The 72089-nt window shown below is 33.4% G+C and overlaps 6 protein-coding genes across 8 annotated transcripts in view; 4 read left to right on the forward strand and 2 right to left on the reverse strand.

The window, feature by feature from the left end:
• Positions 1-2430: 2430 nt before the first annotated feature.
• On the forward strand, positions 2431-2778 carry LOC127148594 (uncharacterized). The gene has a single exon (XM_051082679.1). It carries the CDS (start codon positions 2431-2433, stop codon positions 2776-2778), a length of 348 nt encoding a protein of 115 aa, XP_050938636.1.
• Positions 2779-6619: 3841 nt separating this feature from the next.
• LOC103485525 (wall-associated receptor kinase-like 20) lies at positions 6620-10555 on the forward strand. The gene is given in 5 exon segments (XM_008443172.3): positions 6620-6796; positions 6799-7495; positions 7584-7637; positions 8212-8667; positions 9761-10555. Coding segments are annotated over 5 exon segments (1911 nt in total). The 5' UTR covers positions 6620-6688; the 3' UTR covers positions 10357-10555.
• A 23240-nt stretch (positions 10556-33795) lies between these two features.
• On the forward strand, positions 33796-37591 carry LOC103485527 (mannose-1-phosphate guanylyltransferase 1). Its single transcript, XM_008443176.3, has 5 exons — positions 33796-34129; positions 35715-35848; positions 36157-36219; positions 36302-36541; positions 36659-37591. Exons 2-5 carry the CDS (start codon positions 35738-35740, stop codon positions 37328-37330), a joined length of 1086 nt encoding a protein of 361 aa, XP_008441398.1. The 5' UTR covers positions 33796-34129; positions 35715-35737; the 3' UTR covers positions 37331-37591.
• A 321-nt stretch (positions 37592-37912) lies between these two features.
• LOC103485526 (CASP-like protein 5B1) lies at positions 37913-41648 on the reverse strand. 3 transcript variants are annotated; one of them, XM_008443174.3, is made up of 4 exons: positions 41095-41580; positions 40710-40936; positions 39046-39178; positions 37913-38323 (listed from the first exon to the last, which is right to left on the reverse strand). In XM_008443174.3, exons 2-4 carry the CDS (start codon positions 40829-40831, stop codon positions 38123-38125), a joined length of 456 nt encoding a protein of 151 aa, XP_008441396.2. In that variant the 5' UTR covers positions 40832-40936; positions 41095-41580; the 3' UTR covers positions 37913-38122. The 3 variants fall into 3 exon arrangements, with proteins under 3 accessions (XP_008441396.2, XP_050937877.1, XP_050937878.1); XM_051081920.1 differs by having other exon boundaries at positions 40710-41648; XM_051081921.1 differs by lacking the exons at positions 37913-38323; positions 41095-41580 and adding an exon at positions 38330-38602 and having other exon boundaries at positions 40710-41073.
• A 12992-nt stretch (positions 41649-54640) lies between these two features.
• The window catches only part of LOC103485529 (delta-1-pyrroline-5-carboxylate synthase), a gene marked incomplete at its 3' end in the record, with an annotated part of 17730 nt that continues 281 nt past the window's right edge, over positions 54641-72089 (reverse strand). The window contains 20 exon segments of the mRNA NM_001328443.1: positions 54641-54656; positions 66497-66886; positions 67020-67090; positions 67167-67233; positions 67404-67472; positions 67621-67771; positions 68147-68222; positions 68370-68473; positions 68586-68682; positions 68836-68922; positions 68998-69084; positions 69190-69279; positions 69500-69577; positions 69746-69910; positions 69976-70126; positions 70471-70748; positions 70956-71117; positions 71285-71387; positions 71532-71635; positions 71789-71860. Coding sequence (NP_001315372.1) covers positions 66805-66886; positions 67020-67090; positions 67167-67233; positions 67404-67472; positions 67621-67771; positions 68147-68222; positions 68370-68473; positions 68586-68682; positions 68836-68922; positions 68998-69084; positions 69190-69279; positions 69500-69577; positions 69746-69910; positions 69976-70126; positions 70471-70748; positions 70956-71117; positions 71285-71387; positions 71532-71635; positions 71789-71860 — 2094 coding nt within the window.
• Positions 64132-66183, forward strand: LOC103485528 (uncharacterized protein At2g39795, mitochondrial). Its single transcript, XM_008443177.3, has 3 exons — positions 64132-64549; positions 65048-65394; positions 65629-66183. The coding sequence occupies exons 1-3, from the start codon at positions 64298-64300 to the stop codon at positions 65786-65788; spliced, it is 759 nt and encodes a 252-aa protein (XP_008441399.1). The 5' UTR covers positions 64132-64297; the 3' UTR covers positions 65789-66183.

Consider the following 72089-nt stretch of genomic DNA (forward strand, 5'->3'; position numbering starts at 1 on the left):
CACGCTATAAAATACAGATTGAGTGGTCAAATTGGAGACATAGTAATGAGAATAAGGGAAAGTAGAAAAAGAAAGAATTGTTTTCATGAATCCTACTATTTATATTAATTTTAGAAGCCTGTTTTCTAAAAACAATATAATTTATATTACTTTGAATTTTTTTTATATAAGAACGTGACATTAATCGTTAGACAAATTATATGGATGATACTATTTTGTTTTAGTGGATTATTCTTATACATTCTTAAATTAAAATAGAGATCAAACTTTGAAAGCTATATAGCAATTTGTGATTTCTTTTTACAGACTGGATAATCTCTCTATTGAAAAAGTAAAATTAATTGAAACTTTCACGATAGATTTCAATTGAAAATGAGCAATATGCATTATACCATTTAAATACGTATACTTCCATATATACATAAATGGAAACATAAACATAGTTTTCTGTCTAAAGTTAGTTTATTTGCTAAATAATTATAGGGAAATTATTATAGATGACAAAAATATCAAACTAGAAAAACTGGGGTATTTCACGTATGCAAACATTGGTATAGTTTCTTTGGAAAAACCGAGCTGCCCTCGGTTGATTTAAAACTTGCACGTGCTTTTTATCAACGATCTCTAAAATTGAAACAAAATTAACAAAATTAGTGACAATAATTAATAAAATATAAACTTTATGTTAAATTTGAACATATTTTCAACACGTATGATTCAAGTATTAGTTGTTTGTGTATAATTTCAAGTAATCATGATTCCATTCCATTATTTTATTATGACATACTTGAATCATAATTAATTTGATGTATAAGTAATAGCATTCCAATGTCATTTTGCTAATAACATTCGAATGTAACGCGTTCTTAGGATTCTTTTTGAACAGGGTGTAAATCTAGTATTTATAATGGACAAACACGAGTTTGCGTCTCTTCTAAATGCGTTCGTAACATCCCAACGTCAGTTAGTAATAATGTTGGAGCTATTAAATAACGACACAAAAAGGATAACACACATCCCCCATTACACTAGGCATACGATTAGACAGTTAGTCTATTTCCGCATGATTCATGCCTCAGACGTAGTGTGTCGGCAGAGTACGAGAATGGACCGAAGATGTTTTGCCATTCTCTGTCACCTACTGAGGACCGTTGCTGGACTAACGTCAACAAAAGTCGTCGATATTTGAGGAGATGGTAGCAATGTTCCTCCATATGGTTGCGCACGACGTGAAAAACTGTGTCATTCAATGGGAGTTCATGCGATCGGGTGAGACAATTTCCCGTCATTTTAATATGGTCTTGTTGATCGTTATTCGGCTTCATGACGAACTTTTGAAAAAACCACAACCAGTAAATAACGATTGCACGGATCAAAGATGGAGGTGGTTTGAGGTGCTTATTTCTCTTCAACTACGTACTTCAAACCCAACAATGTTATATCTTCCCAATAATCTTTAGTTATGCGTTGCAGAATTGCCTAGGTGCATTAGATGGAACATACATAAAAGTCAACATTCCAGCAAGTGACCACAAATGTACTTGGCGTGTGTGAAATGAAAGGAGATTTTGTTTACGTACTTGCCGATTGGGAAGGATCAGCTGCGGACTCACGCATCCTCTGTGATGCCATTTCAATACCTAATGGCCTGAAGGTGCCCAAGGGTAATATCCTACGACATTGTACATATGACTGCAATTTTAGAATTAACAGCTGCGACATTTTAATCATGCAATGTGATCACAGGGTATTACTACCTAGTTGATGCAGGGTACCCAAATGCCGATGGTTTTCTGGCACCGTACAGAGGCCGATGCTACCATCTGCAGGAATGGCGTGGCGCTGAAAATGCACCTTCAACGTCGAAAGAGTTCTTCAATATGAAGCATTCATCTGCTCGTAATATAATCGAACGAGCATTCAGTGTCTTGAAGGGTCGATGGGCGATATTGCGGGGAAAGTCATACTACCCTTTAGAAGTCCAATGTCGCACAATACTCGCATGTTGTCTTCTCCACAACCTTATCAATAGAGAGATGACAAACTTTGATATAGAAGACAACATAGATGAGGTTGATTCCACCCACGCGATTACTGCCACCGATGACATTCATTACATAGAGACGTCCAATGAGTGGACTCAATGGAGGGACGACCTTGGAGAAGAAATGTTTACTGATTGGGAGTTGCGTAACCAGTAGAAAAATTAAATATTCTCCGTACATTTTCATACTTGAGTAGTCATTGCACTGGGTCTTATTTTATCATAGTTTTTGGAATATGATTATTTTGAATGTATTGGTTACGCAAGTAAATTAATGGCAAACTATTTTTCAGTAGGCGTTAACTGTACTATGAAACTAATTGTATGTATGTTATCTAATCATAGGGAAATTAATGAAACTAACATGTTTGCGTTTGACTTCTAGCATGACAAGTTCATTAAGACTACCTAAACACAGTTGGACTAAAGAAGAAGAGGCAGGCCTAGTCGAGTGCCTCGTAGAGTTAGTCAATGCTGGTGGATGGAGGTTCGACAACGGGACCTTTCGTCCCGGGTACTTAAATCAGCTGGAGAGAATGATGACCTTTAAGATCCCCGATTGTAATATCTATGCTTCACCGAACGATAGCCGAATCAAATTGATGAAGAGAATGTTCCATGCACTTGCGGAGATGCGTGGCCCAACGTGCAGTGGTTTTGGGTGGAATGATGAACAAAAATGCATCGTCGCAGAGAAAGAAGTCTTCAACGATTGGATCAAGGTGCATTACTAGTCATTTGAACAATTACTGTACTATATTTCAATAAATGGACTAATAATTTATTATTGCACTTATATAGAGTCATCCGATGGCGAAGGGCCCCCTTAATAAGTGATTTCCCCACTATGATGAATTATTGTACGTGTTTGGCAAATATCGTGCAACGGGAGGCCGACGAAGAGTTTTGCGGACGTTGGGTCAAACGATCCTGCTGGGTATGACGCATTTCTCGCTGACGCTGCGCCAGATGCGGACTTCCCGCCAATGTACAATCAGGGTTTGAACATGTCGTCTGATGATTTGATGGGAACAAGAACTGCTTGGGTCCGTGAACATAGGAATGTTTCAAGCGGGTCTAAGCGAAAACGTGCAGGACATTCTGCAGATAGTGGGGACATAATTCGCACTCTGATTGAGTACGAAAATGAACAACTGAACCACATTGCTGAATGGCCTGCCCTACAACGTCAAGACGCAAGCGAAACACGTCAAGAGGTTGTCCGCCAGTTGGAGGCCATCCCTGAGCTGACATTGATGGATAGGTGTCGCTTAATGCGTATACTTATGTGTAACGTCGATGACATGAAAGCTTTCCTTGACGTTCCCAACAATATGAAGTACCCGTACTGCAGCATCATTCTTCAAGAAAACCGATGACTAGTTTGTTTGTTGTATTTGTAGTAATAAAACTTTTCTTACTTCGACTATATGTTCTTCTTCTAACTTGTTATGTCGTATTATGTAATGAACTTGAAATTTTGTTGAAGCTAATTCATTTGTATTTTCATTTCGCTTTCCAATGTAATGGTATCAATTGTTGTATTATCGTATTAATGTAGTGTTTTTGTTGAAGTTCTTTTTTACAATATTTATAAGTTGTGTACATGTACAAATAATTTGATTTAAATGCGCTAATGAATTTACGAATTTACGAATTAATTTTGCACGACATAACATAAGAGAAGAAACAAAATTATTAAATGGGACTCAATATAATTATTTTAGAAAATCATATTTCGTTACTGATTGAGTACGTAAAAAAAATATTTGAAAACCTATATACAGAATTATGTTTGGGTTATTCTAATTCAATAATTGAATATTGGTCATGAATAAAAAAAATATTAAATTTTATATTTTCAATTCTTATATTAACATTCCTTATTTAAAAAATTAACATAAATCTAATTAACGTAATCTTTGGCCCAAACAAGTTTTATAATAATACTACACTCATAACTCTTCCTCCAAACACATTTTATAATAATACTACAATAATAATCCTTCCCCCAAACACATATTATAATAATACTACAATAATAATCCTTCCCCCAAACACATATTATTATAACACTACTATAATAATCCCTTTCCCAAACACATATTATCATAACACTACATTTCATATTTCTTCCCCCAAACACATATTATAATAACACTACCAATAATAACTCTTCCCCTAAACACATTTAATCATAACACTAGGAACATTATAATCCTAGGATCATCATAATCCTAGGATTATCATAATCTTTTTCCCACATAACTCTTTCCCTCCCCCTAACACCCCCTTAGTGTCTATTTTGAAAAAAAAAAAAAAGCACTTTACTCCATCACGTTTGGAATATACTTCTAAATTGTCCCTCCATTCATTTTACTGTTAAGTTGGCTAAGGGCGAATAATTAATTTTCATATGGTGATATACTCTTTCCATCCTTAGCTTCCTCCTTCCTTCGGACTTCTTCACCTTCTCCAATCAAACAGCAAACAAAAGAGTTTAAATTCAAAAGCCACACACAAGCTTTTCCTTAAAAAAAAAAAATATTTAGAAAAGATGGATTAAAAAACCAAATTATAGGAACAAAGAGACAAAAAGAAGGAAATTACATAAAAGAACGAGTAAAGCCTTAAAAAATAGAAGGAAGTGAAGGAAATATCCTACAGAAATCGACACTAAATATCACTTTAAAAAAGAAGAAATAAAAGAGCATAAATTCTTGAATCTATATTGCAACTTAAATATGTAGTGGAATAACCTCGTTGTGTTTGATTATGAATATATGTACCAATGAATTAAGTTAAAGGAAAAATTATGATTTCGTTGCTGAAGGATGCAAATTCAGAGGGTTAAGATGAGAGTTATCATTTAGATGGTTTCAATTAATTAGTAATTGGTGAGGAAACAATGACAAGTAAAATGAGTTTCTATTTACTTTTCCATCCTTTACGTGCTTGACATGACAATTTTCACCTCTAGATGATATACATTAAAAAAGGTAAGTAGGAATTGCAGAGGGAGAAAGGAGTGAGGTAAAGTGAAAGAAAAACAAGAGAAGAAAAACGAAAAAAATCACCGAATCAAGAAAAAGACTATATAAAATTAAGAATAACTATAAACACCTCAATTAAAATTTGCCAACTCAACTATCACGTAAGTTTTTCGTTAGTCAACTAACTATAAAATGGATAGAAGAAAAATTTAGAATAATTTTTTAAACTTGAAAAATTAAAGTGCTCGTTTTCAAACTATAAGGATCAAATAATCATTAACACTAAAACTCAAAAACTAAAAATGCATTTCCTCCTCTAAATTATTATTGTTTCATTCGTTTATTTTATATAGTTATTTTGAAAAATAGTAAAATATTAAAACTATTTATAAATTATATATAGCAAAATCTATTCACTCAACTCATTGTTATTATTATAATTTTATTCATAACTATTTTCTTATTGTAACGTCGGTAGTTGAAAATTGACCACCACTCGGTTGAAATCTTATATATATATATATACACACACACGTGTGAAATATACCGGGAAAAAATGCAAACATATATGATATGGACACGAGAGTTAGGAGGATAATTGTGGAAGGCCATCAGATGGCGCCAAATTTAGGGTTTGACTAAGTGCTTAAATTTCCAAACAAACGCTTCTCTTATTGTTTTTATTATTGTCATTTTCACATTCCAATTCCATAATGTTCATAATAGTTTGTTTCAAACATTTGCACAAAATCAATTTCTTGTAGGTGTAGTTGTTTTGAAAATTGCGACGTCATGGTATCATAATTCACAAGTCAACAAGTGCAACACACACAGTTGATCCCTTTATATATTATATTCAATAATTTTGATGATCTGATCAAGAAAGAAAAACATGATTAAACAACTCATTCCAAAATCAATTTAATCAGTCAACTAAACACTAATTTTCTAATTTAATTCAAACCCAAATTGATTGTTGAAGTGAGATTATTGGTGTGATTGGTCATTATTACCCAAATGAATTCAAATTGATAAATCTAAAAACCTTACGTTTCTTTTCAACATTTCATCTTCTAATTGCCATTGTTGACAATATCCCAAGACAACAACTACAAAATAGTAACATTGAATTGGATAGAAAATTAGTCAACCTTTTGAAACTGATATTTCTGTGAAAACCAAAAGGATAAGGTTTTGTGGGCTTTTAGAAATGAAAGTCAAAAAGTCTAAAATATGTCAGTATATTCAACCATCTGTACGTTAGGTTTATCTCATTAATAAACAACCAACCACCTAAATTAAAATAAAATAGTTTCTAAATCCCAAATTTTAGATATATTCGAATTCACTTTTTACAATTTTAAAAATACTTTTTTTTTTTCACTAAAAAATAGTTCAAATTTAGAACTTCATTCCCTCCTTCTTCCTCTTCAAAATGAAAAAAAGTCTCAAAATAATATTGAATTTATATCCATTTAGACTGTTAGATGATATTGTACACAAATTTCTTCCAAAAAGAAAACAGCTCAGTAACCTTTTAATGACGCGCATGTCACCCAGTTTGACTTTGATCATTCTTCAAACTTAAAAGAAAAAATAAATAATATGTCTTCCATTTATTTCAACCCAACCGATTGAAATTATAAAACGTATGCCCACCAGCAATTCAGCTACGCATCAAAATCAATGGCATCCATTTCAAAACGGCTACTCCTCTTCGCGGCGGCGCTACTCGCCACCGCCGAAATCGCAACCTCCGTCACCCGATGTCCGGACTGCGGCGGTGCTGCCGTCCCCTATCCTCTAAGTACAAGCCCCACTTGTGGTGACCAATTGTACAAGATCCGTTGCGACGCAGGCTCACTGAAATTCGACACGCTAAACAACACGTACCCGATCATCTCAATCAACCCGTTGATCCAACGGCTGGTGATCCGCCCCTCAAATTTCATCCCCAACACGTGCGTCACAGCGGATATCGCCCACGAAGGAGTTCAACTGAACAGCACTTTACCGTTCAACGTGACGAGCGGGAACACGATCCTCTACTTCAACTGTACGGATACGCTGCTGCGCTCGCCGTTGAACTGTTCGTCGACGAGTCTGTGCCATTCGTACATCAAGGGATCGAGAGGAGCAGCGACGTGCGAGGTGGCGCCGTTGTGCTGCACGTTTCGAGCGGGTGGGTCGTCGAATTCGTACATGATTCGGGTGAGGGAATCGGGGTGTAGCGCGTACACGAGCTTTGTGAATTTGGACCCGAGTTTGGGAGTGGTTCAATGGCCGAACCCGGGTTTAGAGTTGCAGTGGCTTTTGCCGAGAGAACCGGTTTGTAATAGGGAGGCTGATTGTGACGGGAACGCGGTTTGTGGGGTTGATCCTAACGGGACGGGGTTGAGGCGTTGTGTTTGTAATTCTGGGTTTGCGTGGGATCCTGTTGCTGGAATCTGTTCTCAAAGTAAGTGTTTGACTTTTTCTATTGGTTTGATATTTGGTCAAAATTTGTGGTGGATTCATGATCGTGGTTGATTTCTTTTTTCTTGCAGACACGTGTCATGATCCTGATGGGTGTAATCATCACCGAACTGTATTGATAGCCGGTAATAATTTCACTTTTTAAATATACTTTTCTGGTCCCTTAATAAATTCGTCTCTAATAATTAGGATATACTCGTAAAAAACTATAATGTTAATGATATATTTAAAGAAAAATCAAAAATTGAAATTATATATTTAGGTAATTTATGAATTCATTAAGTAAAAGTATGAGTAATTCAACGTATAAATTATTATATTAAAGTGTATATTTATCTTCCACATGTGTCTATATAGGTATGAGTTTTAAATTAACTACAAATATATTAAAAGAGATGATTGAAAAGTACACTGAAAAGGTTTGATGTTGACTAAACCTAATATACAAGTATTAAAAGTAAAAGTATAAATCAATCTCTTATTAATAAGAAAAAAAAAAAGTGCATTGGTGGTAAGAAGGCAAGCTCATTTTTATGCTATGTAATATAGGGCTATTTTTAAGAAGAAAAAAAAAAACGTATTAGGATCATTAAAGCTTCCAACGGAGCGGGGGAGGGAGGACGTACAAAATTGAGCAAAATATTATTAATTTTATCCAACTTTTAACCAAACGATGGTAATTAATATGTGTAACTATAGGCGTTGTATCCGGCGTGGGTGCGGCGGCGGTCGTCGCAACAATAGCCATGCTATTGTACAATCGGCATAGAAGAGCAAAAGAAGCTCAAGATCGTTTAACAAAGGAGCGTGAAGCAATTTTAAATTCGAGCGGTGGAGGAGGAAGAGCGGCAAAGGTCTTCACCGGGAAAGAGATCAAGAGGGCCACCCACAACTTCTCCGCGGACCGCCTTCTGGGTGTGGGTGGCTACGGGGAGGTCTACAAAGGCGTTCTCGGGGACGGTACCGACGTGGCCGTGAAGTGTGCGAAGCTCGGAAACGCAAAGGGGACAGACCAAGTCCTGAATGAGGTCCGAATCCTGTGCCAAGTTAATCACCGGAGTCTTGTTCGGCTTCTTGGTTGTTGCGTTGAATTAGAACAGCCAATTTTGGTGTACGAGTATATCCCTAACGGCACTCTTCTCGACCATTTACAAGGTATAATATACTACTATACATTTAAATACTAGCTTTATAAAATTTTTAATTAGGCTTAATTTTAGATCATGTACAACCTTCTACTTTTAAAATTAAATCAACCAACTGTTTTTATTTTCAAAATATGACAAAACTATCAATTTTTAGTTAGGATATATGAAAACCATCCTAAAAATTTAAAATTTATTAATGGGTGGGTAAAGAATAATTTTTTCTAAAACTAAATGATTGTTTTTATGGACATTAAAACTTGCAAGTGTCATACTCCTTTAGGTTTCAATCACCTATATTTAACACTACATGCATCATAAATTTTCAAGTTTGTATCTTACAAAGTTTCTTAATATATTCGGTTTTTTAAAAATGAATTTATCTATTAGACCAAAATTAAGGTTACAAAATATTTGTTGGTCTCTAAATTTTGATTCAAGTAAAAGTTAAGTATTTAGTTTATACAATTTCACAATTTAATTAACAATCTAGTTATTAAGTAATAATTTAGTTTCAATAGTTTATAATTTGCAATAAATTTTGGATTTAATTAAAAAAAATTGCACAAGTAGATGAGTAAGTTGATTAGTAACCAACTTTTTATATATATAATAAAACTATAAGGATTAAACAAAATAAAAATTACACTTAAATTTGAAGTGATTTTTACGATAAGGAATTAAATGGTTACAAGTTTTAAAATATTAAGGACTTAATTGTTATTTATGAAAATACAACAACTAAAAATTGCTACCAACTAAAATTAAAGTCTAAATAATTGTTACCGACAAGTTTTAGTCCAACTAAATTTTCCTAATTCAATAAGTTCAAGATATATTCATTTTTTTTAAAAATAATAATAATAATAATTTAAAGTTTTCATGTTCTAAATGAGTAAATTCTACGCATCCGGATGGAAAATTTTAAAAAATAGTCAAATAAACAAAATATTTACTCTAGTTATCTTTTCTTTTTTTAAATTGATGGTTTATTGTTATTTTTTCAAAAAAATCTAATTTCAAATCTCATACATACTAATAGTAAACTTGTAATTTAGCCCAAAAATTATCTCACACAACAAATTGCTATCGTATATATATAGGTAAGAATGACACAAAGCCTTTATCATGGGAGGAACGGCTCCGAATAGCGGAAGGCACAGCGGAGGGATTAGCATATCTTCATTTCTCAGCAGTTCCACCCATCTACCATCGGGACGTGAAATCCAGCAACATCCTATTAGACCACAAGCTAATCCCCAAAGTTTCCGATTTCGGCCTCTCTCGATTGGCTGAAACAGATTTAAGCCATATCTCGACTTGCGCCCAAGGAACTTTAGGCTACTTAGACCCTGAGTACTATCGAAACTATCAATTGACGGACAAGAGCGATGTGTATAGTTTTGGAGTAGTTTTACTTGAATTGTTGACGTCGGAGAAGGCCATTGACTTCAATCGGGAGGCTGACGACGTGAATTTGGCGGTTTACGTGCAACGGTTGGTGGAGGAAGAGAGATTGGTGGATGGGATTGATCCGTGGTTGAAGAAAGGAGCGAGTGAGGTGGAGGTTGATACAATGAAGGCCTTGGGGTTTCTTGCAGTTGGGTGTTTGGAACAGAGAAGGCAGAATCGGCCTTCTATGAAAGAAGTGGTGGAGGAGATCCAATACATCATTAGCGTTGCCATTGCTAAGCCTTGAGAATATATATATAAACACACACTAGCTTTTGTTAATTATGTGTATCACTTAGTTTGGGATATTTAACTTGGTGCAATATAATGTTCTTTTTAGTTGGAAAAAAAATATGGTTTATATCACTCATTTTTCCCCATTACAATTTAGCATGTGATAAATTGTTTTTTCTCTCTTTTCTCTAAGTGTCTTTTCTTTTCTATGTGGCCTATGGTTCGACTCGACTAATGTGGTACAAGATTGTCCCTCAAAGTTTTAGAGTTCATTGAGTCCTCTAGTTGAAGTGTATTGTGGATATATAGGTATAAGTATCTAAGAATACATATTTAAAACATAAGGGTTGTATATTTGATCAAATTCACTCCAACAATTTAGGCTTTAAATGTCAATAAACATATTATAAACAATGATAAATGAACTCTATGGGGTGTTTGGGATAATAAGTGAGTTAATTCTGGGTTATTTTAGCTGAGTTATAATAGCTTTTGTGTTTAAGGTGCATATTATTTTAGTTCGGGTTATAATAGTATGTGCTTTTGTGGTGTAGATTATTTTAGTTTGAAAATGAAATAGTAAAGACTGAAGCAACTAATAAAAAGAGGATGAATGTCAAATGGTAAAAAATGTAGCAAATAGTAAATATTGTAGCAAATTGGGAATTTTGAAATAGTGTTTAATGTAGTTTAATAGAGATTTTTAAATAGTATTTACTGTGGCTAGATGTTGTTATTATAGTCTTTTATAATTCTCATCCCAAACAGCTCCTACGATGTTAGTTTTGGAAAAACGCAAGCTCTTTGGACAAAAGTTTTCTTCTCTCTAAGAAATTCATTGTAATTTATTGTTACCTTTCGATGCAACCTCAATGGGAAGCAACACAAGATTTCTTTGGTGTCCAATCCAGAGCAAAAGAAGATTTTCTTTGCCAAATGTTTCAAACAACACGAAAAGGTAACTCTAAAATGGAGGATTACTTATGTATTATGAAAACTCATGCTGATGATCTTGGTCAAGTTGGTAGTCTGGTTCTTTTGGGATTTATCTTATTTTCTTGCAGGCCCAAATCAAATGGAGGACAGCTAGCTTGAAATGAAGACTAGGCAGAGAAGAAGACAAATATTTGTTTTCTGACTGTACATGTGGCAGAATCCTCTTCTTTTAATTGTTCTTCAATCTACACAAAAGTAAGAAAACGTGAAAGGAAAGAAAAACACACAGTATGGTTACCTTTCTTTCTCTCTTTGTATTTTTTTTCTTCCTCTTTGCAAACACTAGGTTTTAATGGAGCTTATTTTGAATGGAGGAGAAGAGAACAGATTGTAGTTGAAGGAGAAGAAGAAGAAGAATACAAGATATACGTGGTTCGGCAAAAAATGTCTACATCCATTGGAAGGATCGTTTTCTTGAAGAATCTTGAGATGAGTACAGGATTTTCTTTTTGTTTTGAATTAGATGTATGTATATGTCACCATCTATTTTTGAAATACATCTTTATATAGAGGTGTTTACATAAAGAAAAGAAAAAAAATAACATAAAACAAAAATAACTTCTCATGTTGGAATTCAACTGCTACAAATCTTCACCTTGAATCCAACTTTTATTAGTTTAGCGATCTTTTCAACTTATGACTTTATCATCCTTCTTCAAGTAAGTAAAAGCCTACTAGCTCGAAGCATTTTTAGGGCTTCATCTTTGAAACGGGCTTAGTGAGCGTGTCAGCAATATTTTCAGAGGTATGAACCTTTAGAACTTCAATTTCTCTTACTTCAATTTTTTTACGGATGAAATGAAATTTTATATCTATATGTTTTGTTTTTCTGTGGAATTATGGATTTTTGGATAGATGTATGATGCTTTGGTTATCACAGTAGATTTTTACGATCAACTATTTGATTTTAAAATCCTTCATCAGTTCTTTAAGCCACAATCCTTCTTTTACTGCCTTTGATAGAGCTATGTATTCTGCTTTTGTGGTTGAGAGAGCAACAATAGATTGTAGGGTTTCTTTCCAACTAATTAAATTAGGACCATAGAGAAAGACATACTCTGTTAGGCTTTTTTATCTTGTCACTGTCACCAGCAAAGTCAGAACCCACATAGCCAATTAGTTCTAGGTTTGATTTTGTAGCCTTTTGGTAGATTAGTTTGGCATACTTAGACCAAATCAGATATCTTAGTATCCATTTTGTTGCTTCCTGATGCTTTTCTTCCTAATTAGCCATGTATCTACTAACTAGACTTGCTGAATATGATAAGTCGGGTCTTATAGAGATCATTAGGTACATTAGACTTCCCACAGCTTAGCTAGAAGGCACATTCTCCATTTGTTGTTTGTGTTCAATGTCAGTATCACTAGGAGAATTTGCAGTTGATAGTTTAAAGTGTTGTGCAATAGGGAGAGTTACTGGTCTAGCATTTGTAAGGTTAAACCTCTTGATTACCTTCTCACAATAGGTTGATTTACTGATGCTTAATATAAATTGGTGTCTATCTTTAGTGATGTCAATCCCTAGGATCTTCCTTGATTCTCCTAAGTTTTTCATGTCAAACTATTTACTCAAAAGCTTTTTGACATGAATTATATGTCATCTTTAGAGCTTTTCGCAAGGAGCATGTCATCAACATAGAGTAACAAGTAGACCTTGTAATTATAGGTTGTTGAGTTTATATAGACACACATATCATATGAGCTTCAGCCTAAAATTTTTCTTCTAGGATAGCATCAGACAATAGGCATCTCACTCTTTCCATGATTGTTCTGTTGAGTTTTTCTGACACCCCATTCTGTTGAGGTGTGTATCTCACAGTCTTATGTCTTGTGATACCATTTTCCCTACAAAAAACATTGCCAGGTCTAAGATACTTAATCTCTTTATCAGTTTATTTTTCTATCATTAATTTCCATTCTTTAAATTTTTCAAAAACTTGATCTTTAGTTTTTAGAAAATAAATCCAACTTTTTCTAGAAAAATCATCAATAAAAGATAAGATATACCTTGATTGTAGTTGAAGGAGAAGAAGAAGAAGAATACAAGATATACTCGGTTCGGCCAAAAATGCCTACATCCACGGGAAGGATCGGTTTCTTGAAGAATCTTGAGATGAGTACAAGATTTTCTTTTTGTTTTTTTCTTTTTGTTTTAAATCATATGTATGTATATTTCACCATCTATTTTTGAGATACACCTTTATATAGAGTTTTTTACATAAATAAAAGAAGAAAAAATAACATAAAACAAAAATAACTCCTCATATGAGAATTCAACTGTTACAAATCTCCACCTTGAATCCAACTTTTATGAGTTTAGCGATCCTTCCAACTTTTGACTTTATCATCCTTTTTCAGGTAAGTCAAAGCCTACTAGCTCGAAGCATTTTTGGAGCTTCATCTTTGAAACGAACTTGGTGAGCATGTCAGCAGCATTTTCAAAGGTATGAATCTTGAGAAATTCAATTTCTCTTGCTTCAATTTTTTCACGGATGAAATGAAATTTTATATCTATATGTTTTATTCAAGATGCCTACACAACTCCCAACGTGTACATGCACGTGGCGTCAGTAGAAAGAAATCAATTAAATAACGATTATGTTTCTCTTGACGCCATGCATGTACACGTCGGAAGTTGTATAGGCATTCTCGACGTTTTAGTAATGGCGTCGAGAATGTTGGGGAACTTATGACACTTATCTTGGTGCATCGGGAGTTCTTATATAAAATCCTCTTCTAGATCTGTCATTTATAAATCTAGAAGAGAATGTGCCTGAAAGATGAAGATGAAGTGACCACCACCGCTTGTCGTTCACCATCAACATGTTGGAATTTATGTCCTAAAACTTGTTGTTTGTAGTTTAAATTATATTCTATTCAAAATAGTGGTTATTGAGGACTTATTAGTAAAAATAGAATATTATAATCTTGAATTCCATAAACTAATGTCTCGAGGCTATCTAGTTTAGACTTGAACTTTATGTAAAGACATAAATATGGATCAAGTTCAAGTATATAGCCCAAATGGTCTATAGTGTATGAATAAGTTGGGCCCCTTATTCTGGTGACACTATGGATGCGGCCCGCTATGTAGTTAGTACAAACGATGTGATTTTTGAATCGTTCATGTAGAGATATGGGAGTGGGGGCATCCTATGCAAAGAGTTTACATAAGACTGGAACCATGAAATAGTCACTTTTAAGTTATAACATTGTTGGCTACATAAAATTGACTATTTCAATTATTAATAACCTAAGTAACTTAATCTTAATCCTAAGCTAACTATGAACTTTTATTCATACAGAATTATCCTTAGATCTACATAGTTGAGGACAGCTCAACAGCGCTGGCCCAATAAGCCTCCTATTTCAGGGGTAGGTAAACTTGAAGGGAAAAGAGATATCACTTTAGGATTTGTTGATTTACTACATGATCATTTTCTTGAAAAAGACCAAAGCCGCGGTATTGATTTCACTTAAAATTGAGTCTCTTTACCAGGTGTTCTGTCAGTGACTTCAAGTGGTATTCATGTTTGACATATGCCTGCTCTAATCGAGATTTTTGGAGATGATTGTATACTACAATTCGGTGAAGGAACTTTGGGGAACCCTTAGGGTAATGCATATGGTGCCGTAACTAACTGAGTAGCTCTAGAAACATGTATACAAGCTCGTAATAAGGGACGTGATCTTGCTCGTGAGGGTAATGAAATTATCCGTGAGGCTAGTAAATGGAGTTTGAACTAGCTGCTGCTTGTGAAGTATGGAAAGAGATCAAACTTGAATTTGAGGCAATGGATACTTTGTAATCCAATAATTACTCTTAGTTCTTTTCATTGACTGTCATTAAACTAAACTTGGACCAATCTTTTACTAAAAGGATTGAGTCGAATACAATACAAATATATTATTGTTGATGCGTTGATTAATTGTTGATTTTGTTTGATGAATTGATGAATTGATGGATAGGAAAATTCTAGAATTTGTTTGATGAATTGCTGATGAAGTTGCCCTAAAAATCCATTAATTCATTTTGGGAACTAAATTAATCCTCCATTGTGCTTATTGGTTTTGGTGCAATATTTAGGCATGAAATCAGTATTTTTTTTAAGTTCTTAGAGTGTCATACTAAAGCACAATAGTCACTGAGAACTTTAAGTGTGAGGTCTAAATTTGTTTTCTAGGAAAATTAATTAAAATTAGGTAACAGCTTTATAAGGTTTAGATGAGATGTTTAGAAGTTAACTAGAACTTTATATTTATATGTGCCAGAGATCAAGAGATCCGTAGTTTAGATCCTCTCTACTCCATTTTTTTCTAACTTTCAATAATTAAACCTATTTATCCTTTAGGTCTTTAACAATGAACAATGATTGAATCAAACTTAGAAATAAATTGTCAATTGAGTATAGAGATGAAGTGTCCTAATTTTTAAAGGTTGCAAGTTTCATGTCGATGATTACAAACGAATAAGATGTCCATGCTAGAAATATATGAACTCAATTTGGGAGTCATTAGAAGGTATACTGAAGTGATACTTATTAACAATTGGAATATCTCTCTCCTATACATACCTGAATGTATCATAGAGAGCTAGTGAACTTGCGTAGAGGTATATGGAGAGAGTTGATGAAGGAACTAGCAACCTTTTTCAAGAAAATGAAATGTTGGATCTGCTTAATGATTTACAAGTCTTGATCAGAAGAAGGTTTGAAGAATGAAATGTCTTTTAATGGTGCAGAACAAGATATAACAAATTTATTGCAAGATTTAATGAGTGAAGCACGTAATGAACTATACCCTGGTTTGGCACGTAATGAACAATGACGTTGATCCTACAGTGGTGTAAAGATCAGTTCTTCGATATCTCATCGAAAACTTCATAAACGATGATGATGAACAATTATATCCTCAAAATGGATCAAGCGACAACGAACCACGTATTTTATTTTTTTAGATTCAGTTTGAAATTTTTTTCATTTGTTTAATTTTGGTTTTTGTGTTTAAAGGTACTATGACATTATTCCCCAACGGTTTCCACGAGTCAGATGATTTGTTCCAAAAGTTGAACATATCTCCTCACGAGGGATAGTCCTTAGTGGGTGACACTTCAGGTTAGTCTCCTTACTTTGACGACACTTTATAAGTTTACATGAGTTTGCACTAATACTGTTTCTTTTCCTTAGATGTCTTTAAACCCATTCGTAGGGCATGTGAGCACTCTCGAAACATGGAGTTAGAGAGATACGTCCACAAAATGGAAACCAATCTCCATCAGACTAGGAGCAGAGAAGCCAATCTCTCCACATATTGTTCAATTCTGCAACACCATCGGTGTTTTCATGAAAGATACATTTCCAATCCAGTGCCTTAAGTTTGTAAATGTTGCACCAAAGTATATTGAGATTGTTAAAGGCTTTTTACAAGTAAGTTCATTACTTTAGATTCTAACCTACATATACAGAAACCTAATACATATGTTCTTTCCTTTGTAGCACTTTCGTGCTTGATTTTACAAATCATGCACTTAATAGATTCGTCGAGGATCAAATGTTGACATCTTTAAAAGAATACAGAGGAGACTTGCACATGAACTTTAAGAAATGTGGCGACCCTAAGCAAGCATATGCTAAACCACGTACGAGATTTAAGAGAATCATTTGGAAGATTCTCACTTCCTTTACGACCACTATTTAAGCCAACAATTTCAAGTGATTTACATATCTTCATGTTACTTCAATTTTGTTGTTTGCATGTAGGAGCAATCATGTATTATTTATATCTTCAATGTTACTTCATGGATCATTTTCGTTGTTTGCATGCAGGAGCAATCAAGGACTAACAAGGCTATTAGAGGGAAACAACCATAACCAAAGTAGCGGGTTCAAATCGTTCCTATAGCAACAATCTGTGCTCGGTGAACAATGAGGTTAACCAATAGGATGTGTGGAGCTATTCAAAGAAACACATGCCAATAAGAGTGGCGATTTCATTAATCAAGCAACTAAAGATGTGCATGCAAAGTTTTTAGGTATTGTGGTTTATTTTTTAGTTTAATTGAGTGCATAACTTAACTATCTACGTGTAGAATCAAATGATGGAATTACTATATCAACCACTCTCTAGGGACGAAATATGTGAGACCGTTTTAGGTAGACAATCGGGTTATTCAAAAGGTCTTGGTTGGGGCCCCAACCCCAGTCAAGGAAGAGTGGTAGCAGTTCGTCAAGTTCACATTCTTGAGAAATGCATGCTAGATAGGTGATGGAACTAAGAAATAGCCTTGAGCACTTGCAATCCCAATTGAAGAACAAACAAACTGGATTGAGGAACAACAAACCAAATTGAACAACAGAGAAATATGCTTGAAGAACAAAGACATATGATTGAAGAACAAAGAAGAACGTCAGAGATGCATGACATAAAAATGAAAGAAATAAAAGAAATGATTGAAGAAATGAATGAGCACAAAGAGGACCTTAAACTTACGGTACATATTTTTTTTATTGAGGATAGATAAATTTATTTCAAATGATTGGTTCTACATATCCTGTAGTTATGGTAGCTTTTAGTTTAACTTAGGTTATGAATTCTGATGATTGGTTCTAGTTATCTTACAGTTATGGTAGCCTTCAGTTTAAACTTACCTTTAGTGAAAGTTAAGAGATTGGGTAGTAATAAGGTGTAGTTTGATCATGGAGTGAGTTTGAGAGGGGCCTTAAACACCACTTTTAAGGTTTCAATGTAATTGTTGCATTGGGTGGCATGCCAAAGTGTAAAGTGTGTAAGGAGTCAAGGTTTATGGTAGTTTGATCATTGAGTGAATTAGCCGAGGGTGACCTAAACGCTACTTTGAAGCTCTCAATGTCATTGTTACCTTAGGTAGGTCACGCTGAAGTTAATTTTTGTGTAAGGAGAGTTCGTATTCTACTGTTGTTACGTTTGTACAAAGAGTCGAAATTTTTACATTGGGTTCTTATGAGATAGGTTGATGTTGGAGCGAGTTCTATGGGTTATGAAATGGTAGGTTGATCATGGAGTTAAGTTTGATTATTGTTCATTTAAAGTTTTGATTTTTTGCATCCGTTTTGGTTTATTTGAAGTTTAAATAATGTATTTTACTTTCATGTTATTGTAGGTGTGGACATGTTCGAAGTGAGCTCTGGCGATGAGATATGATGTATTTATCTTTTTTATGTATTTGTTTCAAACGAACATTATTGTAAGAATCTTTTTTTTATTGGATATCTTCTAGTAAACTAAAATTTGGTATTTCAATGAAATTATTAATTTTCTGTTTGTTTTAATTGCAAAATTTATTGAATTTAAATCAAATTGGAACTTATAAAAGTACCATAGCTTACAAAAAAACGAAGATAATAATTGGAAAAAAAGTAAAAAAATATCATCTATCCCGACGATTCTAATACGCGTCAGAATAGGGTATTCCCTGATGCAAGTTAGTCCACGTTGACATTATCGTTATCTTGATGTCGTACACATTGCATTGAGAGTTACTTATTTTCGATGCGCTTCGCTCAAGCGTTGAAAGTATGACACTCCTGACGCCGTTTTATGTTTGCATTGGGGTATTGTCTCTCGAAGCATTTCTCCCGACTCTATTGTCGATGATGGCCTATGCATCGGAGAACCTTTCCCCAAAGCATTTTAGTATATATCCTAACGCATTGATGCATCAGAAGAGACTCAATTTCTTGTATAGTGTGAACTAAGAAATTTTAACAGCCAACAGTTCCATGGAAATAATCAAAACAACTTCAATAGGCAACATGGAGGATCTAACAATGGGAGAGGTCATGGTCGAGGACAAAGTAACAAACCAACATGCCAACATTAGATGTCATTTTGCTCTAATGTGTTATAATTGATTTAACAAAGAATTCTCAAGTCCTTTGACTCAAGATAAATGACTTTTAATGACACAAGAGATAAAGAAAAAGAGGGATGTAGTAGGATAAATTGTGTCATTAAATATAAAAAAATAAAATTTTTAATGGCACATTTTTTTGCATAGTTATTTAATTTTCCTTGACACAAATTATGCATCGTTGGTTAACAACATAATTTTTGTGTCATTAAAAAATTATACAAATAAAAAAATCCCCTTAGTTTACAAAAATTTCCCTCTCATACAAAGTCCCTAAAAAACCATAAAATTTTTTATTTGTGCCGCCGTCTCTATCTCTCAAAAATTCGCACAATGGACAACATAACTCGTTGTCGCCAATGCAAAGTCTCCCTCTACTATCCCCTTCTCGCAAACTCTCTCTCATGTTATATTGTCGAATTTCCCTCTCCCTCACGAACGCTCTAGTCAAGGTGAATCGATTTTTGACCTCAAGTTTTCACAACTTCATAGGGAAGGTGAACCGCTCTAGTCAAGGTACCTCGAGTTTTCAGTCTCTCTCTCGTAGACTCTTCAGCCGCCATTTGAAGGAGCCCACCAAACCATCTGATGCTTCTCCTCCCTTGCCATCCGTTTCGCACCGCCATCATTCCTCTGATTGGTTCATTTGTATAAAACTTACCAAACACCAAGTATGACCTTTCTTCATTTGAACTTACATATGACTGCCTTTATAACAACTTAGAACATGAATCCTTTTGCCACCCCCAAAACCATTATTGATCCCAAACTAGTATAAAGACAATGGCGTCAACAACCATGTCAGAGTAAAATTCTCAAATCTATCAAATCCAATTGAATATTCAGGTATGGAAAAAGTTACAATAGGAGATGGAAGTCATTTGCATATTTCATGTATTGTTAACTCTTATTTGACTGATAGAAAAAAGGACTTGGCTCTTAAAAACATTATGTGTGCTCATTACTAAAAATTTAGTAAGCGTCTCAAATCTTGCATAAGATAATCACATATATCTTGAGTTTCATGGTTGTTTTTGTTTTATTAAGGACATGGCTACAAGGGAAATATTGTTGAGAGAAACTGTAGGATGGGCTCTATCACCTTGAAAGTATTAGTGTAAAGACAAAAGTGAAGGAATGGAATTCCTATAGCAAAGCGTATGAACGTCATGCAAATGGAATTCAATTTGAAAAATCACAAAATTCAAAGAAAACAAAAGTTAAAATTTAACATGCTTTTAAAAGCAGGAAAGGAAAAAAGAAATCTAACCTTTCTAGAAACCTCCCAAGAACACCACGAATACCACGAAGTCTTCCTTGTTATTCTCAAGGTGAAAAATACACAGAGAGTTGTGAGCTTTTGTGATATTGATTTGGTGAAGGAAATTTTGTTAGAGATTTTGTAGAGAAGAGAGATCGTGAAGAAACAGAGTAGAGAAGTCCTTTTTGTAAGAGATTTTGTATCTTAACCATTTTTAAGAGAGATGGAGGGGGAAGTTATCAAATAATTCCCTCCCTCACCCTCCACGTAGAATATAAATATATATAAATTAAAATAAAATAAAATTACTATAAATTTAACCATATTATATCTCATATCTCATACAATATAAACTTTATATTATATCATATATAATATAACCAATAGTTTAGTTCTCTCATATGATTTATAGTTTTAATATGAATCGAATCTATATTAATTTTGACCTATAGTTTAACCTATAGTTTATTTATTAATCTTATTTATCTTTTTATTATTATTATCATATTCAAATATTAATTTATCTCCTAAAAAATGTATATTATAATGTATCAAATACATTATATTAATTGTATCATATACAATTAATTCCCTTTAATCAATTTGAACAATTTGAAAAATTCAAATTAAACCAAAATAAATTTGATTTTTATTTATCCTTATTAAGCTAATAAGGGGACCTTAAGGAACTATAGATTGAACCTCCAATAACCCTAAACCCTAAATTAATCTCTATTAATTAACTATCAATCTTCCACTAAAGACTAACCGTTGTACTCTTCTTATTGGAGATATATTTTTATGTCCATTAGATATAACTAATCAACAGTGAAATGCCCTTTCACAAATTGCTCGTAAGTACAGCTAGGCCAAAAATTACCATTTTGCCCATGTAGTTACATCTAACTCTTTAAGTATCATTAATTCCTCTAATGAACAATAAGTTATAATTTCACTATAACTGAACTTCTCTTGGGCCAAGAGAGAGTATGGTGCCACATTGTTCAAGCCCTAGAATCAACCCTTAAGATAACAATTTCTCTACTTACTCCATCTATAGAGGAGTGAATTCCGTGTATTTGTGTTCCCAGCCCTCCAATCAGAAGAATTCCCAAATTGGTAGGCATATTGAGTCGACGACATAAGCCACTCTCACCCATGTAAATCAAAGAATTTCCTTCATAGGTAAGAGTTCACAACTCACTTAGGATTCAAGTCAAATCACCTATGGTCATCCTACTGAAATGTGGTCTCAACTAGCAACAATGTTAATAAGAGAGACTAGTCATTTCATGATTCGATCTTATACAAACTTTTTGTATAGAATACCCCCGCTCTAATGTCTCCACATGAATGATTAGGATCAAATCATTTATATCACTTTAAAGAAGTTGTAACAACTGCAAAGCAGGTCGTATTCGTAGTGTATCACCAAGATAAGGTGTCCAACCTTATCCATCTACTACAGATCATTTAGGCTATCACTTAAACATGATCCACTTATATGTCTCCATATGCATGTTTAAGTTACAGAAAATAACCTTAGATGTTAGTTTATTGGTTTTATAGGTTAATACAACTAAATAGATGTTAGTTTATTGGTTTTGTGGGTTAATGCAACTAAATATCAAATAAAATAAAATACTTTATTTTATAAGATAAACAAAATGATGGTATAATACAATTACAAACTACAAGACCACGAGATTTAACCCTAACGAGAAGTAGGACCAGATTATAGCAGCAATACTAAGCAACTACTCATGCACAAAAATAAAGGTACGTCAATCTTTGTCTTTATATGAGGAACCAATCTTGTTAATATTAATGTTGTTGTATCTAAAGTTATTTAGCATAGGAGATTATGACACCTTCCTCCAAAATTTTGAACTTCATAGTAAAAGGATGTAATTTGTCAATTAATAATACTGGTGAAATTGAATTCTATGATCCTTACGAATTTGGGAAATCTCATAATCTTCCTTTTCTATCTCTCAATCTCGCATTGAGGAATTATTTTACATTATATATTCTGATTTATGGGGTCCAACCCTTTTGTGCTCTACTGATGGTTTCAAATATTACATACTTTTTATGGATGATCACAGCAGATATACCTAGATCTATCCCCTCAAACAGAAAGGTGCAGCAGTTGAGGCTTTTCAACACTTTGTCACATTTGTCAAAAATCAATTCAATAAATCTACTAAAGTTTTTCAATCTGACAGAGAATACAAAAAAAATACAACTGTTATATTTAAATTTGGGAATTAGCTGTCAGTTTTCTTGCTCCCACACCTTAGCTCAGAATGGTAGAGTTGAAAGGAAACATAGACATGTTGTTGAAACTGGGCTTACTCTTATTGCACAAGCCAACTTAACTTTGAATTATTGGTGGGATGATTTTTTAACTGTTGTGATTTTAATAAATGGAATGCCTACACCTACACTGAAATATTTGTCTCCAATTGAGTTGTTATTTCATCACAAGTTGAACTTCTTTGAGTTAAAGATTTTTGGATGTGCTTACTTCTCGTGCCTAAGACCATATCAGACCAATAAGTTTAGTTATTACTTCAAAAAATGTATCTATCTCAGTTCAAGCCCAATTCACGAAGGCTTCAAATGTTTATCTAAAAGTGGAAAAGTACACATCTCTCGGCATGTCAGATTCAATGAAAATGAATTTCCTTTTTTATAATTGTTTCCTTTGGCCCAGCCCCCACATCCATTATCTTCGATTCAATCCACTTATGCATCACCTTCGTTCTCCCCTTCACTTGCGATAATAAATCCTTGACCCTTCTCATTGACTTCGACCTAACCTAACACCTCTCATAGCCCAAAACACTCATAGAGCCAGCCCATTATCTCCTCAAGACCATCAAACCCATAAAATAACAACCATCCATTAATGGCCTACTTCACCGACAATGCTTCATCTCTTAACCCTATGTTGCCATATAAATCTGCACTACCTTTATCCAAAAACCAGTCCATCAACTCTCCTCTCTGCCTAATCTCTTCTCCCTTACCTTTTCTGTCCCCTACTTCAACGGTCACAAATGTTTCTATCTCGACCACAACTCCACTTATTTTCACCCACCCCATGGTCACTTGAGCCAAATCTAGAATCTTCAAATCCAAAGCATGGTTTCCTCCTCCCTAACCGATTGGGCACTTATTGAGCCAACGAGGATAAAAGAAGCACTAGCTACCTCAATGAAAAAAGGCAGTGGCTGATGAATACCATGTACTAATTGCTGCAAATACATGGAGTTTGGTCCCCCCCCCCCTTCCTCATCTCAGAACGTTGTGGGAAGTAAATGAGTTTTTGAGATCACATGTAATACCAATGAGTTAATTCAAAGGTATAAAGCTCGATTGGTTACCAAAGGGTTCCACCAATATCCTGCCATTTTCTTTTAAACGTTCAATCCAATAGTCAAAGCCTCTATTATTCGGGCTGTTCTAAGCCTAGCTGTAACCCAAGGATGGAATCTCCACCAACTTGATTTCAACAATGCATTTCTAAATGGACATTTGAAGGAAAATTTATATATGGCACATTTATCTGGGTATGTCAATTCCTCTTATCCTGACTATGTTTGCAAACTCAATAAGGTCATATATGGGCTAAAACATGCTTTCCACGCTTGTGGAACACTACCCTGTTGCAAGTATTACTCAAATGGGGCTTCACTAATTCACGCTCAAACTCATCCTTGTTTATATTTCTACGTCAAAGTTTTATCATCCTCATGCTCGTCTATGTTGATGATGTAATTATCGCCGGTAATGGTACTTCCTTGGTTCAAAGTTTGTTTAACTCTTTAGATAAACAATTTGTATTGAAAGGTCTAGAGAATCTGAATTATTTTATGAGTTTCCAAGTACATCACTTGCATTATGGTTTTATTCTTAATCAAGAAAAGTATGTCGATAATCTGCTTCATTGACTTTAACTTAATGATTTGAAACTAGCCCCTTCACCTAGTATTGTTAGAAAGACTCTATCTGCCTTTGAAGGTACCCCCCTTGATGACCCTTTTATCTATCGTAGCACAATCGAGGCCTTATAGTATCTCACAAATACCTGATCGAATATTGCTTATATTGTAAGTCACCTAAGTCAGTTTCTTCAAGGATCAACCGACATCCATTGGTAGGCTATTAAACGGGTCCTCTGTTATTTAAGTGGCACGAAATCCTTTGGGATATTATTTCAACGTAATCCTAATCTCTCCATCTCTGTCTTTTCGGATGCTAATTAACATCGAATATTGATGATCAAAAGTCTGTTACAGCCTACTGTGTATTCATTGAAAGTAATTTGGTTTCATAGTCCCTAAGAAACAAGCAATAGTTGCCCACTTCAGAATAGAGGTTGAGTATCGTGTTCTTTCCCTAACTGCTTCTGAAGTCGTTTGGCTCAAGCAGTTGCTTTTTGAATTAGGTGTCTCTTCTTTTTTCAAACCTGTAATTGGTGTGACATTTCGAGTGTTGGAGCCCTGGCTACTAATCCAATCTTTCATGCTCGATATTTATTTTATTTGGGTTCAAGTTCTTAAAGGCATTTTGGATGTTTGTTATGTTCCTTTTGCAGATTAGTTGGCTGATTGTCTAACTAAATCCCCCGTGCACTCACAATTTTAATTTTTATGTTCCAAAATCGTGTGGTTTGTCTACCCACTCATTTGAGAGGGGATGTTAGAGATGACTCCCAACATGACAAAACAAACCAATTAGGAACACTTGCCAAGCTAGAGTGTTATCAAGGTATCAAGAAATTACAATGAGTTTTATGAGAAATACATTCTGTTAATAGTTTGTTTTTACCCAGCCTATTGGTTGCTCCCATCTGTACATTGCAAACAAAATGGGTGCAATATTTAATTTCATTCTTTATTTTTTATTCTATTAAATAAGGATTTTCATGTATAAAGCAAGACTATTGGCTATCATTAATTATAGAGAAAACCAAGGGAAAAGCTTATCACAAAATTTCCTTTTTCGTGAAACCTCAACTCAATAACATTAGTGTAGGACAATTCAATAATCTAATTGAGTCGTGTTTGGGTGTCTTGTTTATAAATAAATATAATTTTAGCTATTTAAGGATGGTGAAAACAGGGTTTCAAATCTTTAATATTTTAGGGATAAATCTTTCCCATATTTTCTCATCTCATTTATGAAGCTGATCATGACCCATTTTATACATACTAAATCTCACGATTTTGGGTTAATAAAGAATAACAATATAATAAATAAAGATAGATGATGAGATTTAATTGGTGTATAAAATATTCTTCAAAACCAATTTTTTAATCGTAAGGAAGCATTAGGAGGATTGTTGAGTCACTGCCAATATGGCACAAGTTGCTTACCTATCTGCTTTAACATTGTTATATTCTTCTCTAATATCCCCCTTCAAACGAGAGGGGAAGCTAACGATTTCGAATTTGGAGAGTAAATTTTGAAATTGAGAATATGTGAGAGACTTAGTTAAACAATTAACTAACTGATCAGCGAGGAATATAACGAATAACTAGAGCACCTCAAAGAACATGATCCTGAATAAAGTACACATCAATTTCTATGTGTTTTGTCCGAGCATGAAAGATAGGATTGGTAGCAAGAGCTCTGACAATTAGATTGTTGCACCAGATTACCGATTTAAGAGGTAAAGTAACATCTAATTCGGAAAGTAGTTGTTTCAACCAAATAACTTCAGAAACATTGAGTGCTAAGGCACCATATTCAGACTCAATACTAGAACGAGCAACAGCGGCCTGTTTCTTAGAAGACCATGATACCAAATTACCACTGAGAGAACACACAGTACGCTGCCACTAGTTTTCGATCATCAATATTGGGTGCTCAGTCAGGATCAGAATAAGCAGAGATGGACAGATCAGGACTCAGTTGAAACAAAAGAGCAAAAGATTTTGTGCCACTTAAGTATCAGAGGACTTGTTTTATGGCTTGCCAGTGAACATCAATAGGTCTTTAAAGAAATTGACTTAAATGATTCACAATATAAGCGATATCCGACTTTGTGTGCGTTAAATATTGTAGTGCTTCAAGTGTACTATAACGAAACGAATCAGCAAGAGGATTACCTCTAAAAGTAGACAAATGCTTGCTAACAGCATTCGGTGAAAGAGTAGGTTTCAAATTCTGAAGCTGTAGTTTATGAATAAATCATCAACGTATTTCTCTTGATTAAGAACAAAACCAGAGTTAAAATAATGGATTTGGAACCCAAGGAAATAAGTCAAAGTCCCAAAATCTTTTAAGGAAATTTGTTGATTAAGATATTTAATCAAATCACTAATTAAGTCAAAGTCATTTCCAATAACGAGTCAGATCTTGAATTCATAAAACCCCAGCTGAATAATTTATTAGATAGATTCTCATACCAAGTGTGGGGAGATTGGTTAATACCATAGATGGCTTTATCAAGCTTGTAGACATTTGGGAAAAGAGGAATTAATGTATTTGGACGTCTGTTGCATATACATAATTTTTATAAGACTTCAATTAAGAAAGGTGTTGTTGAAATCAAGTTGATGAAGTTTCCATCCATTTGTTACGGAAAGGTTGAGAACAACCTAAATCGTTGAGGCCTTGACTACCGAACTGAATGTCTCAAAAAAAATCAACTTTTGGTGTTGATGAAATCCTTCAGAAACTAAGGGAGCCTTGTACCGTTGAATTGAGCCGTTGGGACTTCGCCTCAGTCGGTATACCCATTTGTTTTCGACAACATTTCGAGAAGGAGATGAAGGTATTAGGTGCTAAGTTTAAGCTTTGAGTAAGATAGCTTACTCGTCATCCACTACCCGTTTTCATTCAGGAGTAGCTAAAGCGTCTTTGATTTTGATGGATTTAGTGAGAGCCCAGTCAATGGTGAAGGAAGAGAACAAGATTTTAGGTTTACAGAAGCACTATAACTTTGTCCTTGATCTTCAACTAAAGGACTTGAAAATTATTTGTTAAATCTATTGTAACAAACGAGAGCAGAGTGACCATACTTACTACACACTCGACGTGTTGGTTTGTTGACTCGTTCTCCACCACGTCCTCTTCCATTATTCGAATTTCCTTGCTATCCATTGAAGTTGTTTCTGTTGTTGGCATAAAAATGTTGACCATTACGGGATCTATGTTCATTTAAACTAGTCCTATGTGCTACGTTGATAGTAGCATTTTGGACTATATTGTTAGTATTTCTTTGAGTATTCTAATGCTTCAACTGTTTCTCGAATATGAGGAGCTCAGATTGCATATCTAACCACGAAACGTCAAGTTTGCCTTCAATCACAACAATAATAGGATTGTATACCTCATCTAATCCCAACATTACCTGTGACATAAGAGCACACCGAGAGACAAAACTACTTGCTTGACCAAGAATATCAGCATTTAAGTCATAAATAATCCTCTATTTTAGAGTTACCTTTTCTTTTATTGTCTAGAAGGCTTGTTGAAGAAAGTCTTCCTTAGCTCTTGACCGTACTCCAAATAGATATCGATCTTTTGTTGCTTCCCAAAGATCCTTAGCATTAGTGAAATACATTAGTTGAATGACCACATCGGGTGTCATGGAGTTATAGAGCCAACCGAGCAGTAGCAAATCAGTTGTAACCCATTGTTCAAACTGAGGATTCACGGCCATAAGGCCCATAACAGCAAATGAACTCGACGAAGCTCCCTGAGTTATTTCGTTGGCATCTTTAGTAGCAGATCGGCTTGGTTGAGCATTCGATGAAATGAACTTAGGTGGGCAAGGGGTTTTGCTGGAGAGAGAACCATCGAGTTTACACCTTTTGAAGATGGGGAGGATCAAAGTTTTCCATAGTAAATAGTTACTTAGATCAAGCTTAATGGTTGTTAATTGGTTTAGAATCTGATTCAATGGAGGGTTGGTAAAGCTGGTTGTATGGGAGGCTATGATAGGCGTAGGGACGACATTGGTCATCTGCTCTGATACCAAAATAGGCTTTCAAATCTTTGATATATTTTTTAGGGATAAATCTTTCCCAGATTTTCACATCTTATTTATGAAGACCATGACCCATTTTATACCTATTAAATCCCACAATTTTAATAACAAATATAATAAATAAAGACAAATGGTAAGATTTGATTGGTATACAAAATATTCTTGAAAACCAATTTTTTAACCATACGGAAGCATCAAGAGGATTGTTGAGTGTCACTGCCAATGTAGCACAAGTTGCTAGACCTTTATCATTGTTATAGTCTTCTCTAACAGGTGAGATATAACAATAGTGAAATGTTTAGATTGTTGATGAGTTTGTAAATTAATTAGTTGGTCATAACTTACACTCTTAATAAATAACCTTCAAATATGAAAAATCGTCTGCATTTCACTATAAAATTTAAATCATTCGCATTGCAGTTAATTGGACAAATATTGTATTAAAAAAAGAAAAGAAAAAAGAGCTGGAATCGACCTAAATATATAAAATCAAGATAAGTTTTATAAAAGAAAAACACAACCATATATATTTTGATAATAAATTTAATTCTCTCTCACATTACCTTAAGTAACTATAGCCTAATTGATTTAATAAAAAAGTCCAAATAATTCAAACGCTTGAACCTTTATATGAAGGTGCAACCTCTTTCTTTTTATACCTTGAATTAGATATACATAGCCAAAAAGAATTACATGATTATATATATATATATATAGAGAAAATTCCAGCCAAACACAGCTATATATATAGCAATAAGTGTAGGGCATGTTCTATAAAATTGCTTGATGAAAACAAAAATAAATAGATAATTTAATTAAAAGTACTATAAAGTAAGTTCAAAATCCATATGGGGATCAATTGGTTCATTATTTGAAGAAACATACATGTTCTCAACATCTTTACCAAATTATAAAGGAATATGTGAAGCAAACAACTTGGAAATTAATTTTGGTCCATCTCTCCCTTTGGCTTCTAATCTACTCCCCCCCTTCTTCCTTTCACAAATTCATACGCTAATTCATTATTTTATACAATAAAAATTTCATAATTGTTTTTAAATATAGCAAAAAATTACTTTTTATCAACCAAAATACTATTCATGTAATAGTTTATTGCTTATAGACTATGACATTTTGCTATAATTATAAATATTTTCCAACCATTCAAATTAATATATATATATATATATAGATGTTGTTGTTAAATACTAAGTATTCACTATTTTTGCTAAAAAGAACATTAACTCAATTGTGATACATGTATATTAATAACTACGGAATATTATAGAAAATTATTTTCCTCCACCAGTGTCAAATTCGATTGAAATTACCTTAAAGAAATGTTAATTTGCAAATTTGATGTCGTAGTTTGAAAAAAAAAAGTTAATTTTAATCGGTATATTTTGAAAAAACCTAATGAATAATGGTGGTTGGTAGCAAAAGCATGCCTTGAAGAATCACCATGAGAGCAAGCTCTAGAGCTATATGAAGACAAATGTTAGTAAATAACTTAATTAAACAAATCTTTATACAAAAGATTAGGCATATAAGTGCCCCTTTTATAATCCTTTTTGTTTTTTAAGAATGAAATGAGAATTTGTTTGTAACTATTCCTATTTATTGTTTCTTTAAAAGAGAAAATAAAAACGAAAACGTGTTGGATAAATATATCCAACTTAATAAATATAATAAATAAAAATAAAAGAAATATCATGACAAAATAAAGGGGTCTTTTATAAAATGTAAAAAAGAAGCAAAGTATTTACACAATTCCGAAAATGGAAAAAGGCTAGAGGCCCACGGTGTAAAATACAAAAATGACCTGTCAACAATTGCTAGATTTGGCTACACGATCGTTTACATTTAGGGTTCCAAATCTTTAAAAAAAAAATTCAAAATTTGGTGTACGACGTTCAGATTTGACTACGCGATCATTTAGATTTGAGATTCCAAATCTAAATTTTTTTTTTTTTCAAAATTTGCCATATGGTCGTTTAGATTGTCTCTAAATAGCTTTTTTCAAAATTTGGTATAAACGAATTTTTTCAATATTTTTTATACACGATTTTTTAATTTTAGTTACTCTAATTTAGATGTCTAACGAATTTTTTCAAGATTCTTTAAAAAAGAAAAGAAGAAAGAAAAATAAATAGATTTGGTTACCCAAATCTAAAGAAAAAGAAAGATGGAAGAAATATAGGAAGAAGTAAAAAATCAGAAAAACGATGGAAAGACAAATCTGGAATATTTAAAAAATGACTAAATTTATAGTTTTTATTGTAGGCACCGTAAATATTTGAGTAGTTTGTTATATTTAAGAAAGTTTCTCTAAAATAAATATAATTTTAAACAAAAAAAAAAAAGTTACATTAAAAATAAAATAAAAACAGAAACACCAGATACTTATTATTTTTAGTTTCTCAAATTTGCCTCATTTTTTAAAATAATATTTAGAAACAAAAAATAGAAATAGTTATCAAACATGTCTATTTCTTGAAAATTTAAAAATAGAAAACGAAAACGTTATTAAACAGTCCTTAGATAGCCAATCAATCATATAAGTTAATGCATGGTGGGACTCCAACAACCTAATAATATAAAATAACTAAAGTGGGCGTCTAAAAAGTAAAAAACTATATATTTAGAAAACTTTTATCAAAATATAGAACTACATCTCATTATAAATTATATAGTTAATTTAAGTATAAAATTTTCTAACCAATCAAATTAGTTCAATGGAAAATAAACCGCTTAATTAAAAAATTAAAATATTTGAACTTTTGACTTTTATTTTTTATTGATTCAAATTTCAAAAAGTTTCCTATTTTTAAAAGATTCCCTTTAAGTATATTTATTAGACACAATAAAAATAAAAATGGAAGAAGATAATAACTATGAAGTTAAACTTAAATTTTAATACACAATTAATATCTTAATCAAAATTTAAATAATTAAAAACTAGCCTTTGAAATTTGGGGAGTAGATAGTTATTAAAAAGTTTAGAATTTCAAATAGTAAAATGAATGAAAATATTTCCAAAATTTCTAAATACAAAATTGGAAAAGTTTAATAATTATTAATTTAAAACAATATTATTGTAGTTTAATCTTTAATTTAAGTTTAAGAAAGATTGTTATATGAGCAGAGGAGAGGTCCAAATTAGACGAATTGTTTGGGGTTGAAACCATAAGGAATGACTCCGTCAATTTCCGCCATATGATAAATATATATATGAAAGAGACAGATAAAGAAAAGAAAGACTAAAGTTGGTAATGGGCGACGTTCCGTCAACAATGGAATTTTCAAAACAGTCAACAAATTTGGGTGTTAGGTTTCTGCTAATATTCCATATTCAATTGTAATAATATATAATTGTGGATCACACGCTACAAAATCTATAACACACATCAAATGTCATTATTTGTTTGCTTAGGAAAACCATATGGAATTGAGATGAGAAAACCAAAGAAAAGGAAAGGACACACAAACTTTAACCCATAAAATGATAGGAATGTAAACTATCTCTCTCACTTCCTCAACTCTTTCTGTGACACAATTGGATTGACCACACTTCTCTCATCGGTCAGTTTATACTTTTTATTTGCAAATTTGGAAGTAGCTCCAAATGTACATATCTAAACAATATCAAATATAATCAAATGAGTCTCACTTTTTAGATTAACTTTGATTTACTATACTCTTATATTAAAAAAGCAGTCTTACATGCTAAAATTAATATTAAAGTACGAGGAGATTTAATTTCTTGCCTCACGCTTTAATTCAATATCTTTTAAAAAAAAATTTATTTATAAACCAATTTTAGTTAATATATATTTACTTTGAGAGGAGAGAAAACATTAATATTGTTAATGACAAATTTAGAAGTGATGTTACTAATATTACTACTATAAACCAATTTAATGTGGTATTGTCCCTAAAAGAAGTTGACATTAAGGAAAAAGGTACAAAAGGGGAAGAATTAATAATGATGATGCGCATTTGGGGCCTAAATCTACTGCCAAACCTAACCTAATTCCTTTTTCACTTCATCACACACAATTCATCCTTTATTTTCTATTTTTTGCTTCTTATTTTATCAAAGCATCATCTCCAAAGTCAAACTATTAATTCATATATAATGAAAGTTGAATAAATTTGCATCTTACAATATACAAAGACTTGGTAATTCACAGCACAGTTCCCAAATGTGGAATTAGCTTTTTCAAAAACTGGACAAATGTTGGATTGCTTGTCCATTGAGTAATTCAATCTCTTTCGCCTTTAAGCAAAAGTTGAACAGAACATGGCCTTCATTAATACGCTCGATAAATATTTCTTCTTTTTCTCTTTTATTTTAGTTAATTTCTTTATAATTTTAGTTTCAAAATTCTGAAAGTTATCTTTCTATCTATTTACTTCAGTTCTTAAACTTTAACAACTGTTTATATTTTTAAAATTTTTTTATTTTCTATTTAATAAGTGCATATGCTTGAGTGAGAATAATTTTTAAATTATTAAAATCAATGACAATCAATACTTAATGATTAAATGATTTAAAAGTATTTACATCTTTCTTTTTTTTTTTTTTTTTTTTTACTGATTTAGAAAATGACACAAGTGATTTCAGCCCTTTCAAATTCACCTAACTTCCAACATGCATTAAATCCTTAAATTTTAAATTGTGTCTAATTTATATTTAATGAATATATAAAACTTCTATTAAGTTGATTACATCTCAAATTTAAACACATGATGAAAGGTCATAGAGTTTAAAGCCATATTAGTTTTAAAAAATTTAAAATTTATTAAACAAAAAATAATAAATCAATTAAAAAATTAACATAAAATATAGAAGTCCAAGATAACAATTTATTACTTACTTTTTAGGAATGAGAGATACTTTTGATAAACTTAAAAAATAAAATTGAGAACATGTATGTAAACTCAAATTAAAAAAAGTTTAGGGACTAATTTGATTTTAATAAAAGTTTGAAGGGGTAACAAAGACATGGATCTCACATTTTAAAAATGAAACTTGTAATGTTTTTATTATTTTAGATTATTAAAGAGGAAAATGATAGTATAGAAAGAAAGCATATTCCCTTTGATAATCCAAAGTATAATAATTTAAAATCCGCAACCGACACTCTCATTTTTATCCATCTAGTTTTAACGCATGACTGTGATTCTAGGAGCGTGACAGCCAATCACATGTGGCCACGTAACTCAGTTTGGTTTGAAGGCCTGCAAAATTTTGATGAGCTGGCCGTACTTGAAACCACCCTTCTCGTTTCTCAAACCAAGGGACGGGGGAGGGGAGGCCCTTAGCGGACGTGACCCACTTCCTTCAACCACTAAAAAGTAGAAACGTGATCCAGCCAATCAAAAATAAAATTTTTAATTAATTAATTGAAATCCGGAAGGGCCATGGCTTTGTCTTCCTTCAATTCGCATATTTATGGAGGCCGATAAGGCTCCATTCTTCCCTCCGCAGGCCTCCTCTGATCAGAACCCGACGGAAACCCAAACCTTAAGGTCTAACCGCGGGAATAACTCTGAACCAGAGCTCTCGCGGTCTAAATTCCACTGCTTTTCCGTTTCACCTCGGGTTCTGATCCCCCTGACATCTTTAGGTAATTACTTTTCTTCTTCCATTCTTCACTTCTTCCTTCTTCTTCTTCTTCTTCTTCTTCTTCTTCTTCTTCTTCTTCTTTTCCCTAGATCCCTGCTTTTCCTTCCTTCTTCTATCACTTCGGATAGTGTTTTTTTTTAAGGTTGAATGTGACAATGTGGTTGCGGTTTGATTGGAATTTCAGAATCGTAGCTAACTTATTCTTTGTTTGACTGTTCTGATTTTATTGCTTTGTGCTCGAATCTTGTTGATTCGATCTTCTTCATCGACGTATTTTTGTTTCCAATGAGTGCTTTCATTATTAAGATGTCAGATCTGATAAGGTTTCGGCTACTTTTATATTATATGTTTGCCTTTCTGATTGTTTGTGTTACAATGGTTTCGCTTCCATTCGTGTCTTGTTGCTTATAGGTTGGAATTTATATGAGATGAACAATGAATCAGTTGGATAAGGTTATGATCATTTTCATGCATTCAGATCTGTACTTCATTCTAAATGCTTTAAGATGGTTGCTTCCGGGATTAACTTGTATCTTTTACGATTGGTGTTGAATTCATCCTTGCAAGCCACCTGAGGAAATGATGACTAGAGTAATTGGATGTGAAACGTTTTTGCTCTAGTTTCGAATAATAGATGTGTCAATGATGTTTAAAGGATTTTGTTGGATTATCTTATGAAATTACACTGGCAGCATACCAAAATGAATTGATAGGCATTTTCTCATCTATCGATCTGAATTTTGACGTTTATTGCATTTCAATCCTTTTGGTGGAGAAGGAAATTTTCTAAGATTGTCTCAATTGCAGAAGTAATTTTTCTGTTATTGGTCTTAAACAAAATCGTGAAGTTCAATGTAATGTGTTTGCTGAGATTGATGTATGTGTTATTTTAAAAAATGAAGAACACCCTCAATTGTTCCAAAAGAAAATCAGGTGGTGGGTAGTAGAAAGCTTTCAAAAAACAACTAGCCAAACCCGTTTGACCAAACTTTTGTTCTGAAAACATTATATATTGAAAATAGCTTTAAAAAAACTATTGCTTTTTGTGAAATAATTTTGGTTTCGTATTCATGAGTAAGGTTGGACAAGGTGGCACATTTGGAATTGGACTATTTAAATCTTCAACAATGTAGAAAAACCAACCATCCTTACGTGGAGACAGTAATTATTATGTTATATTATTCTTTTTAGTTCTCATTGACAGCCAAATATTTTGTAGATATTTTGGTAATCACATGGATCAATGTTTAATCACTCGGCTGCCTTTGGTATTTTGTGGTTCTTTCCAACTTTTGTTGGTCAGAATAGATCTTCCTAAGTGCTTAGGAGTCTCTTATCTGTCTCTCTCTATAGCTCCGTCTGTTGATGTACTGAATGCTATGTGTCATACTATGATATATCTACATGTAGAAGCACTTACATTGGTTCGAAGATTTATATACGTTTGCCGTTGCTTAGATATATGCACATGCATGCTTACAAGGGATAATAGATTATTTATCTTTTTATTTCGTTCTTAACATTGGATATTCTTGTCTTCTTTAACGAGTCAAAGCAATTTTCATTTTCATTTTCATTGTCTACAGAAAGCAGAAATTAGCACATCACAATGAAGGCACTTATTCTTGTTGGAGGATTTGGAACTCGTTTGAGGCCACTGACCCTCAGTGTTCCCAAGCCACTTGTTGACTTTGCGAATAAACCCATGATCTTGCACCAGGTTTATTTATTTTTTCTTTTTATTCTCCCCTTCCCCCCTTGACCCCTTTGTTCAATAAGTTTCTAGTTACCCTGCTAATGTGATATCTAAAATTTTACAGTTAATTTCAAAGAAATATTGATATCAAATTAGTGATTTTCTAATTCTAATTGTATTATAAACTAGAGATGGACAGTGCAAATTCATTTTCTGGCAAACTCCAAATGAATATAAATTAGAAAATGTCCCAAAGTTAACTGCTTATAAGGATATTATTTTGTTTAATCGCACTGTTGTTCTGAAAAGCCATTTTCACCCTCACTGTTCAGATAGAAGCTCTCAAGGCTATTGGAGTGGAAGAAGTGGTTCTGGCAATCAATTATCAGCCAGAAGTATGGAAATAGAACTCTGTTTCATTCGCCTACTTTACTTGAGGTTTGCAGTGATTAACGCAATAAATCTATATTTCTGTAGGTAATGTTGAATTTCTTGAAAGAATTTGAGAAAAAGCTTGGGATCAAGATCACATGCTCTCAGGAGACAGAACCCCTTGGAACAGCTGGCCCTCTGGCCCTTGCAAGGGACAAACTGATAGATGATTCAGGCGAGCCATTCTTTGTCCTCAATAGCGACGTTATCAGTGAGTACCCACTTAAACAAATGATTGAATTCCACAAGAGCCATGGGGGAGAGGCTTCAATCATGGTCACCAAGGTAAAACACTTTAGTTGGGATAAAGTTTTCTTCTTAGGCCCCCTTGGTCAAGGTTCTTCTCATTATCTGACAGTTCCTTCAAGTCAGTAGTTGATTGATTATATTTTCTTCTTCAAGGTGGATGAGCCTTCCAAATACGGTGTGGTGGTCATGGACGAATCTACAGGGAAAGTTGAGAAATTTGTCGAGAAACCAAAACTATTTGTGGGCAACAAAATCAATGCGGGAATTTACCTATTAAACCCCTCTGTTCTAGATAGAATCGAACTGAGACCAACATCCATTGAGAAAGAGGTGTTCCCTAGCATTGCAGCAGAGCAGAAGCTTTATGCAATGGTACTGCCAGGGTTTTGGATGGATATCGGACAGCCAAAAGATTATATCACAGGACTAAGATTATATCTAAACTCCTTGAGAAAGAACTCTTCATCCATGTTAGCCGTTGGATCTCACATTGTAGGGAATGTTCTGGTGGATGAGACAGCGAAGATTGGTGAAGGATGTCTGATTGGTCCTGACGTTGCCATCGGTCCTGGTTGTGTTGTTGAGTCAGGAGTCCGGCTATCTCGATGCACCGTAATGCGTGGAGTGCGCATCAAGAAGCATGCTTGCATATCGAGCAGTATCATAGGCTGGCACTCCACCGTCGGACAATGGGCACGTGTAGAGAACATGACAATACTAGGTGAAGACGTTCATGTGGGTGATGAAATTTACAGTAATGGTGGAGTTGTCCTGCCGCACAAAGAAATAAAATCTAGCATTTTGAAGCCTGAAATAGTAATGTAAAGGTGTGTATTTTGCTTGTTAGTTGAATCCCTTTTTGAGAGCAGCAGTGTCTTACTTAACGTTGTCGTTATTGAATTTTACTAGTTCTTTTCTTTTTTTTTTCCCTCTTCGTGGGCGCAGCATAATGTCGGTGTCTGCTAGTTCAAGTTCTATGTTGAAGGGTCAATCTCCTTTATCTAAGGACATTTCTTGTCATGGTGTCATACATTTACATTGTAATATTTTTGTGTATATAGGAAAATAATTATCCATTAATTTTCAGTTTCTTTTCCCAAAGAAAAGCTGTTTTCTTTGCTTCAGCTTTTTGAGTTCATCGTTAGTCATCAGTTCCTTGCAGTAGGAGGTACTCATTTGTTATTGTATATTGCAATATCTATTGGATCATAATAACAAGTAGTACCAACTTCAAAAGTTCAGTTCATTGAAGCGCAGGATGTTCAAATCTCTCTACCTCCATTTGTGTTGCATTCAAATGTTTTGTTATTTAGCCAAATGCTTCATATTCCTGAGATATTTACAACCGCTAATGTTTTCTTCGTAAGATGGTGCGATCAAGCATTAAATTGATGGGAAGAATAGAAGAACATAAAAGATGGTATGCTTCGATAGGAATATGCAAACCTAATATCATTTCAAAATGGACAAAAGGGCACGAGACGGGGAGAAAATATATTATTAATTTACAAAAGGGAGGGTAAGAGGAGGCCTACTATATCAAAAAACGGAAGAGATTTCAAGACTCATTTACGTTTGAGGAGAAAGCCTCGGAAAATGGGGGCGTGTTATGCTCTATTATACTGTGCCCAATAGCCAAAATGTTACCAACGATGATAAACCAAGTAGGAACCAGGAAATAAAAGCAAAAGCCACAGATATTTCGATCTTGCTGCAAGAAATATAAGGAGGTGATCTGCAGTAGTCCAAGTCCCTTGAATACAGAATGGCCACCCCAGCAGACGATGATGCAGCTGCAAGTGAAAGCGTTGATACGACCTGCGTTTCATTTCAAGTAGATGAATTGATGAGGTTAGCCATGCTAAAACCAGTGGATTCATAAGGTAAAATTGTAAGATATTCCCTTACTGGTATTGATATGCAATTACCATAACAGATGCAAAAGGCTTTACCCCCCAACTGATTAAAGAGAGTTCGTTCCCTTGACTACTCTCGACTACTTTTCAATAGACAAAAGGCATTCACCTTTTTGCCCTTATTTGAATACTTCAGCAATATTGGAGGCCTAACATAAAACTGCAGCTAAACTATGCTTCACTACAGTACAACAAATGCTTAATCAACGCAAATGGCAAGTACTTCACAAAATTAGAAATACGATTAACACTCGCTACTTTGAGTACATTCTATTGTGATATTCTTGTAAGGGACCTAATTAGAGATATATGGGATTATAGTAAAATATTAGTATAGTTATTAGAGGCGGCACATTAGTAATTAGCAAGTAAGTTTGTGAGGATTCTTTAGTTATAAATAGAGGGAATGGGTTGAAATAAAGGGTTAGAGGCGGCACATTAGTAATTAGCAGAATTTTGTGAGATTTCCTTGTGAGGGAATTTGGGAGAGTCTAGCCCTCTCAAAAAGCTAGGAGTTTACCTTGTTACTTGTTCTTCTGATATTATAGTACATTGTCCATATATCTTCATATATAATTCTAACATATTCATGTATTTCGCAAGTTCAAGAACAGAGATACTCACCCAATCTCCAATGGCAAATAGACACAGTAGAACTGAATTCCGCAAGCTTTTCTTCATACGCAAAGCATGCAAATCAAGGCATGCGAGTCCAAAGCTCCAAAGAATTTGAAGCCCCATCGAAGCGATTAAATAACTGATTGAAATAAATAGGCCTAAAATTAGACAAGAACCACTACATTGCAATAGAACTACACATAAGAGTGGTTAAAGCTGACACATAAAACCTAAGAGGCACAACACTTTATTTGGTTAGCATGTCCATGTCTGACACATGTTAGATCCTCTTGCACTTGAACACATGTTAGCTACTTGTTAGTGTAACAAATGTGTTAGACATGCATAAAATACTTATTGAGTAGACTATACATACATGATAATAATAATAAAATTTAAGCGTGAACATCCAACTAAGTTGTTTAAGCATGTAAATGCATCAACCAATTAACTTGTATATAAATCATATACATTTTTTTAAAAAAAATTAATAAAAACAACTACGTCATTGAGGAAAAATGAAAGAATACAAGGGAATACAAAAAACAAGTCCACCAAAACACCCCAACTAAAGGAAGGGATTCCAAGTAAGTAAAATGTTACTGAATGAATAATTACATACAAAAGCTTCGAAATCAAAGTTTTTTTAATATATGTTTCTTTTCCATGCTGTGTACTAGATTTTTAAAAAACGAAGGGTGTTATATCCATGTCTTGTATTTCTATTTGTGCTTCTTCTTAGCGAAGAAAAAAAAAACACCATGAAAACATAAGGTAAAAATCAGAGGAGATAGTTTAAGTAACATTTAAAGCGGAGAGTTCAAAATCATATATGCAAATTTCAACCCCAGAAAAGTTCTCAAGTATTCCATGTTGCAAACTACCACACATCCCTGAACAAGAATGAAAGTCTGAAATGTTGGTTCATATGAAAAAGAAGGGTTTGGGGGGAATCCACTATGGAGAGAGTTCAGGATGCAAACAACTATTTTTGAAATTCCAGTAGAAAATGGATACTGCCGGTATCTGCATTATTCTTCCCAAATCACAGAACCGGGGTGCCCAAACATTATGACAAAACAAATGGGCAACTTAAATGCAAACAGCTAGTAGCCTGTATAAAAATGAAGGCTACAATGGACTCTAAGACTAAGATCAAAGACATTAAAGATCGGATTTAGTTTTCAGGAATGTAATGGCACCAAACTAAAATTTCCTAAGGTCATAAATAATGAAGCAGTTAAATTAACATACAACAGAAACAAGTGTTACAAGCATAACGTAAGGGATCAGTACAGAAAAAAATGAACCAAGAAAAAACAATAATGCCAGAATTTTCCAATGTCAACAAATACGAACTCTAATTATTCAAGGCACTAAAAAACATAATGCAAGATACTTTGTTATTAACAAACAACTAACAAGTAATAGTAAGAACAACAAATGGGTCGAAGTTCAAAATCATTTGAAAAAGACGTTATCAAGTACAATATTCTTATATCCAACAATCAATAATCCAATATTTTCGTTTCTTTCCTCTATTGAATTGAATTTCTATTTTCAGAAACACCCACAATACAATGGGTCTAATCAAGAACGAGTGTCTGGTCCACATTTCTCAATCAAACAAAAGGAATGGTACAGATGGGATAAGGGTTAAGCATCATTACCAGAATGCAGTGGAGTTGAAGAAGCCAGGAGCAGTGACCATAAACCCAATAGACACAGCAGCAAATAGCCATTGCGCACATCTGAGCACCAGCCCGCTCATTCTTCCAGGACTCCCAAACATCTCAGCCTGCTCTCCTTCTACTAAATCTGAAGCTTCTAAACAAGGGAAGATAAAGAAAGATGGCTTCAATGGTTTAGCACTCGGCAGTTTGGCTAAGAGTTGAATCTGAAAAGTGAAACCCAGAAATGGGTTTGTTAGAAAGAATTAGAAAAGAAGAAAATTGGGAATTGGGAGGAGATCTTGGACTCCCAATGAGGAATGTTCTTTTCCATTGACTCTAAGCTAGCTAAGCTGTCACCCTTTTTCTTTTTCGGCTAACGAACCTTAACGACGTGGCGCAATTATATTGGTGGTGATATTACGTCCGGTGAACCGATGTGTAGGTCTATCTCCACTCACAATCACGGGCTGTTTGAGCAAAATTTCTTCTTTCTAGTTCCTATAGGGTTTTCGACAAAAAGCGGTCCTAATGGAAAGCGAAAGAAACTTTCGGTCGATTCTTTTGTTTACGAAGTAGCGTATCGGTGCTTTTTCTTCCATTAATTTGTTCTTCTCCGCGGAAATTACTTCTATGCCCTCCCTCATCTCTGTTTTACAGCAGAATCGGTCAGTCCTGAAAGCTGCACCGATGGCCACGAAACGTATTTTTTTTGCAGAGATGCGATTGAAAACTGGAATATGAGATTGCGAGAGAAGAAGAAGAAGAAGAAACTATTTTTCCATGTAGTGAAGGAGAAAGTAAGAAGGGCGTGGAGGTGTTGCAAGATTTGAAGGAAGATAAAGAAGAAAGGTTTTTGCGAAACGAGTAAAACATGAAATTTTGTTTCAAAGTTTGGGAAAATTAAATTGAACTTCGTAATATGCAGTTTTGAAAATTAACATTTAAGACGAAGTAACATTGGTTTATCATCTCACAAAAACAATATATATATATACAATATATATATATATATATATATATATATATGAATGCATGTATCAATGGTTTAAATGCTTGCTTTGGTTCAACTAATTAGATTAGAAACTTTAAATATTAAACTCTATATAGGATATTGAAGCATAACTTATTTGATTAAAAACAACCCTTTCTTAAACCCTAAAACACAAACACCCTTGTTCTTCTTGGAAAATTGTACAAAATCATTCACAAAGCAAAAACTTTTCTATGATTGAACTCTTTCTAAAAACTTGTTGGTTATTGATTCTTTTGACATGTGAAATATCATTTTTATTAAATGCTCTCTTTCCATATATTTCCTATGTCTCTTTTGCTCTTCCCTTCCAATAACAGCACAACAAAACTTCAAATCATTTAATGCATTGTTGGAAAAAACGTGAAAAATCATATGAAAACAAATGTTTATTTTGTTAAAACGGAGTTGTATTAACAAAAATATAACAAAAACAAAATTATTGTTTGCATAGAAAAATTGAGCAATCACTGACATCAACGTTTGCAACAAGTGACATACATTACTTGAAAAGAAAACAAAAAAGGTAGATTGATTTGACTATAAGCATAATGAAGTAATTTCTGTTACTTATGGTTGAACAATGCTCATTTGAACATAACTTTGTTTGGTTTTTTTATATTATATCGAATAAAATATAATATGTGAATCTTGGTGTGATACTAAAGACTATTTTTGTGAGGTCCTGATCGCGTACCACCAAGGTGATAAAAACCTTGCTACTAGGATATTGAACGAAGAGACTCTTGATCAAAGAAATGCTCCGGGGAAGGAGTATGCATGAGGCCCTGACCAGAAGAAATGAAGTATGGGTAGAGAGAATCCTTGTAGGAAAGTTAATTCAAATAGGAGTATAGGACATTCCCGCAAGGGAACATGCAAAAGGGAAGAAGGCGATGTGAAAAGAAATGCTTAATTCTAAGTTCCATTGCGAGAAGGAAAATGATGCGGTAAGAATAAGCTCGCAAGGAAGAAGCATCCGTTTGACGCCAGGAGTGTGGTGTTTAGCATAGTAATACGGAAATAAGTGTATACGCCTAAGAAAAGAAGTGAAGAAGTGTCTTGTCATGATGACTTGACCACTCATTGAGAGGAAGTAAATGTCTGGTACTTTCTGAGAAGATAGAAGGGTCAGATAATTAAAGAGTTTGGCTTCCCAAGGAGATATGATGCGCATCTTGAGGGAATGTCCAATTGCCACTTACGGATAGCTTACATGTCGAGTTGGGTTTGTTGCATGATGCGAAAAATCGATAAGGAGACACGTGTAGAGTGTTGAAGCGACCCTTGGATGTGGGAGGTAACTATAAAAAAAGGCCAAAGAGAAAAATGGGAGTTCTGTTTGGAAGAGTTAGATTTTTAGATAAATTTAAAGAAGGGAGATCTGGAATGCTAAACAGTTGGACAAGGGAATTGCTAGGTGAAGAAGAGGCATCCAAAGGCAGAAAAGGAAGGAGTTGAGGCTAAGTATATTTGTGAGTGATAAAACAAGATTCGACGTGATTACTAAGCTGTCATTTATTGCTGATTCTTTTCTGTGTACATTTACGAGTTATGAATGAATATTGCGAGTAGTTCGTCCTAAACAAATGAGTATCCTCAAAACAATGTTTGTTTTTCTTTTTAGTATCTCTCGTAAGTAGAATATATGTGAATCTTCCATCAATGGAAGATTGGCCTTATGAATGACTTCCATAAATAGTTAATATTGTGTTTAAGGTATTCTGTTGACAATCGTCTGAAAGTATTCTTTCGTGATTCTTATTGTATGATATTGTCACTACGGAAATAATATGTAAGAAAAGTAAGCTGAGAGCTAACTTTTTTGTTTACTATTTATAATGGTTGTCTATTGAGAGAAGATGAGATCCATCACAAGACGCTGGCGGAAATCCCAGGTAACTCGCATGAAGCTGATTGAATGTAAATCCCAAGTCTAGACAAGGGGAGAATCCCAAATCTAGGTGGGTTGCAATGAGACGTTGGTTGAATGAAAATCCTAGATTAAAAAAGGATGAATGTGACGAGGTGCTGGTATAAATTCCAGATAACTTGCATGGCGCTGGTTGAATATGAATCCAAGGTCTAGGGGATGGGAGAATCTCAAGTTTAGGTGAGTTGCAATGAGATGCTGGTTGAATGAAAATCCTAGATTGAGAAAGGATGAATGTGACGAGGCACTAGTGTAAATCCCAGGTAACTTGCATGATGCTGGTTGAATGTGAATCTCAGGTTCGGCAAGGAAAGAATCCTAGGTCTCGATAATGAGTTGGAACGCGTATTTGCTTGAACGCATGGAATTTATTTGTGTTTGAGGTGATGGTTGTTGTGGTTTGATGTGATAATAATTAATTGTCTATGATATGATCTTGTTATTATTTATTATCTGAATCTTGTTGTTTTTCTCTAGAAAGGTTTTCTCAAACCTTTCACTCACTAAGTCCGTTTGACTTATGTTTTTAAGTTTTCCTTCCCCAGATTGTCAAGCGTCGAAGCCATGCGAATAATGGTTCTCAAACATTGTAGCCTAGTTAAGGAGGAAAGGCAGAAATACTCTACAGCCTTATGCAGCATGACAGTGATGTCGTCTTATCTCTCGTCTAAGAAGATGATTGGTAAGGTTGTCGCTCCTTAATGCCAAACCTCAACTAAATAGGGAAGAAAGGCGTAAGGACCCTGAATATTTAGCTGAGGAAGCTTTACACCTCTAAGCGCCTGCTCGAGGAGGCAATTAAAGAACAAAGGGGAGAAAGAGGCAGTAACTAGAGCGCAGGTTGAGTACCAGTGCCAAGAAAGTTTCACCAAGCCTCTTCCAGTACTGTGACGTGAAGAGCTGCACCTTGGTGGAGATGAGATAACAAGGTGCATTGCTACACGATGAGGCAAGCAAACCAGACGTCAAATTGAAAAGTTATGCTAGGCAAAGGGAGGCTTAAAGATTATGTTTAAGTCTTGTTGTAAGGAAAATTTTAAGTTATGTTTGAACATTGTAAAGTGTTAACTTAATAAAGAAAATTTTTGTACTCATTTCGTTGCATTATCTTGTGTCTGTTGCATAAGCAGTTGAAAGGTATTGTTAAGCTAAGTATTAAAGGCTTGGTGATAAAGCTAAGTTAATAAAATTTAAGTTGTTGTATTCCGCTATTGTGTTAAGAAAGCTTGGTGTTTAAGCCCTGCGATGAGGTTGTAAAAGAGAAGTTGTTATACTCACTACGCGGTGTGGTAAGCATTGAAGGCCTAGCCGACATGCCTCCACTAGGTTGCAAAGAAGCAACTTTAGGGGCAGGGCTTGACAATTTTTGATTGAATGAAAATCTTCTCCCTTAAATATGAGAGGAGATGCTTATTTATAAGTGAAAATATGTACAAGTAGTGGTTAGCTACATAAGTAGTTGTAATAACAAAAATAAAGTTTAACATAAATAATAAAAAAGTAGTAAAACAGTATTGCCAAAACATCAAACTCGTCCTCGAGGTGAGATTATCTCGAGTTAGGTCTGTCAATCGACCTCGAGTTTATCTCAAGATGTATTACATCATTCCACCCCTCGAGCATTAAACTTTTCCCAAGGTGAGTTGCGAGATGAGTCTGCTATGTAAGCTGGAATCCATTGAAAGGAACAAAGTATGACCAAACCAACCTCCTACGTTTTGAACAAAAATCTTATGATCAGAGGGATAAAATCGAGACAAAAAATTAAATATGGCCACTGGTAGATGAACCTCTACATTGATCGTAAACCCAAAAAAGATGTTTCCTTCGATCTCACTTAAAACTATAGTCAAAGAATCAATTTCAAAAGAATTCACTTTCGAAAAAAATCCTTCAAGAATCACATTTTCTTAATCATCTCTTCATGTTCTTCGATGGTTTGATGATTCATTTCCAGCACTACCAATGGTCATTGTTTTTGTTTGAATTTTGCTCGATGTTTGATGCTTCTTTTTCATCTTCTTCTTTGCATTTTTCTTCACTTGTGACCATTTTCAAATCAACATTTTTAAATTATTGTTCTTCAAATTTATCTTCATAATTTTCTATTTGAAAATTTTCCAATTGTGATCCTTTACATTTTCTTTTGTATATGAAACAGATTCATTCTTGTACTCTTGCAAATGAAGATAGTTGATCTACATGCTAAGTCATTTTCCCCAATAAACGTTGATTTCTTGAAAAATGAGTTTGATTGGATCGTGGTGCCATTTTTTGATATTGTCACCTTCTTATTCCATCCCAAAATGCCTTAAAAACATCATCGGAGTCACTAGAATCAATAGAATCAAATTTCAATTTGGATAATGATAGGTTCTTTGAGAAAATCGAGCACGGCTAAAATTAGAATGTTGAAATTCTTCTTATGAATCAGAACTCCAACATTGTTTATGGAAGTAAAATTGATTTTCTTGTCAATACCAACTTCTAGTATTTTTTTTCTTCGATATCTTCTTTGATCGATTGTATTTCATTCTTGCAAAATTTTGAAATGTTGGGGGAACTTCTTGATACTCTTGATTAGGTCTCCTACATTCTTGAGCTACAAACCTCCTTTTTTAATGAATTCACCCACCTCTATTTAGTCTAGCTCCACGAATGCCTCGCTGCCCCCAATATCGAACGAATTTTTGACGTTCTTGATGCAAATCTTCTTGCATTGTTGTTTGTAATCCCTTCATCGAAGCCTCCAAGGACAGCAAAAGTCTCGAGGTGGTTCTTGAAGAAATGATGGGGTTTCATCTGCCTCTTGATTTTGAGCAGGTTATTCTGTTGTTACCAGTTGGTTTCGTCGGACAGCTAGCCATAGGTCCCGAGAGCTTATGATGCTTTAATACCAAAGACTATTTTTTATTGAATGAAAACCTTCTCCCTCAATATGAGAAGAGATGTATGTTACTAGGTGAAAATGTATACAAGTAGTGGTTAGCTATCTAAGTAGTTGTAATAACAACAGTAGAGTTTAACAAATAGTAAAACAGTATTGCTAAAACATCAAACTCGTTCTCAAGTTTGTCCCAAGGTTGTCCCTGTTGGGTTTTATATTCTAAAACTCTTAGATAGTAAATATAATCTATTGTTCGTTGTTAATAAAGTGTTATTATTATAATTTCAATAAGTGTTATTGATTTTATTATTAGTTTTTTCTTAATAACCTAAATCTAATAAACTAACATTTTAAGTTGTTTGATGAGACTTGAACAGTATGTAGAGACATACGTGGATCAATGTTCGAGATCAGCTTAAAGGGTCTATAATATAAGGATAAGGCGGGGTACCTTATCCTGGTAACACTATGGATACGACTCACTTTGTATTTGATATAAACGCAATGATCCAACGAGTTCGTGTAGGTGACATACGAGTGAGGATATCCTATGCAATGAATTTTCATAAGACCGGACCACGAAGAAATAGTAACCACTAGATGTAACTCCCTTAACTAGTTAGGTTTCTATTTTATTAGGATGATCTAGGTAACTTAGTCTTAATCCTGAGTGTATTTATGAACTCCTGTTTACGAGAGATTGTTCTTTGATTTGTACAGGTGAGAGTGGTCAGATTGTCGACTCAATATACTTATCATTTTGGGAGCAAGATCGAGTAGAGAGCTGGGAACATAATCACACCAGATGAAATTCACCCCTTCCCGACTTTAGGGTAAGTAGATAAGTTATCTCTTAAATGGTGTCTCCAAGACTTGAATAAAGGGTCATACTCTCTCTATGCACGAGAAAGGTTTCTGTTTAGTCATTTGACCATAAACATGTTGTTCATTGAGGAGCACTGGTATTTAAGGACTAGAAGTAACCTAGGGTAAAACGATAATTTGACCTAGCTGGTGTTACAAACACTTGTGAAGGACTAACTTATTGGTATTGGTTTATATCCATAGACACCGGAATATATCTGCAATTAGAAGAGTTCAGCTATGAGTCTTTAGTGGAGTGTGCACACAATTAACAAATATTTATTAATGGTAATGAGATTTAATTGTATTAGTTGTAATTTGAAATGTTCAAATTTACTTTAGGAAATAATATAATGTATGGTGATACATTATAATATAAAATTTATATTTTAATTAAACTTTATTATATAAATTTAATTTTAGATATGATTCAAAATTAATTTATGAGAATAAAATATTTGAATGAGTTCAAATATGAATGAGTTTAATTTAATGTGAATTAAATTCATATTAAAACTATATGTTAAAATTTAACGTATATATGATACACATTAAAACTATAAGTTATGAGAGAAATTTATATTTGAATATGATTCAAATTTTTATTAAATTAAATATCTTATTTTTTTAGTAATTAATTAATTGAAGAATTAATTAATAATTTTGTTTAATTAAATTTGATTTAATTAAATTACTTAAATTAAAACTATATATGATTTAAATGAAATATTAATTAAATATGATTTAATTAATTATTAATTTAATTTATTTTAATTTTAATTAATTAATTAATTAAATTAAATTAATAACTCCCTTAAGTAATGGAATTATTTAAGGAAGGTGAGTGGTTTTTCCACGTATCCCAGAATCTAACTCCAAGAGGGAGGTAAGGTACGGATGTTAAAACAGAAGCGTTTTGTAATCGGTGTGCTCTAAAATTCTCCAAAAAAAATTTCTCTAAAAAAAATTCCATTCCAATTTTTGGTTTCCACAAACCAAAAATCAATTTTCAGAGAATATGGAGGATTCCGAGTGGTGGTGCCTCAATTTGGAGTTTTAGTAGATTTAGAGTCATCAATGACGTAAGTGTTCTTCATTCTCTGTAATTTACTTTTTTTTAAAGCATGCTTAACCTCTAGGAAATTAGTTTCTATGATTTCTTTGTCAATGTATTGATATTTTTATATTTCAATTAAAATTGGGTAATGGTTCTCTTAAATCTTCCACTGTGCAATGACTCCCATCCCTTTAGTCCCGAGTTGGGTCTCTCAATCTACCCTGGGTTTGTCCCAAGATGTATTATATCAAATCTTCATCCCTATAAATTCAGGTCAAGAAAGGAAAAGAAAAACTTGTGCCACAAAAAGTTAGGGCAAATTATATTTTTTATCCTTGAGGTTTAAGATGAGTGTCTCTTTTGGTCCCTAAAGTTTCAAAAGATATATTTAGTTTTTGAAGTTTGAAAAATGAGTTTAACGTAGAAATCAAATCCTCAGTAGAAGCAAATTATCGCCTTTATATTGATTTTGATAAGAAATATAAATTCATAAATAGGTAATTATTATAGATAATGAAAAAATGAAATTATTTACAAAATATAGCAAACAATTCTAAGGAGATATAGAAATATTGATGAATTTTATTATATTTTGTAAATAGTTTCAATATTTTGTTATATTTAAAAATGTCCTTGAACTAAATTATTGTAAGCAAACATGAAATGGGTAAGTATAAAGAGAAGAAAAAAATAAATATACCTCTTACAAAATGTGTGTGAAAATATTTATAGATATAGAAAAATATCACAATCACTCAGTGATAGACAACGATATGTGTTTCTATCATGATATAGATAGAAATAGAAAGTAGTCTTTCGCGTTTCATGATACAGATAGACATAGATAATGCTTTATCTTATCTATCATGGTTCGTTGTAGATAGACCGTAATATCTTGCTATATTTTGTAAATATTTGAGTTCGTTTTGCTATACTGAAAAATAACGCTATTTATTTATTTTAGAATTCTCTTTCTTAGATTCGTAGATCTATTTTGATACTCACTCTCGCTATATCTCTTGGGAAGGACGAACTTCTCCTCAAAGAAAAGAATGAGAAAATTTTGAACAAAGGACATAGGAATTATGTAGAGAAACTTATGTGTTTTGTTCTTTCAAAAATAATGGTTAAATCTTTTGTGGAATTGTTATGTATAGTGCAAACAAAAAAAAATTATAAAATATAACAAAATTTTCAAATAAACTATAGAAAGTCGGATGAATTTTTCAATATTTTGTAAATAATTTACATTTTGCTATTTTTTAAAATGTTTCCGTATATTGAAGGAGAGTTATTTTCTTTCTCTACAGTTAATGGCTCTTTAGATATAGTTTAATTAAAACTTAATTTTAATCAAATAATTTATTTTAAAATAATTTATTTTTAAAATATTTTATTAAAATTTCCCTTCAAACGTAAATTTCTCTCCATACTTAAAATTTTAATATCACTTATACTAATTAGTTATTTGAATTATATCATAATACATTAATTCTCCCAAGTCATATAGTTTTAATTTGATTTATATTCAAAATTAGCTATATAATAATTTATTTACATGCATTATATCTTATATTAATGGTATCTAATACAATAAATAGATTTTACTGAATTAATAGGGACAACCGACTATAAGTTCATTGTTGCACTCTACAATTAGCAACCATTCCTGAGATATTTGTAATTATAGAAAAATTTAGAGGAAACACCTAACTTGGCTTTGATTTTACACAAATGTCTCATATTTTCATTAATAAGATTTCCGTATTTTTATGGATGGATTGGTTTGTCCTTATTTAGTTTAAATAAATATTTTCAAAAATATATATAATATATTACCATAATTATTTGATTATTCATTTATTATTTATCTTATAACTTACCTATTTAATATATAAATGAAATAATGTATTTATTTTCATTTAATTTTAGAATATCATTTATTAGCTATTTAAATATGGTATAAAATTAAGGCAATTATGGTACAAATATATTAAAAAATTTCCACCAAATTAATGATCATTTTGTTGATTGCACATAATCGTGGCATCCAATTTACTCTCTCTCCGTCCGACTTCCCGTTCACTTTTCGATCTCTCTCTCCTTTCTGATCTCTCTCTCCATCCAATCTTTCTTATTTTGTTCATTTCCTTCAATTTTTTCAGTGAATACATATATATTTCATATTATATATTAATTAATTATGTTTATGAAATTTTGACAATAAGTATTCGTAATTTTCTTTCATTTTGTATTGTTTTTCATATATACCACCAAATTTAATTTACTAGTTCCTGATTTATAATCATTATATTACATCAAATTTGCATTGTTTTTCATATTGAAAGTTTAAGTTTGTAAATTCTTACACCGTCAAAAACTAATTTCGATTTAAATAGATATGTATATACTAGTATATACTTTAAATAGTATTGTACAATGATATAATTATATTATATCCATTTCCTTTGTGAATTATAGTATACACTACAAGAAAAGAGACCTATTATGACAGTTCATTACATCCCAAATTGAAAGGTGGGAAGAAAAAAAATGTCAAAATGTGCGTTTTTGGCGAAAAAAATAGTATTTTCGGATTTCACTAATACATGACAGTTATTTGTTGTCATAATATTAAAGACATTAAAAAGATTATTAATTTTTTTTTATTCAAATTTATTAAAATTAGATTAAAAATAAACAAAGTACAAAAACCCTTCATCTCCCTAAACGCAAAAATCCTACATCCCCCTTTCCTTCTTCAAACGCAAAAACGATTTCCCCGTGAACGTCCTTGTCTTCGTCCCTGTCTCCTCTCCCTAAACAACGTCGATCGCTACTACCCTTAACGTTCGAATGTCGCCGCTCCCTTAACGTCCTCATACCCGTTTCCTCCCCCTAAACGTGATTGCTACCCTTCGAACACTGCTCCTTCCCTTCGAATGTCGTTGCTACAATCGAACGCCACTGCTACAATCAACGCCGCCATTCCCTAAAACCCTTCGTACCTTTGCGTTTTCATCCCTTCTTGTTTTATCTTTTTATTATAATTCTGATTGAGATTGTGGTTATTATGGGGTTCTTGTCGCTAGGTGCATTGTGGACCCTATGGAATACTTGTTCATTCCCAAACAGAATCGAGATTTAGATGGTTCAAGGGAAGCGTATGGCAAAGTGGTTGCTATTTTTATCACCATGTCTGATCTTACAATTTTCAATTTTTCAAAGAATCAAATGATCTTTTTTCCAAAAGATCAAATTCTTGTTCGATATTAATATTGACCAGTATGACTTTTGGGTCTCTCTTTTTGGTTTTCTGGTGTTCAAAATTGAAGGTGTTCAAAACAAATAACAAAAGCTCAACTATTTATTTTTTTTGTGTTCATGTTCCTAACCAATAATTAAACTTTGTGATGAATATGTTTAATCTTTCACATATGCGATCACAGTAGCTGTTATGTAATCTTTACTCTTAAGATCTTTGAAAGTTTTATTGAATGAAATTTACATGTTGGCACATGAGTGATTAATTCTTACTATCAAAAGATGACTCATAAAGCTATACTTTTATCCATTGTTAGGGAGGTCTATGGTTATCAATGTGGAATATAATAAGCTTGATCCACTGCTTAAAGCAACTAGATTTCCCGATGGTGATGTCAATAATGAAACTGGCTACTCTCATTTTCCAGGAAATATAAAGCAAGTAATCTTCTCTCAAATATCCAACACTTTTTCTTCCCTTGTACGATATCTCGCAGTTTTTTCCCTGATGTGTCTCTGTTGTGTAAGTGTTGGTAATTGTGAAATGGAAGCAGAGTTAGATGCTACATCATTATGGACAATTAAATTTTAGTGTCAACAATTATTTAATTGCCATCACTCTAGCTTATCTCATGGTATATGTGAAATAGTTGAATTTTCACATGAAGAATGGTGGGGTACTGCCAGGTAAGTATGAGCCATTGAACAATTTAGTTAGTTGGCGGAAAATATAGCAATTATATAGGTTAAATGAATGGTTTCCAAACTTACTGCAATCTATCAAAATGCTTTCAACATGTCTGTATCTCATGGTTAGACATGTGTAGAAATCTTTGTTATGTTTATGTGCCTTTATTATATAGTGGTTTCCAAACTTGTTTTTCTAATCCAGTGTTATTGAAATTACCTATTGAAAATATTTATTTCTTTACTTATTTGAGAAGGATCTCGAGAAAGTTCATTGAAAATGTAGCTCTATTTTCATCCAATAGGATAAGTTAACTATCCATGTCAATTTATTTCTCTATTTCTTTTGGTATTCTCCATTGGCCACATAAAAATGTGAGTGCCATTCTGTAATGGAAGTAACTTGCTGTATAGTTTAGTTAGTATTAGTTTATTGATAATCTCCGAATAATAAAATCAGTGCAAGAGATTTTCTTATAGTTAAATCTTGTTGCTTTATATTTGCTTTAACAACGGGCTCTTCTCCAGGTTCAAAGTTTGATAGGATTTCCCATTTACTTGGTTCAAATGCTAAAGGTGTTGAATAAAAAAATCTTTGATTTATAGTATGTCTTACATTTATGAAAAATTACTTTGAACTTTGGTAGCTTTTGAATCATGTAGATATATTGAAAATTAAACGATGTTTCATATTTATTAACATGCTTATAGTAGCTGAAAGATTCATTTTAAACAAATTGTTAGATACAAAGATGCTACCAAGACTTCTTTCAAGTCTTCAACCCGATTGGAATGTATAATGCAAGATTATCCAAAGACGTTACCTCCATCAGCTTGGGTTGGATTTACAGTAACTTTTTTTCTCCTGGGAAGTAATGCAGATTTTCACAAAGCTAAAAGGCAACTTGGCTGTCTGATTCTTTCAATTATTTTTTCCAAATAAATGTACTTTTACTTTATTTATCTAATTCTTAATTTTTTTCCAAATAAGTAGTGATGGTATATTAAAGTGAAATATACTTTTACTCAAGGACAGTGGCTATAAATTTTGTATAATGTTTTTCATCCCAATTTAAGATGGTTAGCTCCTAATACATTACCTCAAGTTTCTTCAAGAACAATAATATTGAAATTTTCTTACTGACTGTTGGAATTGCATGAACATGAAAGCTTCATGAAGCAAGAAAAGAAACCTATTATGGAAAATACAGTGCTCGATATTAAGACTGGGAAAGATCTATTAGAGGAAGATTTTGTCAAGAAGAATCCTGGTTGGGTTAAAGAGCTCACTTTAATGGTGAAGACAAATCACAGATCCTGATATCAATGAGGTAAGATTATCTTAGATGTTAGTAAAATGCAGTTTTTTAAGCTGATCTGATTGTATATGTGCATATGATTATGGTTGGTCTTCTACTTAAATGGAGAGTAAAGAATTTTGTCTTAAGTAGAGATATGTAGTTGGAGGAATATAAACTAGTTTTATTTTTTGTTTTATTTTCTTACACTTTTGTGCTGACCCTTTTATTGGTAAGGTTTTGTATTAAATTGACTGGTGGTGTGTATATGAATGTTCCATGTATGTGAATATGTTATGTTGTTGAAGTGAATCTATGTACGTGCTGCTGTTAAATGAACTGAATGTAACTTAATGTAAACCTTTCTTATATTCTTATCTTGATATGTAGAGTCATACTCTAAAATTTCATTTTGTTTTCTTACTAGGTTTTGCAAGAATTCATTGGAGCAGTAAAGCTATATTTGCGCAATTGATTGATTTATAGGCCTTTTTATAGGTTTGGTAGCAAAATTTTGGTTGAAATGTACTTATTTAAATAGCTTGTTAATACTAAAACATGTATGTTCATTATATCATTGTACAAACCCTTTACCAACAATTGTACCAAAGTGTATGTTAACGTATATATATTAAAGCATTCACGGTTTGTTTCCATATGGGCATATTGTATAATACTTTGTGCTTGAAATAGTCTGTGTAATGGCAGGGCGACAAGAAAAATAGGGACTGAAAAAAAATATGACATTTGAATTAAAAAAAAAAACTATCATGAAAAAGGTATTCTTGACAGTCAATTAAAGTCGTGCTACGTGAAATGATGACAATTAGTCATTGTCATAAAATATAAATAATGACATTTATTATCTGTTAATAATACTAGATTTGTGACATTTATTTTCTGTCATGAAAAACACCTATTGTGACAGTTTTTTCAAACTGTCATAATAGACTTTCCATAACTGCTGGAATAATGACTGAAAATAACTGTCACGAAATTTAACTATGACAACGTTTAACTGTTATCGTTGGCCCTCTTTCTAGTATATACAATCAGTCAAGTATATTAACCACGTCCTTTCCCTTTCATATTTAGATAATATTGTACAGTGGTCATTATATACCATTGCATATCTAAAATAATACTATACAGTGATCATTATATACCCTTGCATGTTTAAAATAATACTATGCAGTGATATATATTTCTATTATTTCTTATCAGGTATGGCCAAAATTGCAGTATATGATGATGGTTTTTTCAACGATTCCAGCAGTTACATTAGTTATAGTGTTTCAAAAATTTTAGTGAATGAACATATGTTTTTTCAAGACTTATAAATAATCTTCTATATAAAGTAGGCAGTTATATTGATATGATAATCTGGATATATACCTCTGCTTAGGTTCTATAGAATGTCTTAAGAAGAACTTGCCTATTATCAATGATAGCAATGTTAAATGGGTTTACTACATAATAACATCAAATTAAATGTGGCAACAAATATAATTGCTTTCGTTGTTCATTCTGTTGGCCATTTTGCTATTATTGTGGATTCTACAACTTCTAGTTTATTGCCAACAGACATCCATGCAGATAAGGGATGTTTTCTTGAAATCGATCTTCAATTGTGTGTGAGATGATAGAACAGTAGATAAGTTGGGTTGTATACGTAGAGAGCCAGTAGTCCAACGCAATATCCCACTTCACTATAACATATTACCTCTACTCCAAGCATCTAGATTTTATGATGTGGTTAGATTGAGTTTCATCTAGTTAGATTGACACCATATTACTGCACTCATTGAGAGATGGAGACCGGATATGCATACGTTTCATATGCCCACTAGAGAGTGCACTACCACCTTGCATGACGTAGAAGTATTATTAGGGATACATGTCCATGGAGAACCTGTTATCAGTTAAGTGCATGAACACTGAATAAATTTATGTTAGATGTTACTTGGTGTGGTCTCATCTGCTAATAAAATAAAGGGATCAAGATTAAGTCTCACGTGATTAGCGTCACAATTTCCAGGACTTGATGATGATGTGGAAGAGGAATTCGTGATCAGATATGCAAGAGCATACATTTTACAATTAATGGGTGGAAGTTTATTTTCTGATAAATCAGGTAGTTTTGTGCATTTGATGTTCCTACCATTATTGGGTGATTTACATGAGGCGAGTCGATACTTGTGGGGTGGAGCATGCTTGGCATGGTTGTATAGACAACTATGCAAAGCATCAAAGTGAGATGTTTGTGACATTGCTGGTCCGTTGATACTCCTTCAAATATGGGCTTGAGAACAATTTCCCACAATAGCTCCACAGCTTAGACATGCAAACGATCATCTACTACCTGGACGAGCACTTGGTTCAGAGTATGCTATTTTATTTTAATTTATATCAAACAATAGTTCAATACTAGATGAGTGATATAATTAAATCAAAATCTAAAATTTACTCTATTAATACACATGGAGAAACTAATTTTCAGATTATTTAAGAGCCTTACAAAAATGTGATTGATAATTTACCAAATTTTTATAAGATCGGTTAAGATATATGGCGGACCATCAATCTTCTCATATGTTTCCATATTAATGAGTGGCATCATCCTGATAAGGTGCTCAGACAATTCGGCCTGAAACAAAATATCCCACCAGTATGCAATACTGAACCACTTCTGCATAACATTGACTTAAGAGTTACAGATTGGTTTGGCAAGGTTGCACAAGGTAGTGTGATGGCAATCTCGTAGAAGATTTATGGCAATAGGAGTTTTGATTCAACAATTTGATACGGATGTGACTCAAGAATATATCCAATGGTATAATAATATTACAAGGCTCAACATCACTCGACCAGGAGCAATTGTGGGTCATCTGGTACATATTTAAATATTGTATAATTACTTAAATTATTTATTCAATTAAATATTTCTATTTTTTTAACAATTTACAGAGATCGAACAACGCAAGACTTCATGATGCTGCAAATGATCCACAACGAGTCCTTGATATATGTAGTAATAATAAGAGGTACATGGAGGAGATACATAATATGTACGATCTACCTATTGTACCTCCATCAGTTCATAGGGGACATGTTCGAATGGAAGAAGTTGAACTCAATGAAGTTTACCATAATGTGGAAGAAGTGCCTCCTACGACACAGACACGAAACCAAACTGGTTATGGTAGTCCAATGACGATGATGCCAATATTTTGAGTAGGATATTGTGATTCTGAGGTCGGTACAGGATATTATGATTCAAGGGTTGGTCCATCATCTTCATACATGGATGTCGATCTATCAACTTCTTACATGCATGGACACAGATGTGGCTACAGGAAACATAAGAAATATCTATATCATGAAGCACCTGCAGAGGTATCAGATCGACAAGAGTACCAACAAGAATCAGAGAACCAAGAGCAGCCAAAACAACATAGAGTTTAGAGTCAACTTCGACAACCAACTCAAAATCGACGACGTCCAAGTTGTGGAACACATTGATTTTCTTTTATCAATTAAATGAATTTAATTTGGTTATTAAAAATTATTTTAACTTACATTTAATTTTTCAATTAGGTGTTATTATTAAAAATATTTCATCTAATTATTTAATTATTTAGAAAAATATGAAATATTCATCCAAATTTTAATATTGAAAGGCAATAACAAAATTCAAAATTTTTGACAAAACTATTAAAATGAATACAAATGGAGACCAAGAAGTTTAAATTAAAAAAAAAAAAAAAAGTATTAGCAAGGCTTATGTTTAACCCAAGACATTGGAGAGAGAAACCTAAAACTACCACATTTTTTTTAGATACTTTCACAACTACAATATATTAATAATTATTTTTAAAAACTACATTATTTGTTCAAATTTTCCTTTTTTATTGGCCTTTAAACAAATTATTTTAAAAAAAAAGATATATTATTATATTATTATTTATCTTTGTGTCTAACAGCTAGTTTTTTTTAAAAAATATTGTGAACTTGTTTTTATTCGGCTTTAAACAAATTATTTTAAAAAGAAATATTATTAAATTATTATTTGTGTTGTGTCTAACAACTAATTGAGTTTAAATCTCAATCATTCATATTTTCTTTTACTTATATCCAATGACCCAAAATGATTTTGGATTTCAATCTTTCCCTTCTTTTTAAATACTTCATTTTTTCCCCAAGTTTTTTTTAAGAACTTTATTTATCTTTACAATCCTCAAAAGTCGCAAAAGCCACCATTGTTATTCTCTCTAAAGCTTCCAATTTTCATTCTTTTCATCTTGTGCTTGATAGAATTCTTATTGTACTATAAGGATTAATTATTGTGAGCTTAAAATTGTATACTCACTCTTTTATAGAGTTTTCTTTTATGCAATTTAAAATTTCAACATATTGTGACGGTTCGATCTTAACCCGTGGAAAGGATTGGATTTGCTCTTAACCCGAAAAAGGAACAAGTAGCGATCGACTCTAATACGTGGAAAGAGTCAAAAGAAGATTTCAACCAAAATTCCAAAAGGTGCTTGAAAAAGTGGATACAGGTCGAGTTTCACTGAACCACTATAAAACTACGGAATCTTCTTCTCTAACTCTTTTCTAATTATTTTTGCATTTAATTTTAGTTACATATTTTTGTTGGTTGAGTTTGATTACATACTTTATTTCATACTTTTTATCAATTTTCTATTTAACATAATTTAGCTAATTTATTATGTAATTTAAAAATTATCTAATTAGTTTAATTTAGGCTTATTTGTTAAAAAGTTTAATTAAACCCTATTCACCCACCTCTAGGGTTGCGATACTGGTCCAACACTCACGAACGACAATAAGCGAATAATACATACACCCTATGATACTAGGCATAGAATTAAGCAGCTTGCGTACTTTGTATGATACACAAGTCAGACCTAATATATCGCCAAAGTACTCAAATGGACAGGCAAACATTTTCCATTCTATGCCTCTTACTAAGGACTGTTACTAGTCGTTTGTCGATAGAAATTGTCGATGTAGAGGAAATGGCTGCAATGTTCTTACACGTCCTGACCTTTGACATGAAGAATCGAGTCATCCAAAGGGAATTTTTTTGGTCCAGTGAGATTGTTTCCCATCATTTCAACTCCTTGTTATCGGTTGTGATACGACTGCACGATGAGTTGCTGAAGAAACCACAACCAGTAACTAACACATGCACCTATCCACGATGGAAGTGCTTCGAGGTGCGCTTATCTGATGTCATATGTATGTCACGTATTATTACATCCCACTAATTAATGGTGGTTTGTTTAACCCTGCAGAATTGCCTTGGGGCATTAGATGAGACTTACATAAATGTGAATGTGCCTTAAACCGATCACCCTAGGTACAGAACACGTAAGGGCAAAGTTGCACTAATGTCCTCAGAGTGTACGACACGAAAGGCGATTTCACATTCGTCTTGGCAAGCTGGGAAGGATTCGTAGTTGATCCGCTCATTCTTTGAGATTCCATTTCATGCCCAAACGGACTGCAAGTTCCCAAGGGTATTTATAATTTCTACTCCTCCAACCGACATTTAAAACTTCCTACATCATCGCATTTAACCCGTTGTGTAACATAACAGGATTTTACAATCTGTGCGTCGCAGAGTATCCAAACGCGAAGGAATTTCTCGCTCCTTACAGACAAAGGTATCACTTGCAAGAATGTCATGGCGCTAAAAATGCACCAATAACAGCCAAAGAGTACTTCAACATGAAACACGCATCGGCACAGAATGTTATTGAACGCGCGTTCAATCTGTTGAAGGGATGATGGGCAATGATTCGTGGCAAGTCATACTACCCCGTCCAAGTTTAATGCCACACGATTCTAACATGTTGCCTACAACACAATCTGATAAACAAATAGATGACAAAAATCGATGATTTAGAGGACATCGACGAGGGAGACTCATCCTACACGACGATCGCAGGTGACAACGTTCATTACATTGAGACCTCCTACGAATGGACTCAGTGGCAAGATGAATTAGCCGCAGGGATGATCAATCAATGGCAGTTATGTAATCAATGGATGCCACTGTGTACAATTAGTAGCGCTTTGTTTTTGCTATTTTAGTACCTCTACTGTCTTCTTATATGTTGAATGTATACGTGCATGAATGAAATTAATGAAAAATTATACATTTCCATGATATACACTAAAGCATGTATGGACAAAAGAGGAGAAGGCCACACTTGTGGAGTGTTTGGTGAAGTTAGTATCTGCTGGTAGATGGAAGTTGAACAACGATACGTCCAGACCGGGTTACCTGGCACAACTTGTCCGAATGATGGCAGCGAAGTTATCGGGATGTAATGTCCAAGCTACTACTGTTATTGACTACCGTAAAAAGATATTGAAGTGAACATTTCAAGCAATAGCATAAATGTATGGCCTATCATGCAGTAGGTTCGAATAGAATGATGAGACTAAGTGCATAATTGCTGAGAAGGACATATTCAACAACTGGGCCAGGTATGAAAAAAAGGAAAATACTTTGAAATGTTACTTTGGTTGGGTTGTATAGCTAACTGTAATTTTTTATTCACTTTGTCTTACGTAGACACATCCTGCAGCGAAGGCCCTCCTCAACAAGCCTTTCCCCTATTACGATGAATTGTCCTATGTGTTCGAAAAAGATAGGGCGACAGGAGAACGTGCAAAGATATTCGTCGATGTCGAGTCGAATGACCCCAGCGGGTACGAGGGATTTCAACCACATGATGGAAACGATATGGAGATCCCTACTATGTGCAGCCAGGGCTTTAACATGTCGCAAGAGAATGTATAGTCCCTACGACCTGGTCGAGCATTTGACGATAGGATGAGATCAAATGGATCAAAGAGAAAGAGGGGAGGGCAGCGTGCAGAGACTATTGACCTCATTCATGAGGCGATGGAGTATGCGAATGACCAGCTGAAGACCATTGTCAAGTGGCCCACTGTTGCGCTGCAAAATGAAATCGCAGTCCGCCAGGAAGTCGTTCACTAGTTGCATGCTATCCCTGAACTAAAGTAGATTGGACAGGGAGCGCTACTCGCAAATACTATTTCGTAGTTTGGACGACATGAGAGGTTTCCTCGAAATACCTGACAACGAGAAGATGGACTTTTGCAGAGTGCTTCTACAACAAGACGTTTGAATGTTCTTCTACTTCCACCGCCTGACCTTATGTTTTTTTAGTTTGCTCGTTAAATGTATTTGACTGTTGTTGGTAATTCTATTGAATGAAACTGTTTCGATATGTATTTTATTCTTTCATATTAATGCAATTCTGTTTAACAAAATTTGTGTTTCCGAGTGTTGGTTGCTTGATTTAAATGTGTACGATATGCGTGTAACATAAAAAAGAAAGACAATTAGGTGAAACGTAATTACTAATTTAATCACGTTAAATATGGGTGTTAGTGTTAGAGAAAGTAAGACAAATTGTTACACAAAATGTTCGACGATTTGGAAAATTAAAAATATGCAATATGTGTATTGCATTTAGAAAATGACTTGAAAAAAATTATAAAAAAAAATAATAAAACATATCATAACCCTACCCACATAACCTTTCTCCCAAACATATCTTATCACAAACCTACCCACATAACCCCTCCCTCAAACACATCTTATCATAATACTATCATCCACCTACCAACATAACTCTTCTCTCAAACACATCTTATCACAACACTATTACAACACTACCTACATAACCTTTCCCTCAAACACATCTTATTATAACCTTATCCACATAACCCTTCCCCCAAACACAACTTACCGTAAAACTACCTTCTTAAATCCTTCTCTCAAACACATGTTATAATAAAACTAGGTTTATCATAAAACTACTTTTATCAAAACATAGTTTTATCATACCCTACCCCTTCCCCTAAAAGAAAACAAGAGGAGGATAGGGAATTGGTGATGGGAAGAATTGTTGGGTGTATGTGTGGTGTTAGTTTACACAATATTTAACCAAATATTGTAGTTTCAAAAATATTTATAGAAATATGGTAGATTTGTATTATCTCTCCAATGTCTTGGATTAAACCATTACCTTCTTATTCTCTCTTTAATGTCTTGGGTTGAACCAAAGCCTTCTCTTCCCAAATTCTTCTTTTAAATATGTAAATTTAAATAATTTCTTTTTAAAAAAATATGTAAATTTAAATAATTAGATAATCAGAGATTTTTTATTTTTAAATCAAAACATATTGAAATTTCAATGCTTTTATAGATTATGTATTCTTATCTTTTATTCATTTGTCACAAATTTTATGAAAATTTATAATTATACTTTTTAATAATGATCAATAATTGAAAAAACTAAATGTAAACTAAAATATTTGTTAATAACCAAATTACATTCATTTAAAAGATAAAATAAAATAAACGTGTTCCACAACGCTGGTTGTCACCGTTGACTTTGAACTCTGTATTGTTCTGACTCTTCTTGATTCTCTGGTTCTTGTTGGTACTCTTGTCCATCTAGTACCTCTGCAAGTGCTTCATAGTACAAATATTCGTTATAATCTCCACGGTCACATCCGTGTCCATGCATGTGCAAGAAATTGATAGACCGACATCCACATGTATGAAGACGATAGACCAACCCCTAAATCATAATATCGTATACCAACCTCATAATCACAATATCCTGCTCCAAATGTTGGCATCATCATCATTGGACTACATAACCAGTTTGGCTCCGTGTCTATATATGTCATATGAGACACTTCTTCCACATCATTGCAAACTTCATCGAGTTCACAACTTCTTCCACTTGAACATGTCTCTTATGAACTAGTGGAAGTGCAATAGGTACATCCTACATATAATGTATCTCCTCCATATACCTCTCATTATTATTAAATATATCAAGGACTTGTTATTGATCATCTACAATATTACAAAGTCTTTTGTTGTTTGATCTCCGTGAATTGTAAAAAAAAATAAAAATTTTAGGGTCTCTTTTTAACATTTATATGTTTTTTAATATACATACCCAAAATATGATAGATGTAGTAGTAGAACTTTAATATCAAAATGAAACCATAGATCTACTTAAAATATGCTTCTAATTAATAATTTTCTTTTTCCTCAAATTGATGATGATTCTTCCTTTTTTGATATTAATCCAACCCAACAGTACTACATAAAAAAATAATTATTAAAAACATAAAAAAGTATTAAGTACAATTTATCTATGTAATAATTTGTTTCGTTCTTTATGTCTCGATCTACAAAATGTAAGAGTAGTAGTATCATAATATAAATAAAATCTATAATTAAAACAAAATACAAATTCAATAAAATAAATACCAACCACTAAATAAATTTGATTTTTCAATAAAAAATGTTGGATTAAAAACCAACTTAACTAAACAAATTTGGAATGACTTATTTGTAAATATTATTCTTTTACCACTTTCTATAAAAAGTTTATGAAAGAAATGATTGAGAAAAAATTGTAACTAATGAGAATAAAACTAATAAAAATATTTGTATATCAAATCTAAGGTTTTGGTTTTAGTGGTTGAATTGGAGTGAGCCCAATCTAAATACAAAGAAAGAAAAGGGAGGGAAACTGAGGGCCAGAGGTTAATTAAGAAAAAAAAAACAATAATTACAATGAAAGATAGAGTAGTGATTGTTGTGTTGCAAGAAGAGAAAGTGAAGAATTCAAATAAATTTATTATTTTAATCTTTACCGGAAGAGAAAGTCTTCAAACCTATTTTGAAATTTTCTTAAACATGTTTATTGTTTTATTCTTCATTTTCCATCTCAAATATGCAGGTAAAAGAAAAATGAAGAATTAATTTAATTTATTTTCAGATAAAAGAAAATTTTTATTATTTTATTATTCAGAAAGTAGAGATAGATCAGAGGAAGAGGAAAAAGATATTATTATTTCTTGGGGCTTATGTCTAGTTTTGAACACTATACATTTATTTTTTTTCTTAATATTAGTCGAGTCTTCAACACCCAATATATTTAAATATATACAATATTAAACTAAATATTTTTTCAACTACAATCAATCTCCCACCACAATATTTAAATAACTAAATATTTCTTTTATCTTATAAATTAACGTAATTTAGTTATTAAAAAATATTTTAATTTACCTTTAATTTTTTAGTTACATGTCATTATAAAAAAAATGTTCTAAGAACCATACTTTTTTAATAATTATAAAAATACAATTATAAATTTTTAAGGTGGAAAACAATAACTAAATTTAAATTTTCACAAAAATATAAAAAGAAAAAAAAAAAAAGAAGGAAGAATAACCAAATTCAAATTTTCACACAATATTAAAAGACAAAGTCTTGAGTTAAACCTAAAATATGGGAGAGAGAAGGTAAAATATTTTTAAAACTATAAGAACTACACTTTTATAATAAATATTTTAAATATTTTTTTTCATTTACGATATTTAAGTAATTGGTCGCCGTCAAAAACCCTTTCTTAAACCCTAAAACACAAACCCTTCTTCCTCCTCTCTCGCTTCCCAAACCAAAAATGGCTCTTGCATCCATTATCAGAAAATCCGCCTCCTCTCTCTGCCCCTTAGCCGGTCGTCTCTTTCGGGGCCAACGACTTTACGCTACTTCTATTTTCAATTCCTTCAACACCCACCGCCCGCTTTTCCGTCCCTCGGTCACTTCTTTTCGAGATTTTTCCTCTTCAAATCGCTCAAGTTCCGATGAGTCTCTCCTTCGAGTCATTGACTCCGAGATCCAATGCGCCACCGAAACTGACGATCACGATCGGGTGAGCTTTACTTCCTTTTTCCTTTTTCTCTTTCCCGGCACAATTTCTTCATTCTTTGTAAGGCTTAGGAAGTGTTTCCTGTTTGGTTTACTATAATCAGTCATAATCAAAACGAAAGAAATGGGGATCCAAGAAGGTAATCTTTCTAAAGTACTAAACGAGCTTTCAATTAAAGAAAGACAAACCGTCATTACTGGTTTTTTTTTTTTTCTGCATCTACATGTTCAACGTCCGTACATTACTTGTCTGAGCTCTGCTGCATTGGTGGTGGAACTTACATGATTTTTAACAAAGTTTAGAGTAGACTACCTTGGTTCTTTTAGCATGCAGAGTTTTCCATTCTTGAGCTAGCAATTGATTGATTCCTCTTTGGGTGTGTGATCGCAATATGAGTCTGATAGGTCTGACTTGCTTCAACCTGAGAACCTTTTAATTGCTCTTGATATGTTATGTATGGATGAATCTCTTGTTTCATTAAATGGCTGTAATGATCAACAGGTTGAAGAGGTGCCCGAAGGATTCCCATTTGAGATTCAAGATCACCCCGGCTTGCAAACTGTAACTTTGAAAAGAACATATCAGGATGAAGTCATTGTTGTTGAAGTTCACATGCCTGATCTAGTTACTGGTCAGAATGCTAATGACAATGACGAGGACGACGAGGAGGATGATAGTAAGGCAAATCAGTCTTGTATCCCTTTGGTTGTTAGTGTCTCTAAGAAAACTGGGCCTTCCCTAGAGTTTAGTTGCAGCGCTTACCCTGATGAGATTTCCATAGACAGCTTGGTTGTTAAAAATCCAGAGCATTCTGACGATCAAATTGCCTATGAAGGCCCTGACTTCCAGTAAGTATCTTGCACTTTAAGTAGAAGGTTCTTGTAATTTCAAGTTTCTTTTCCAAGTTGTTTAATCTTTAATTGGTGTATGATGACTCTCATCACATCACATGCACAAACAATAAATTAAAATATTTTTGAGAAGAGTGAGTATAAACAATATGTTGGATGCATAAAGATAGTAACTATTTTTCTATGATGACGATGGTTATGTTATATCTAATGTGCTATTTTTCTTTTCAGTGATTTGGATGAGAATCTTCAGAAGGCCTTCCATAGGTATTTGGAGATTAGAGGTATTAAACCGAGCACAACGAACTTCTTGCATGAGTACATGATCAACAAAGACAGCAGAGAGTATTTGACGTGGCTGACCAAACTCAAGAGCTTTGTTGAAGCATAAGAAGAATAAACTTCTATAGCCAATGAATCAGTCTTCTCCTTTTGTTTTAGAGTGTTAACTTTAATTTCTTTCATCTTTTCGTCCAGAATGAACGTTTGAGTCATGAACTTATCCGGAGATTATTATTCTGTTACAATTAAAGAGGTTTACTTGTGTTAGATTCAGTAGTATGCGTCATTGGCAAGCATTTTGTATCTGAAGAATTCATCTATCTTATTTATTAGTATTTCATGTTTTTAAGTAATAATATTGTAATTTAAAATAAAAAACTTGTTCTAACTTCTAACTTCTAGCCCTCCCCAGTTGGTCAGAAATCCCTAACGTAATATTCTGTATCTAAAACTCACAAAACCATCGATGAATCAACGATTTATTCAATTGGTTTGTTTTTATTATATGATATCTTAAACCACCTGATCTTTTATCCTATGGGTTTATTTTTGTTTTTATCATGGGTTTATTTTTGTTCAATAAATCTTAAAATTAATCCTTACAAGTTTATTACTTTTGTAAAAAAAGAAAAATTGACCATCTATGAATTTTTTAAATTATTTTGATATTGTATTTTATTAGAGTGTGTTGAGAGTTAGCTTCAAACACGCTTATGCCATCAATTTTAGCGTCAGAAATGCAATTCAATTTTTCCACTCCAACATGTAAAAAAGAAAAATTAATTAACTAATGAAGAGATTGATTATGGGATTTATTGAAAGCACACAAACAAAATGAGTCTCAAACTACATGAATACCTAATCTATTCAAATGGTAGGTTACTTTGAGATTGAAGACCTACAAGAAGACTACAACTAAACTCTGGATTTCCAGCCCCTGAAGAAAGAGTTCCTAAGCTACTAAGCAAATAATATAGAAAAAACTAGCCGCTTCTGAACTCTAATTAAATCTTGTTTTTTCAAGTATCAATCACACTGAAACTCGAAAGGGAGAAAGAAAATAACATTTATTTTATACATAAATGGCCAGAACGAATTCTTGGGCTGCTGGAACAGTGATGAGTTTTAAGACTCAATCTTGATGTCCCTGTGTGTGTAAACAACCCCTTTATCCCCATCCACCACTTGCCCACTTCCCCTAAGAATCCTGCCATTTATCAACGCAAGTTTTAGTAAAATGCTGATATCATACTCGCATGTACATTGACACGTCACATGACATTATACGATGTGTGTAGAATATTAGAAATGTAAGTTGAAAGACTGCAATGTGTTCATACCATCTGGTTGTTAATAATCCTTCAACTCCAACTGGACCTCGTGCATGGATCCGACTTGTGCTAATCCCAACCTGTTTTAAACAATGGATGTGTAAAAAAGCAAGCAACAAAGTTAACTCTATTGATTGATATTATATCGTTTCGTACCTCAGCACCCAGACCAAATCGAGCCCCATCACTAAATCGTGTGCTTGCATTATGGAAGACAGCAGCACTGCCATTAGAAAATATCAAACGGAGAAAATAAGCTACCCCGAGAAGGCACCATTGTGTAATACATGCAATCTGTTTCACTCGCGCAAGTACTAATAATACAGAAAGTTTATAAAAGAATGGAGCAGGAAGCTGGAACATTGCCAAATAAAGTTGATAGTGTCTCCCTACCTGTCAACTTGACGTAAGAAAACTTCAGCAACTTCACGATCTTCCGTAACAATACAATCAGTGTGTGCACTGCCAGTTTACAGAGAAACCCTTTTGTGAGCAACAGATGGAAGTATTATTGATCAGTAAACAAAATGCATGCTTCCCTTCAAACATATACAAGAATGCAGATAATTAGCAATTTGAAATGCTCTTTCATCAAGAAATGTTTGCATACCTTCCATGCTGATGTATATGATCGATGGCATCCAGAACATCATCCACAATTTCAAGAGTGCAAGCCAATGAGTTGTATTCGTGATGAAATGTCCGTGCCTCGGGGATATTTAACAGAGAGCTCGCCCTTGGTCCACCATTCAAAGTAACACCTGCTAAAGGGAAATTTAACGGCTTTTAATTTATTAGGTGTTAAATATTCCTAGACTAACGGAGTAAAAATGATCTATAGGTGTTAAACTTATGCCATCTATTTTCATTATTATTCATTAATACTCGTTTTAGCCCTTGTGTTCTTCAAAAGGATACAGAAGTATTGTTTAGGATTTGTGCTCTAATAACTTTAACAACTCCCTCTCTTATAAAAATAATAAAAACAAAATCTTTGACAACTGCCTTCTTGTGATGGAGTTGGTGACCAAAAGCATAAGAAGTATGCTCAGAAGAAATTGCAGCAAGGCTGCACAATTATCTCCATTCATTGTGGTAATACATGCATTCTGAAGAAAAAGAAAGGGAAGTTAGACCTTCGATGCGGAGATTTACAACAAGCTCATTCAGCCCACCTGTCTGGACCAAGTCTTTGTGAACAAGAAGCGTTTCCTGCATTAAAGAAATAAGAGAATCATAACAGAATCCAATCTAAAACAGAAGTATGATGAAAAAAAATGTTTCGTTTAGGGAATAGATAATCACCCAATGAAGTGGAGAAGGAACAAAATAAAGTTAATCGTGAAATGAATGAAATACCATTGCATTACAGGCTGCTGGATAGTCTACTTTAGCATCCAGTACAATTCTCTTTGCCATTTCTAAATCAGCAGACTTGTCAACATACACATGGCAGATTCCGTCTGCATAGCAAAGAGCAGATATTTTTACAACCTTTGTGGTTTGTTTCATTAAAACCAAAAATAATCTACTAGACAAATACGTTGAATTAGAATTGGAGTCTATCCACATTACCAGCATGACCAAGAACAGGAATTTTGGTGGAATTCTTAATTTGAGAGACCAGTTTGTTGCTGCCTCTTGGGATCACCAAATCAATAACGTCATCCAGCTACAATGATGTGATAATTGAAGAAAAAAAAATTTATGAAATTAAGAACTAAGAATTCAAAAAAGTCAACCCATATTAAATGACCCATTGACCACTAGTCCAACCCATGGTAACAAAAACTAAGAATTCAAAAAAGTTTTTAACTTAATGCACCTTTAGTAGATCTGGTATTTCCTCCCTTGAAGTTACAAGTCCAATTAGGGTCCCACCAATACTTTCTGGAATGGCTCCCGTGATAACCTAAACATAGCACAAAGGAAAGTGAACCAATATGTAAAATGTCTTTGTGGTATGACCATGAACGAAATAGGATACCTTATGCAATATTGCATTTGATCGCCTTGCTTCCTTTCCCCCTTTTAAGAGAAGACCATTTCCACTCCGGATTGCTAATGAAGCTATCTGCATAAATCACAAATCCAAGGGTTAATATCAAACGAAAGTTTCAACATTGTAAACACCAAAGTTTGACAACACTTTGATTCTCCCTAAACAATTTATACTAACCTGTACCAATGCATCTGGACGAGACTCAAACACGATCAATAGAACACCCAGAGGAGATGATGTTTTCTCAAGAACTAGTCCATCTGAAACCTGAGTACAACAACCATAGTCTCAAGTTGAGGAAAATTTGAACGTGGGGAAGAAATCCAGGCATCCTTAGGTATTGAAAGGGATTTAATTATAAATTAGTCAAAAGAAAATTTTTGAATACTTTGAATCCCAATACCTTCAGAAACAGGCTCAATTCAGTTCACATGAAAAAAGTTATATCGTTGCAGTGTGTATTAACAAGAAGTCCATAAGTTGTTACCTCAGTCCTCTTCAATACATGACCAATTGGATCTTCCATGTTTGCAAGTGTACGGATGGAGTTGGCAAGGCTGGATATCTGTTCACATACAATTAATATCAATATTCTCCAAGAAAAGACAGGCATTGAGACTTTATACGGCAGCATCTAATACCATATATTTGAGTAAATGTGTAGTCAGTCTATGAATTTGTAACAAAGTTAAAATCAGGCAATCAGGAGAATTAAAAAGATCTCAAGTCTTGCCTTTCCAGGTTTCATTGCCAATCTTGATACTAGGGCCTTTTCATATCCACTCTGTTGAGCTTCAGCAACATCAGCCTCATTTTCAGTACTGATCAGTTTTTCATTTGCTTCAAGGGCATCAGCTATATCCAGCAAAATTTTTCTCCTCTCTTGAGAAGAGATTGCCTATGGAATGTAAACTGCGTATAAAAAATCATGCTAACATTGCATACAAAGCAATGGGCAATTACCTGCAGCCTTCTCGAACTTTCCCTAGCTGCAACAGCCATATCACGAGCACCATCATCCTTTTGTGGAGCCCACAAATGAGCATCTTGATGGAAAAGGGTACCAATACGATCTCCTTTAAGGACCTTAAGGATATTACCAGGAGTGTATCCACTGCAAATGAACATGGAAAGAACCATTTAGATTCAATCAACATTCATATAATATAAAAGAAAATGAAATTTGAATGGAAAAACCATTCATCCTAGGCAAAATTCAGTTTCAAAGAAGCATGGTTTTGTAAACTAGGAACTTTTTATCCCTTTCTGCAAAAGCATGTGATATGGGATTGTCTACCACCTCCTAAAATAACCTACCGGGTGTCCTGAATCATGGGGTTGATTAAATCTTGCAGTTCATTTATTTACTGGTATAGTGCATGATATTCATGGAACAATTATTAATAGATATAGAGAAAGAGGGAGGAGATTCCTGAGGCACTCAGAAATAAAGCATACCTAGTGATAACAACAGGAATGCCAGCGTACGCAGCACCAGTAGCAGCTTTAACTTTAGCAGTCATACCACCTCTTCCCACCCTAGACTTGTCTCCAAAGGTAATTTCACCTTGATGGCGTTCCTTAACATACGTATGGATTAACTTTGAGTGAGGGTCACTTGGTGGCCCACTATATAGACCATCTACATCGCTTAACAAAACAAGGAGATCAGCTTTTAGCTCCAAAGCTAAAAGTGCTGCCAAACTGTCATTGTCCCAAAATATACCAGAAGAATCCTGAGAATAGTCGTAAAAAACAAATAGTGTGAGATAAGTGAAGAAGATGTGGAAAAGCAAAGAAATAACTCGTTTTGTTTGAAGATCCCTATAGAAAAATAAGAGAGGAGGTTTTGAATTATTTGTCACAATCACAAAGAAATATTTATTTAAAACTACCGATCCCAAAGCAGATCAGAAGAACGATAGAGAAAGCAAGTATCAAACCTCATAGGGAGCTTTCCTGGTACTGACTGCATCATTCTCATTGAAGATAGGAATAACCTTAAGAGCGAGTAATGATTTCACCGTATCACTAAGTTGCCTTCTAAAATCTTTATCCCTAAAATCATTATCAGTAACCAGAAGCTGAGCAGATGTAACATCCAGCTGCCAAGAAATTAAAAAGAACATGTCAAACAAAAAATCCATTTATTGACAAGTTTTAAATTAGCTATCTGGCCAGAGCCAAACAAATAAGTTAAGAAACTAGAAGCAAATCTTGAGTTAAAAATTTGAATGAAAAAAAAAGGAACTAAATTAAGAGTGGTCATCACCTGACTAAACAATGTGTCATAAAGAGCCATAAGACTGTTTTGACCAACAGCTGCGCATGCCTTCCCATCAAGATCAACTTGTGGTTTTTGAAGGTCAGCAAAACTACATTATTCATAATAAAATCTTAGAAAATACTTTTTTTTTTCTTCAAACAAAAGTAAATCACTTGACTTGATTTCAAGACTATATCAAATTTCATTGTCCTCTTAATCAATTTGGTTGGAACTTATCTGACAAAAAAGGTACCTGCTATTAACGAGCTTCCTATACCGGAGCCTTTGACGACCAATACCAACAGCACCAGACGAAACCAAAATAACCTCATATTCTTGAGAGTTCAATTCCTTGATCTGCATTTCCGATTAAAATCTTAATATTGAAATGAAATAGAATAAATAAATAAAAGCCACCGGAACCAGAGGCTGATAATGAAAGGGAAGGAAAAAAATCTCCTATCACTATAAACTTGTAGTAAACTGGAGTTATGAATAAAATGTAAATACCTGCTCACACAATGCTCCTAATCTGCCTAAAGCTAATCTTCCATCACTGCGCGTCACCACTGCCGTCCCGACCTTCAATGACAAAACCGAGACATTCAAAGACAGGTAAGTCGATCAAATCATCAATGGTTTCATGATCCAGAATCGAAGCGTAAACTGCATGTGAAAAGATTGAAGAGAATTTGTACAGAAAAGCGATAGAATCATGAAATATGCAAAGAAATGGAGTATAAATAAAAAAAAAATCGAATAAAAAATGCATGAAAAGAGAGAAATCAGAAGGGAAAACTCAAAGCATCGC

Source organism: Cucumis melo, chromosome 3 (assembly GCF_025177605.1).
Source record: "Cucumis melo cultivar AY chromosome 3, USDA_Cmelo_AY_1.0, whole genome shotgun sequence".
Taxonomy (NCBI): Eukaryota; Viridiplantae; Streptophyta; class Magnoliopsida; order Cucurbitales; family Cucurbitaceae; genus Cucumis; species Cucumis melo.

What these genes read in the sequence shown, in the direction of transcription:
- LOC103485528 (XM_008443177.3), top strand. Translation starts at nt 64,298, where the DNA reads ATGGCTCTTGCATCCATTATCAGAAAATCCGCCTCCTCTCTCTGCCCC. An exon ending in AAACTGACGATCACGATCGG is followed by an intron (nt 64,550 to 65,047) that starts GTGAGCTTTACT and finishes AATGATCAACAG; the next exon opens with GTTGAAGAGGTGCCCGAAGG. An exon ending in TATGAAGGCCCTGACTTCCA is followed by an intron (nt 65,395 to 65,628) that starts GTAAGTATCTTG and finishes TTTTCTTTTCAG; the next exon opens with TGATTTGGATGAGAATCTTC.
- LOC103485526 (XM_051081920.1), bottom strand. Translation starts at nt 40,831, where the DNA reads ATGTTTGGGAGTCCTGGAAGAATGAGCGGGCTGGTGCTCAGATGTGCG. An exon ending in TTCAACTCCACTGCATTCTG is followed by an intron (nt 39,179 to 40,709) that starts GTAATGATGCTT and finishes TATTTCAATCAG; the next exon opens with TTATTTAATCGCTTCGATGG. An exon ending in TATTTGCCATTGGAGATTGG is followed by an intron (nt 38,324 to 39,045) that starts GTGAGTATCTCT and finishes AATGAAACGCAG; the next exon opens with GTCGTATCAACGCTTTCACT.
- LOC127148594 (XM_051082679.1), top strand. Translation starts at nt 2,431, where the DNA reads ATGACAAGTTCATTAAGACTACCTAAACACAGTTGGACTAAAGAAGAA.
- LOC103485527 (XM_008443176.3), top strand. Translation starts at nt 35,738, where the DNA reads ATGAAGGCACTTATTCTTGTTGGAGGATTTGGAACTCGTTTGAGGCCA. An exon ending in CAATCAATTATCAGCCAGAA is followed by an intron (nt 36,220 to 36,301) that starts GTATGGAAATAG and finishes ATATTTCTGTAG; the next exon opens with GTAATGTTGAATTTCTTGAA. An exon ending in CTTCAATCATGGTCACCAAG is followed by an intron (nt 36,542 to 36,658) that starts GTAAAACACTTT and finishes TTCTTCTTCAAG; the next exon opens with GTGGATGAGCCTTCCAAATA.